This window comes from Synchiropus splendidus, chromosome 5 (genome assembly GCF_027744825.2).
Source record: "Synchiropus splendidus isolate RoL2022-P1 chromosome 5, RoL_Sspl_1.0, whole genome shotgun sequence".
NCBI lineage: Eukaryota > Metazoa > Chordata > Actinopteri > Syngnathiformes > Callionymidae > Synchiropus > Synchiropus splendidus.
Genome location: NC_071338.1, coordinates 7,075,914 through 7,136,499, shown reverse-complemented (window position 1 = coordinate 7,136,499; position 60,586 = coordinate 7,075,914). Strand labels below are relative to the sequence as shown.

Here is a 60,586-nt window from a genome sequence, read left to right as displayed (position 1 = left end):
CTCTCTCTTCACCACGACGGTCCGATACAGCGACCGCATCACTGCTGCCGCTGCACCAACCCGTCTATCAATCTCACGCTCCCTTTTTCCCTCACTCGAGAACTAGACCCCGAGATACTTAAACTCCGCCACTTGAGGCAAGAACTCTCCACCAACCTGGAGAGAGCAAACCACCGTGTTCCGGTCGAGAACCATGGCCTCAGACTTGGAGGTGCTGATTCCCATCCCGGCCGCTTCACACTCAGCTGCAAACCGACCCAGCGCATGCTGAAGGTCCCGGTCCGATGAGGCCAGCAGGACAACATCGTCCGCAAATAGCAGAGATGAAATTCTGTGGTCCCCGAACCGGATCCCCTCCGACCCCTGGCTACGCCTAGAAATTCTGTCCATAAAAGTGATGAACAGAACCGGTGACAAAGGGCAGCCCTGGCGGAGACCAACATGCACCGGGAACAGGTCTGATTTACTGCCGGCAATGCGAACCATGCTCCTGCTCCGGTCATACAAGGAGCGGACAGCCCCTAGCAGAGGGTCCCGCACCCCATATTCCCGGAGCACCCCCCACAGGACATCGCGAGGGACACGGTCGAACGCCTTCTCCAAATCCACAAAGCACATGTGGACTGGTTCGGCGAACTCCCATGAACCCTCGAGCACCCGGTGGAGGGTATAGAGCTGGTCCAGTGTTCCACGACCAGGACGAAAACCACACTGTTCCTCCTGGATCTGAGGTTCGACTATTGGCCGAAGTCTCCTCTCTAGTACCCTGGAATAGACCTTTCCAGGGAGGCTGAGGAGTGTGATCCCCCTATAGTTGGAACACACCCTCCGGTCCCCCTTCTTAAACAGGGGGACCACCACCCCGGTCTGCCAATCCAGAGGCACTGTCCTCGACTGCCACGCGATGTTGCAGAGACGTGTCAGCCACGACAGCCCTACAACATCCAGGGACTTCAGATACTCCGGACGGATCTCATCCACTCCCGGTGCCCTACCACCGAGGAGCTTACGAACAACCTCGGTGAGAGAGCCATCCGAGTCCTCAGTCCCCGCTTCCTGAGTGGAAGACGTGACGACGGGATTGAGGAGACCCTCGAAGTATTCTTTCCACCGCCCGACAACATCACCAGTCGAGGTCAGCAGTCTCCCACCCTCGCTGTAAACAGCACTGGTGAGGCACTGCTTCCCCCTTCTGAGGCGACGGACGGTTTGCCAGAATTTCTTCGAGGCCGACCAATAGTCCTCCTCCATGGCCTCTCCGAACTCCTCCCAGACCCGAGTTTTTGCCTCCAGGACTGCACGGGAAGCGGCACGCCTGACCTGCCGGTACACGTCAGCTGCCTCAGGAGTCCCACAGGCCATCAAGACCCGATAGGACTTCTTCTTCAGCCTGACGGCATCCCTTACTTTCGGTGTCCACCACCGGGTTCGGGGATAGCCGCCGCGACAGGCACCGGAGACCTTGCGACCACAACTACGTGCAGCCGCACTGACAATGGAGGAGGAGAACATGGACCACACAGACTCCATGTCACCTACCTCCCTCGGGATCTGGGAGAAACTCTCCCGAAGGTGGGAGTTAAAGACCCCACTGACAGTGGGTTCCGCCACACTGTCATACTTTCTGCAATGTTTTTTTTTTTTTTTTTTAATATTGGGAAAAAAAAAAAATATATATATATATATTTTTATAAAATATATATATATATATATATATATATATATATATATATAATAAACACTCTTCAAACAAATTTTTACAAGAACAAATTTCAGTTGAATGACCTTAAATGGTTTTATAGATTCTTTATATGAACTCATTCACTCTCCCTGAAAAAATGACAGCAATAAACTGACCGGACAGGGATGTTTATAATCAGGAATCGAAAAATACAGTTTTTTGAGTCCTCCTTACAAATGTTTTGACATATAAGCCTGTATAATTAAAGAGACAGACAAACATCGTCATTCATATACCCAGATAAAACCTATTTGAAATCACTGGTTTCATGAAGGACCAACCTTGACAGACAAAACCTGTGTCTGAGAACAGTTTTACTATGTTAAAATTGACCATGTAGGGTCTCACATCCAAGGCCTGTAGTATTCATTTCTAATGGCTGTTTTATCTTTCTTTATTATTATTTTGCGTATGAAACAAAAGAGACAGAGCAGGATAAGCGCAATGCATCTTCTCCTCATCTAGAAGCACCGCTGACAAGTTAGTTGGATAATGTCTATTTGATAAGCATTCGGTCCACTATTTCAAGTGTTTGACATATTTCGCTATAGTCACTCACTTAATGCATTGCATTTCTTACGGCCATGTTTTTCAACTTCACCTTATTGGTCCAGAGATAGAGGTGGACCATATGATGACATGAAATTATGAACAATTAGAATGTGTTGATGACCTACCAACGTGAGGCGATTACATATATTCGATCACATTCTTCTGGACACTAGTTATGCTGACGCGATTCGTCCACTCACAGTGCTGCACGCAACGCTCCTCTTCCCACACACTCACAGCAAAGAAGCCAGTCAAGTGAGCAACATCTAGTTGTCTTTAAACCTGATGTGGCTCTAACTTGACCACACACCTTCCTGACAGAACGATGGAGTGCACCATGTCCGACCCGTGATGCCAAAGACTGCTGGCAAAGCAGACCTAACAGAGCTAACGGCTAATGTGATGTATCACTTCAAAACTTTATTGAAACTTGTACATCATCAAAGTTTGCTTTGTTGTTTAAAAGTTGGCTAAAACACAAATGCAGAGCCAAATAAATGAGTTCCACAAGGTGAAGAGATAAAGAATCGTTGTCATTAAAGCAAGTTATAGAATGTTAAAGATTTGTCTGAAAATTACCCAAACTAGCATAAAATCATACAAAAGAGATTGTGATAAAATTAAAACACTTAAAAATAACTAAATATAATGATACATTTTTGCCATATAGCCCACTCCTTTCTGCGTTTTGTTTCTGCTAATATGCCAAAGTAGCCAAGTGTCAGTAGCTACTATTTTTTACCAATTGAAAAGGATTTTCTACAAGCATTATTGCACGTTGGCTGAGGTTCCTTGGCTAGTGTACCTTAGGATCAAGGAACCAAGTGTGCCTTGGTTTAAAAAAGGTTGAAAACCACTGCTCTACAGCAACATTTGTTGTCATCATAATGCAATTGCCACACAAACACCTCATAAAAAGTTGTAATCGAGTTGATAGACATCCTATCACAGGGATGTCCATAGTAAGATGTTCCAGCGGTCAAGGCTCTGCGACGTCATGTTTACCATTAAATCCTTTAGCTCTGTGGTGCAGGTCAAACAAGATGCACTCATTCTGCCATGCAGTTGAAGCTGTGGGGTTGAGTTAGAGGAGCATCAGCTTTAAAAACAGTGTTAAAAAAAAAAGTGTAGCCGATGACCACCCCATCCTTACTGCCACGGTGAAGTATGCTGATGTTGGGAAGTGGACATCTGCGTCCTATACTGACTCCAAAGGCAGCCTTCCGTGTTGCATGTTGACGAATAGACATTTCAATGGAGTAAAAGCATTGTCCTTGACTGAAACACACCATGCATGGCTTGCCTAGCCCCACACTCCATCTTTCTATTACGTGATGCACTGTCCATGGTATTAGGATATGCCGTGGATGGCTTCAATTGAAAGCTTTATTCATCAACACGCAATGCTACCGGCTGCCATCGGCATCAGCATACGACGCACAAGTCTGCTTCCTCAACGTCAATATTACGTCATGAGACTCTTTGAATAAGTGTGTATGTGTAGGAGGAATCAAAGCCTCACCAGCAGCCTGTGCCACCTTCTCTATCGTGATTGGCTCGTAGACTATGAAAATCATTTACGCATTTTACTAGCAGCTGTTTGCTTTCCTATGTTAATGTGAGCTTCAACGGATAAAGACAAAACAAGCTTCCATTCCCTACTGTATGAAACCCAAAATTAAAATATGGATGATCTGATTTGAAAATTGAAACACAAAAAATGACTTAATAGAGTAAACCTGACACAGTTGAGGACAGATGGAATTGTTTCTGTTTCTTGCCTGGTGTTCCACGTGGAAACGGATGAGTTAACTGCAGACTATATTGTCATTTCAAAGAGCCAGATGAGAAAAAAGAAGAGCTCATTCCCATAATAGGGGCGGAGTATATTGAAAACAGTTTTACTATCCACACAATCAGAGAAGCAGATGGTATCACAGCGTATTAAAATGGGATGCGTAAGGAGCATTTGTGGGCAACACAAACACGGAGCATGAAACTAGCTGTCTATGCACTGTGAGGAAAGACAAGTGAAGGTTCTAGTAATGTCTCAAAATGTAGGGTTACTGTCATGTTATGGACATTTGATGATGTTCCAAAATTTGTAGTTCTAGCAGACAAAAAACAAATCTTGGTTGCTGGTCCTTCTCGTGATTCTCCAGGTTCATTTGAAGTCAGGCAGGTGACTTGGTCACAAACCGAGACTGGAATTGGGTGTCTTAGTGCGTTTGAAGGTCTTTCAACGGACAGTGCCTTGGGATAAGCCCAGGATCCCGCTGGTCCTCACCTGTTGAAGATAAGAATCATAGTTACCAACACCTCAAAAGCACAGACCCGACTTGGATGCTCCATTTTCTGAAGAATGATATTCAACGATGTCCATACCATTACTGTTTTCTGCCACTCTCACCTTATCCAACCCATGCTCACTCCCATGGCATCATACAGTGTATTGACTTTGGGGAAGAGGACATTTGTGTCCGTTGCTGACGCCAAAGGCAGCCTTCAGCGTTGTATGTCGATGCATTACATTTTCAATTGAAGCGTATGTTCTGCTTTCCGCGGCATATCCTAAAGCTGTAGGCAGTACGTCATGTAAAAGACGAAGGTTGAGTTCTACGCGTTCTACACGTGACAACGTGTCAAAATTGCCTGACTGCGACCGTCAGTGAGGAGCACAGCCACATATGAAGTTATAAATAATAACTGACATCCAGCAGGACTTACTGAAGAAAGCTGCCACACCCTGCACACTCGTGCTGCTCCTCCCGCCTGGAGATCACTCCATTTGTACTCCATTGAAACACCCATGAGTCAACATGCAACACTGAAGGCTACCTTTGGCACCAGTATGGGATGCCCAACATTCCCATTGTCAGTAGACTGCCACAGCAAAAGAGTCCCTGCCGACTCCAGTGCAAACAGGCGCTACATGATAATTCACCTTGGAGGCCTCTTGCAAAGAAAAGGCATGAAAGCTGCTTTTCCCTGTTGTTGATGCATCCTAAGTGTGAGTTGGCACCAAACACTGATTTGCACATTGTCTTTGAGTTCTCGTCCTCTCGGAGGACAACACCATCATCCAATATCAGATCAAAGCCACCCACTCTCTTCTCTTTGCCACTCAATCGTCCTTCCATGTCAATGACATTTAAAGTGTCTTCCAGCAGCCCAAACTTCAAGTGGTAATCCTGTGGGCTGCTTGGTATCATTGAGGGTGATGCATTCACCTCCAATAACCATGGTTTCAGACTGTCATCCAGCAGAATATCATATCCATAAAGCTCGAAGCAGTGTGTGTCTTTTATCATCACATCTCGCACACTATTCAAGCTACCGATGATGATGTTATCAATTGAATTGAATAACGTCTCCACAACCACCCGGCCGTGCTTTGCGGTCAGGTAACTTCGGAGCTGCTGCATTTGCCACTTGCAAGGTTTGTGACGGTCGTAGTCACGTGCTTGTTTTTGAATCGCTATATTTGTGAGGTGCATATATTTGTCGTGAATACTTCCGAGGAAGAAGCGAGTCGACGATAAGCGGGCAAAGCCGTCGCGATAGAGCCATGCTTTCATTGGTACAAATGAAGTAACCAACACATAAATTCTGAGGTCAAATTTCCGTCCATTGATAAGGTATGGGTTCTCAATGTAGCGCTGGACGACATAGCTTGGTGCTTTAGCCTCCTCTTTATCCTCCTCCAGTGTCCGCCATGACACCTTCCAATCCACAATGTCTTTAAGTTCTCGGAATAGAAAGATGCCTTTTCCCTGAGAGCTTGCTGCGGGTTTCATGATCCAAATATTACCAGGGCATCTTTTAAACCTCTCCACAAAAAGAGTGTAATCATTAGGCAGAGCATATGTTTCTGGAAAAAAGTCATACATTCCCATAGAATTAGGATCTCGTTCCGATTTCCTTTGGCATTTTCTGAGGTTCTTTGCCATGAGGTTTTTTCCAGTCAGCTCATAATGATTGAAAAAGTGATTGATCTTGACATGCTTCTTCAGCTGTGAATATTCCACTTCCTTTCTGAGCCATACCACGTCACACCAGTTAAAGTCACACTCAGAATCTTCCTTGACTTCAATCCAGCCTGGTCTTTTGCTCATGACTTCCTTGATTATGCTGCATCTGCCACACTTGTAATAAACACAGACCTCCTCCTCTTTGCCTCTTCCATTGTCACCAGTTGCTCTGAGAGATGGTTTGGTCTTTGACATGGATGATGCCAGCAAACCGCACTGTCCAAATCCACGACAAAATATCCGCTCAATTCATGTTCTCATGTTCTGGCCGTACAGATTTGGAGTCCACTTCCTTCAACTAATCTAATACCTCAAGAGGACTGAAAAAAGCCAAAATACGACTTATTTTATATTTGACAAATATAAAACATTTTGTGATGTAATCATTGAGAACATCAATGTACCAAAGTGAAAGACAACAAAGCCCCATTTCTTACATCATCAAAAGTTTTGGACGTGCACATTGACTTACCCTCTGCATACCCACAATTGTGGATCCAACCATTGTTTGTAGTGATGTGGTGTAGATGATGATGAAACAGCCTCCATTATTTCCGAGCCCACTAGATGGCGCTCCCTCAAGTCTTTGGATTTGATTTACCATTTCAATGAAACCACATATCATTTTTAAACTGAAAATAATGACACTGTTTCATGAAGCCTCGTCAGTCCATCACCACCGATGAGACTTCTTGAGCCAGTGTCCTGTTGCCTACTAGACGTCACTATGCACTCGAAAATCTTTGTATTTGAAGATCAATTTCATTTTTAATACAAGCATCTCTGAAACTATGGTCACTGTTTCATGAAACCTCATCAGGCCAGCACTGCATATGAAAAACCGTTTCAGCGAAACGTCACGTCATTGTAAAATCAATAGCACCACTAACTGAGCTCTAAAGATTTTCGTGACTTATGCTGTGCACCAAATGTAACAACTTTTTCCAAGTCCTATCATTCATTTCCATCATGGAGCAATTCTTTATTTTCACCACATGATGGTGGTGAAGAATTAACATTTCAATCCAATTCAATTTCAAACATGGGTTTGCAGCTGGATATTAATAAACATCCATTTAACTGACAAGCTGTCTTTTTGAAAGTAGTACTTTAAAATCAGTCAATAAACAGTCACTGAGCAACTTTGACCTTTAGATGTAGATATTATACTGGATACAATTTACTGCCCAAATAAAGACACGATTGGTCACAAGGGTTCACAAGGGATCATTGAGATCAATGAGATGCAACCATTCAGACACACAGCCAAAGAGGACTTCTGATGCCTTCATTAAAATAGAGTCTAGTCGTAGAGTTTACAATCCTGGTTAGGTTTAGCCATTTATTTTGTTTTGTTCGGTCTAGAGTCCTTATATAGCTACACTTGTGGGGACAAATACTTGGAAAAACACCTACTTGTGGGTCCCTTTTGCTGGTCCCTACGAGGTTTAGTCTCATATTTGAGGACTAAATTCATTTGAAGTTGGTCCAAGTTAAGGTTAGCCATTTGTTTTAGGTTAGGTTTAGGGTGAGAGGCTGGGGTAAGCGTGAAATTGAAATGTCCCCACAAATATAGCTGTACGAGTGTGTCTGTGTGTGATTATTGTTTCATTTCAACATGTTCCTTGGTGCTGCATACATCTCAGTCCGAAACAAAACCAAGCTCTGCCGTTAAAATGCGATTGAGAGTTGCTCAAGTTGCTTCCCAGCACCCGGTGCACAGTCCCTGGGGTCGCTGGCACAGGCGGTACACCACTATATTTCCTTTTAAACCAGATGGCATCTGGTCCAGCCACAGTCAGACCCATAAGTAGCACTTGCTTTCTAAGTGACCCACTGGACAAATAGACCTGAACATAGAGACTTTCAAAATGATCCAAAAAACTGGGGGACTAAGTGAACGAGAGACTGATACAGACCTGGTTTTAGAGCTGGAAGAAGGAAACAAATGTAAACATTATGTCAAGAACCCAGAAGGACGAAGAAAAAAAAACAAAACACAAGAAGACACCTTGTATCATTGAATGGTATGTATACCTGATCTTTTCGCATGCACACATTTTAGTTACAATTAACGCAACACGAGAGCTGGAGAGGGATCCGATGCATCCCTCTGCGTGGCAGCCCCAGGATCATATCAGTCAACTCATAGTCCAGTCCAACATTCAACACATGATCCACCCAATGCATTTACCCAGTGATTGTGTTCGAGTGTTTTTCAAAGTTCACATGGAATTAAATAATCAACACCTTAACCCATCTGGAAAAAGGAAATACTGTACATTAAAAAAAGGGGCAGAAGTTATAAGGACTGTTCTGTCTGAATCTGTCTCGCTGCACCTTTTCAATCGCTCAGATCAAGTTGATGATCAAATAACTGTTGTATCCATGTTTGATGTGGTATTGAAATAGGTATTCATTCAATAAAAAAGGTCAAAATTGCCCATTTGAACTCAAATACAGAGTTGTTACTAGATGCAATTTGCAGACTAGACAGAAACCATTTTTAAATGCTCAAAATAAATCTAAAAAGATTTGTTACAATAGGGAACCAATAGTTTTACTATATGACAAGTATAATTCTATGTATCTTTTTGATGGAGCAAAGCAATCTTTTTGCACTAAAGTACTGATGTCCCTTTCGCCTTTCACCTATTTTCTTTGCTGACACCATCAATGGGTTTAAATAAAATCATAGGAATCCAGTTTCACAGCTGTTCACATTTGACTTCTGAGACATTTGGAAACGGTGAGTTGGAATGAAAAATTTTTGCAAATTTGACAAAAACAAAACAGCTTATGAATGGCGGGTTTGCTTGCTTTACTATTGTGAAATGCCATGCCATGGACTTACTGACCAGCAGGACCATCAAAACAAGAGTTTGCGATATCAATGGATGGCAAGGTGAAACAAATAAAGGGCATAAAGAACTCTGATGCAGTTTTGCTATCTTAGTATCTTAGGATTCCAAAAAGAACATGTGCATAAAAACAAAGAGTAAAGCATGGCTTAGGTTTGAGTGCTCTCAGAATTTGGAAACTTGTGATGTCATACTGTTGAAAAAAGCTTTGTATTTTAATACGGAGTCGGGACTTCTCTCAGTTGTGATCACAGACCCGAGTGATAGAAAGCCTTCTTCCATCACTCTTTTTCAAAGTAAAATAACTACAATTATAGCAGGCACCATTTTTAGCAGCATGAACGCTACAGAATTACAACAAAAATATTTTCTTTCTCTTTTAAAGGTTGGACGGACGCACTGGTGAAAAAAATGGAAAGTTTGTTCTTTGCTGAGGATGCAGTGCATGGTGAGAAACCTGATGGTTGGACTTATAAACTGTGACTTTTCAGAGTGCTGATATAAAAAAAGGTTAGTCATCAGCTGTGATGTGATACATCTAAAGGGTGTACTGATAAATAAGACCTGACAATTATTAATCCATTGGCCTGTAATCCAGAGCCTGTCACCAGGGTTTGGAAGAGATACATCCAGACTGCAAGGAAGCCAGTGAAACTGACCCAATCTTGAAAGATACTGTCCTTCAAGCGCCCTGTGGCCTTCTGCGTTGCATTCTGACACATAGGTGTTTCAGTGGAGCAAAAACATTTTCCTTCCTTTGTAGCATACCAGAGGGTCGGATGTCAAATTCTGTAGCTCTCTTCGCAGAATTACATTGGATGTGAGTTGCTATATACTGTACAACTCCTCATATCGCTCCTACTCCTTGCTGGAAGGCCGACTGAAATGCATGTCTGCTAAAGGGGATTTAAATAGAAACTGACACATTAGTACATGTAGATTGAAAATAGTGCCACTCCATGGCTTACTTAATACCAACCTCTCAAAAACCTGCCTTTTTCTTTCTACAGTTCCCTTTTTATGTTAACATGCTTTATTCAACCCATCCTCACCCCCATGGCGTCATATATTGATGTCCGGAAAGTTGCCTTTGGGTCCTATACTGACAAAAACGGCAGCCTTCAGTGACGCATGTTAATGCATTGCCAATGCGACGCGTGAAAAAAGTGGCGTTCAGTATGATGTTAGTAAACTAGTCCTACGAGTACCTTCAGTTTTCTTGGTTGACGTGGCTCTCTCAGTTGATCACACTCCATAACCATGCTGCGGATGCCACGGTTCAGCAAATACATGTGTTGCGGTTTCGAAATGCAGCTCAAAGTGGAAGTAGGAGTGAGGAAGATAAATGTTGTCTGGGTTGTGTGATCGTAAATCACCTGATTCTATCAGATGTTTATGCTAAGCCGTTCACAACCATCTCGATACTTTAACAACACAAGGTCCCCATGGTTCATCATACAACAGGGTCACGTTTCTCAGCGCGGGACATTTATATCAAGAAAATGGATGACAAAATTATTCAACTGATGAAAAATGTCTCTGACTTGAAGTTTTTCAAACTCCACCAGGTCTCTACTACCCTCTGCTTCCCATCAGCCACATGGAAAGAGTTGGAGGTGAAATCAAACGACAAATATTTGCTATGCCTATGAAGACCAGTATAAATTAAGCTCTTCGTTTTTCAGTGACATTTCCTGGGCCGGTGAATTTCCCCGGAGACTTGTTCAATGGGAGTCAAAGCGTGGCTTTTCCTGAGCAATATCTGGCTTTAAATGATCCAATGGCCATGCATCCAGGGTTGGCAGTGACAAATGAAGCCTCCTTCATGAATCGCTGTGGGCAATTTGGTGTCCACAATGGTCCAATGATGGCACCTGGGGATCCAGTGCTTCAGGGCCATCTGCAGTCAGCTAGACCCTTTTGCAGACCAGGGTGTGCCCTGTCTGGACCAGCTCTGCCCAGTGCTGTGATGGCTCCATCACGGTCAATGATAAGTGTGCTGGGGCCAGTGACGCCTCATCTCATCTGGCCAAACAATGCACCTATGCTATCTGGACCATTGTGTACTCCACATGCAGCGATGACACGTCACCCACCGACAGAACATACAGTGACATATCCAGTGTTTCAAATGGCAGCCACTTCTGGGATGACGGCTTCCTCTGGACCGGTCCAGTCCACTCCCAGAGAAGTCCTTATTCACTGTCAACCTCTCCAGGGGTTGATGGATCCCTTGCCTCTCCTTAAGAAGGTAAGTGTATATTGGAGGAGGTTAGATAATATCTTCCACATACTTTTGGCATAGTAAAAATGTAAAAACACCTTCCAATAATTTTAATTGACAGCGGTATGTCTAACAAAATATCCACTCCCTTCCTCGCTGCGTTCTGTCTCTCTCTCTCAGTGGAATCAGCTGTTCTTACTGTCTGGGCAGCTCTCTGTCGCTCAGAAGAAAAGGGCTTGGACTTTTCAAATTCATACATGTAGTTTTCCCAAGAGGTTTTCCAAGATCACTGTCTATACTTTAACCTTTAACTCTTATACAATTAATACAATGTTCCAAGAATGGACACAAATTGGAGGCAATTAAATATAGAGAATTTATTCTCAATTTGACGGCTTCCAAATTACAGAGGATGAAATGTGTGCAGCAACTGCACTATTGACATTTCCCTGGTGTGTTTTCTCAACCTTCCCTCTCATTTGCTCTTTCAGATCAAGAGTGATTAGTGTAGAAGCAACTTAATGCTGTCACTATCAGGGGAATCGAGGGAAGGGAATTATAATGGGCAAAAGTTTACACCATCTAGGAAACACTGTCAGGAATGAATGGTTAGTTGAGGATCGGATAGAACATGTTAGGTTTTAGTCTTTTGTAAATAATTTAAAGCCCTAGACAAAAGAGATATTTCCCAGCTAATATGTCTGTATCGCACTGGAAAGTAGATATAACTGACTTCTTTTTCTATTTGTCGTCAGAGGGTTGGTAACCAGATAAATACATCTCCTGGCGGTTCTGCGCATCTGTCAGTCACCTATACTTCTGCAGACTATTCTTACAAAGTTCTCTGTGCGCAGAGGAAACATTTCTTTTCTGTCAATGACAAAACTGTGCAATATACTCCTGGATGTAGTCCTGAGCTCCTGAATGTGTTTATGCAAATGGTTTCAATAATGGCAGAACTGTGTCACTACTTTCACACCAAATAAAACTTAACAGGCTACTCCTAGCTGAGTAGTTGGTGGTTTCTGCCAACAAAGCGACTTGCCCCAAGACAGTATGTTAATTTCCCGGCGGCCTGTCTAAAAAAAGAAAAAATGAATACATTTACAAAAATAATAAAACACAAACAAACAAAAACGGCAACCTCTAGTTCTTAGCTCTGTCATGTAGGTGTGTAGTGAAATTTTTAAGGTTATAAACAGCTGAAAGTTTGACCAGTTTCTTCGCTGTGAGTGAGTGGGAAGAGGAACACCGCGGCCCCCGCCAGCACTGCTTTGACTGACAGACAAATTAGCGCATCAATATAGATCTATAGATCTATAGTGAATAGAAAGAATGTGACTGAATCCACGTAATTGTTGACATAGACAAGCAGCGGTAGATTGTCACCACGTTCTAATTGTTCCGGTGTTTGTCTCCGGACCAACTGGATCATTTTTCCACAGCACACCTGACAGTCTCTCACAGCACAGTAGTGTGCCCCGGCACACCGGTTGAAAAAAACACTGCACTAAGTATAGTAAACTCGCCATTTCTGATATTTTGCATTTGTTTGTAGTTACTCTGTTTATATTGTTGTGGCTTTCGTTTTCCATTTTTAGGCCCAAATACAGACGGCGAGCCAGGGAGCAGGAGCAAGACAACCAAGGAAGCCCAAACAAACCTGTATGTATCAAGTGTCCACTTGATATACCCAGTTCACTGAGCACAACCCAGTGATGTGTAATATCACATATCTCATATGCTCTGTGTGTTCAGGCTAAAAGGAGAAGTGAATTTGGTAAGATCAAAGGTCTTTTTAAAACCATAATCATGTGTTTGTTTTCAATGATCATACTCTGAAGTTTGACATCAGCCCTGGAGACTCTACATACTATTTACTGATGTAAACTGTAATTACTAAAAGTAACTGCAATGTAACATTATGATTAACAATCAAATTTCATGTGGAAGCTGACCACAACAACAGCAGCTATTTTCACATCTGCTGAAACCAAGAGGAGCAACAGATGTTCAGGCCTGCGCAATCTTAACAGATGTTTGTCCATTTTCTAACAGAGCCACCTCAAAACCCAGACACCATGACCCTCGTCCTGAACTTAAACAATACTCTTGAAAGCGGACCTTTTCCTCAGCAGACTCAAGACAGTGTTCATGTGGTCTCTGTGTCCGTCAATATTGACACCACTCCACCCAACATCCCTTCTCCTCAGTGAAAGAAAGGTACTGTTCTTTGTGCGTGAGGTAGCAAAGTTTCGCATTGGAATTTTCATTACATCTTTGTTCTCCTGCTGAGATTTACTGGGTGTAGAGTTATGTCAGGCCAGTAAAGGTAGGTAAGCTCAGTGAGATTTTTGATGATTCATTTTTTAAACCAGCAATCACTGGCACCACTATATGACATTTAATTAAATTTCAGTTACAATGCAGCATTGATGGCACTGACTATTAGAACTGCTTCATTGGAGAACCATGTAGTACCACAGATGTTCATTATGGAAATAACACACTTGGCTTCCAATAGCCAGTGTTGCATGCGCCCACTGGCCCTCTGTGTTCGCAGAGTAGGAGAGACTAGAGAGTTAGGTATGGTGTGTGGTTAGGTGCTGGAATCTGTCTGGAATTATTGAAATCCAACTTCTTGTCTGTTTTAAACCAACAGCATCACCTGCGGAGCTCTGAAAATGAAGACATGTACTCATGATGATGTATTATACCATCAGTGGTCTAAAACCTGTGAAGTGTATGATTGTTGCATTTAAGCTATTCGAACATACGTAACTGTATATATTATGGTAAAACACCCCACAAAACAAGCAAACTTGCGGTTGAGGCGAGGTAGAACCTTGAGCAAACCAGTCTGCACTGGTAGTCACTGTGATGCATTAAGCCAAACCTAAGACATGTGGCTAAATTGGGAGTTGTGTGTGTGTTTTGAAGCATATCTATCCTAAGTGAGGATCAGTTTTGGGGAAAACACCTGCTGGTGGCGCCCTTTTTCCAGACCCTACAAGGTTAAGCCTCAATTTCAGGATGAAAACATAAGGTCATTATAACTAGGTTTAGGCTTGGTTCAGTGTACTGGTTAAGTTTAATCACTTGTTTTGGATGGTTGGATTTAGAATGAGTCTCCCACGCATCTCATTTGCAGGAGTCCTTACAACAGGAAGCCCGGGAAGTCACAAGACTCAGCAATCTCAGCCAAGAAGCCGAAGCCCAAGTCTATTTGCAGGACCTGGATTGCCCTGGTGTGAAACCGCCAGCACCATCATGCTCCTGAAAACCCAGCTGGCCACACCAAGCACACCGACGGATCACAGTGAGGTGGAGACAAGACAGGGAGCAGAGTGTGTGTCAGTGTGGGCAACACGTTCTGTTCAGTTCTGTAATGCATCCGACTCCTCACGCTCTCTATTGAACCATGATGCTACTCCATACCATAGGCAGCACATCAAGTAAAAAAGAGCACATACTCACTCCCAAGGTGTCCAGTAGTGGCTATCTTCAAGTGACTTGAAGAATTGTCTTCCCGTGGTATATCCTGATGCTGTGGGTAGCACAACACATAACACATTTCAGTCAAGGTGTCTTGTCTGGCAACGTCAGGAAGGATTGCCACATAAGCTGCATTTTACTCCAATGAAAACACCAACGCTTCAACATGCAAATAGTGACAGGCTGATAAGGCACTGTGAAACAGTGTCCCCACTTTAAGAGACCACCAGATGGTGCTCTTGGTTTAAAAAATAATGTGATGATACATTGAAAAAAATGTTCCAATCCAAATGTTTTAGAGCTGACAGAGCCAGCCATTGGGTTCTGAAAATAAAGGCATTGTTTCTTGAAGCCTCATCGGCCCATCACTAGATAATAGACATTAGCTGTAAATAAAAATGAGCACATACCCATTGGTCGATATCTCCACCCAAATTGGGGCTTTTGAGGGCCTCCTCCTCTGCGCTGATGTTGAATTTTGACCAACCACTTTTACACCAGGAAGGCTCAACACATCTGCTCACTGACTTTTGATTCATGCAGTATTAGCTATGACAGTCGTGCATTTTATATCCTGATCATTTATCTTTATGTCAGGCTTTGAAAAATCACTGTTTTGCTCAGTTTTACGACACCAAAGTCCACATCTTCAAGTTGATCTTTATTGTGTCATAACTCAATTAGGTTTTCAATTCATTTCCATTAGTACATTCTGTCCTACTTTCCAATTGAGCATCAAAGAGACCGGCGTTTGCAAGTCAAAGGTGATGACAATGAAAGGTAAACGTGATGAAAAAAAGTGGGGGCAGCATCGAGCACTAATTAATAACTCCCCACATTCCATTAACATAATTAGTATTCACGTCATCCAACAGAAAAGTTCTGTTCAATAGAATCTCTTCTTAAAAGCCAGCTGAAATTCAAACACACCACTGAACCTTACTGGATGGAGCAGGTAAGAATTTGAGCAGAAAAACAAGTTTTGTTAGCTCTGTGGAACAGCGTCATGAGACTAGTTTCAAGGTTTCAACTAGGGGACCTGAAATGATATAATCTCTCAGAAAATGATAATAGGATAACTTGTGCTTTTGGACAGGGACTTGGGTTGGTTGGGAGTTTAAAAATAAACTTCCAATGTTTTACATGAATAGAGGTATGCAACTCAAACCTCAGGCTCACATGGAAGAATTTTTAAATGCCTCTGAATTAATGGCAGACAATGCTCTGCCTGCAACGCACTGCAGGGAAGATCAAGAATGTTTCCACTTGGCCCTTATTCTGAAAGTAAAACAAAAAAGAATTAGAATTTTCTATTTCCTTTTCAATTTACTTACTAAAAAATCCCACTATATGAGCTTCAAACAACGTATAGTCCTCATAGTCATTGCACATATGATAAGATAGCTAAGCGTCAAAATTACACATTTTATTTTTCATCAACCTCCATTCCAGCCAACAATTGGTTGAGAAACATCTGCATTTGCATTGTAACTGATTAATTACCACTTTTCTCCCATAGATATCAAAGCGAGAGAACGTTGAGATGTTCTCCACAATCCAACTAAGCGATCTTGAAAATAATTCCATTTTGGCAGCACCTTCAACTTCCACTACTTTGCACAGTAAGCCGCCTAGGCCAGGATCCCCAATAAACACCTCACATGCCAAACAACACAGCCAAGATGGCTGTCCGAGTGAAGCCACCTCAGCGGATGCCAGTGCATGGAGTCCTTCTGAAGGTCAAAAAGTGCCCCGACAAGAAGAGGGTGGAACAGAAGGGCCAGGAAACTCATTTGGAAGTCCAGCAAATCCCCCAGATGGTCTTAGCAGAATGCCCTTTGGAACCTTAGTTGCATCCCCAGGAGCAATGAACATACACACAGGGCATATGGTATATGACAGTCCAACATTCAACCCTTATGGCCAAATTCAGGCTCATCCTGGAACAATGATGGCCTCTGGTGGTCAAATCATGCCTCATAAAGGTCAAATAATGGCTCTAAACCGTCCACTGATTGCTCCTCTTGGAACAATGAGGGACCATACGGGACAAATAATGACGCCCGATGGTCAAATTATTGTTAATCCGGGACAAATAAGGGCTCACTCTGGGCCAACGATAGCCCACCCTAATACCATAGTGGGTCCTGCCGGCTCATATTTAGCCACTTCCGGGGCCATAATGGCTCATCATGGGCAAATAGTGGATCCTCTTGGACTAGTGCAGACGTACAGTGGACCAATACTGGCGTCATCTGCGCCCATGATGATCCACCCAGGACAGGTGATGCCTCATCTTGGTCAAGTCAGGGCCCCTCCTGGATCAATCATAACCAACACTGGTTTACTCATGGGTCCTGATGGCCAAATACTGAGTACAACGGGACAAATATTAAATCAAGGTCCAATAATGATTCCGCCGGGAAGAATCCAAGCCAAATCTGGATTCTACTTCATCCAAACACAGCCTCAGCAGAACTGCATGAATCCCCCAAATGTGGTACTCGATCAGGTAGGTGTTGTACATGTTTTGTTTAAATAAACACGACGTGCAGCGGCATCTTAAAATCTCTGCTGAAAACTCACTTCTATTGGCTTGCCTTCACGGAACATCCTCCAAAGAGAGTGTTTCCACCATCGTGGTCGTGCAAGTGCAAGCATTCCTCACTGTTCCGCCTGTAAAGCAGTGCTCTAACCAGTGCTATATCAATAAAAATGTATCATTGTTATTACATAAAGAATGATTGTATTGGGAAACAGTCGGGATACTGAACAGATGACGGGATGACAAAGCTGGACAAAGCAGTTTTCTCATTTTTCTAAGTGAATAAAACACCGCTGCAGTTCCTTCTTGGCGGTTTAATCTAACAACAAAGTCTTACATATTGGCAAACAAGTTGATCGTGATTCAGACATTACATAATGTCCTTGATGACCTCAAGCTACATTTAAGTAGAACTAGAAATGCTCCTGTTTTGCAGGGCGACGGGGCCCAGATGATGCCTCTGGAGAATGTGGTCATGAAGCCTGCACACGCACCGTGAGTGGAATCTTCTGTTTTGTCTGTGACAGTCATTTATTTCCCATCTTATTATGTCTGTTTATAAAGTGGTCAGACTGTGTGTAACGTCTCAGGAGTTCCTGACAGCAATGGTTCTACTTCACACATCGCATCTGTTCAGTAAGTCAGTTCTGATAAAATTAGAAACGGTTGTGAAGGTTTTTCTAAGTCTATCACTCTCATTTATCCTTCACAAACACAAGAAGATGACAATGACGTGAGGGAAATAGAGGGAAATTATAATACTGAGGGTCCTATTGTCTGTATGTTATTTTTTTCTTTTCTTTTTTCAATCTACATTCCTTAGAAAGAAAAGGAAAGAGCGAGAAAATGAACTAGACACAGAGAAGCCAAACATCCTCCACAACAAAAATAAGGAAGTGAGTGTTTACTTGCTATTCACGTCAGGAGAAATCCAACAGAATGTTTGTCTAACCTTGTGTGTGTGTGTGTGCGTGTAGGGTAATAAGAAGATGTACCGCATGAATGATTCAGGTAAGATGCGTACGCTATGCTGTTCCAATTATCAAGGTGGCAAATAGATAAATTGTGTCCACTGTGTGATGATTGCTCATTCACAGTATAGTGTCTTCACTGCTGCTGAATTGTCGACAAACAGTCTTGCTGACCTGAGACAGAAGCTGATTGTATTTGAGTGACTAGATGGCGTGCGCATATGACTGATTGTTAATAGAAGGAATAGGAATGCGATTGGCAAAAAGAAGGCACAAGCTATGGGCTCATGAGGCTTCACGAAACAATGTTGTCATTTTCAGTGCCCACTAGATGGCACTCTTGGTTTAAAAAAAATGATTTGAGGTTTCAATTAAATGGCAAATCCAACGTTTTAAGATCACAGTGTGCCATCTAGTGGACACACACACAAGACACTGTTTCATGAAGCGTCATCAGCCTATCAATATGGAACAGTGTTGTCATTTCCAGAAACCATTTGACGCCCCCCTATCAGTACTTCTGATGTGTATGTTCCAATTCTATATTCCATCTTGTTCTACATGACGTGCTTCTGCCACATCATGAGCCTGCTCCATCTGACGGTTATTACCATTTTAATTTTGACCTGAATTCTTGTTAAAGGTCGGGTGAAAAAATGCATTGTAGTCAGCGGGCAGCTCTACTTGCAATCAGTAATATGTGGAGAAGTGCAACTATTCACCTCTGTAAAGGTGACACAACCCACAAGCTCAACTTTGTTAATAACTTCTAATAACTCGAAGTCAGGGCGACCTTGGTTACGCATTGCACTTCGCGGTGTGCCTTTAACAGGTGTAACTGTGTCCATGAATGGTGATCATCTTCCTCACCTTCCTCCAATCCTCCAGACAGCAGTAAACCACAGTCAACTCAGTCAAGCCCGGCAGTTAGTGATGAAGAGAATGAAGATGACCTGGACCAGATGGCGGAGGTGCTGGAGTTCCTGCTGGATAACATGTAGTCATTTGATCTGAACAACCATTAATGTCTCACCAGGGGTATGAATCAGGTCTTGAAGTCAACAAAAGGGTTAACAAAATAAAAATGGAACTGAACTGTGACTCATGTCTCAGGACAGTCTGGATTCTTCTCCAGGAAAAGACTAACTCACTATATATATATATATATATATATATATATATATATATATGTTGTCACATTTGGCCAGTGCAGATATCGTGTAAACAAACACTGAGATCAAGACTGACAACTGACGGTGGTGGATTCTACTATCATTCCGTCTCTGTATGCTGGTGTAAATTATTTTCTCGGACACTGAACTTTTCTCAATCAGGTCTTAAAGTCACATTAAAGTCCGAGCGAATACATTGGCTATGTTCTTAGTGAAGTGTTTTGAAAGTGTGTGATGAACCGTAAATAACGTCTTCGCCTGCACTTTAATGTGAATATGCGTTGCTCTTTGTGCGTTCAATATAAAGCTTGCTATTAATAGTTTTGCAAAATATAATCGGCGCTGAACAGTGACGTCACTGGGAGAGCAATGCGCTGTGACTTCTGAATGTATTTTTATATTGTTATGTCTGTATTTTAGCCCAGACATCAATGGTGAGCTTGTTTCCTGCCAGTAAATTTAAAAGGTAAACACATCTGTTGTCATCGGAAAATGGCCCTGCCTCAAGAAAATTTCAACAGTTTCAAACAGATTCTGCTTTAGTGGGGTTCAGTGTGCTCTTCTTTTGTGTTGCTGTTTAATGTTTTGCTGTTAGGAATATGCATGGAGAAAGCATTAGCAGATAGGGAAGCATTACTAAAGTCAGAGGGCTGCATGTGGCTCCCAGGACTTTGCCCAGGTCTGATCGATATGTTGCATCCGACAAAGATGATCTTCAAATCATATCGTCCTTATTTCAAATAATTTTGTGCAGCTGACAGTTTCTACCAGACTACACTACTCATTTACGAGTAGTTTGATTTTAGTGATGTTGCATTGCATGCAAGCTCATGACTTTGGTCTGACACAATCCTCCCAAAAGTCAACCACAGCACGAAAATGAAAGAGGAACAATAAATAAATAAAAAAAAAGAACAAAAAGAAAATTATATGGTGTCAATTGTTGCCATGCCTTCATTTCATTTCTGCTCAATATATTCCTTCAAAAAGAGAATGTTTACATCAGGTGTACAAAGCAAATGTGGCCATTTAGTTGTGTGCACGGTGGAAGTGTAATTGTATGGTTCATGGATGTTGGTGTTGAGGTAACTGACAAGATAATGGTTATGCCGATATAACCGATTTTTACCGCCTCACTGGAACTTCCAAATTGGCAGACAGCGCAACAGCGTGGTACTGACCATTGAGTCGAAGCCTTTGTGGCCCTGTCATGACTCAACTTAAAATCTGATCAGAGTTTGACTGATGAATGTAGTACATCCTTTGCTGTCTTTGTTGTCATGCGGGTACATGCGGTTCTAGTTAGTACTTTTGCTGCATTAAATATAGAACATGTTTGGGGGGCAGAAATGTACCAAGCTGATGCAGGTAGGAATCTTGACTTACAGTAGCGGCTGGGTTGTATAGGTTGATGTATAGATTCATGATCATTAAGGCTCATTGAGCAAGGAGGAGGTATCAAATGGAGAGATTTAGCATCTAGATATGGACAACCAGGGCTATCTGAAGTGCCCAGGCGCCGGGGATCTCTTAATTCATGTTTCATCGGAGGCTAAAGATGTTTGTCATAAGTGAAAATTGGTATTCAGTGTCTAGCTGCAGCCTAAATTAAAGGAGAGTGTATTACATTGCATATTCCACTTGGCTGCCCAGGCTAAGCAAAGCTCATCAATAAACAGGGAAAGCTGGATGCGAAGGAAGGCCTTTACAGATGTGTGTTGAATGTGGATCATTTGATTCATGCGGCGACCAGCCCTGAAGGCAGGAGAGAGTCTTCTCATGTTGAAGAAGGCACCATGACTCATTGATTAACTCTAACCTGAACTCCGCTGGAATGTAAAAACACTTTTAAATACAATTGTAGCATACTCCAACCCAGTGCGTTACATGACCCCCACCATGAAGAAAACATCACCCCCACAGACAACCCAATATTCTGGCGGAGTTACGAAGCTGGTGTTGTCAGTCAGCCACTTCCAGTTCATCAGTCAAGGTTATATGAGCACGCAATGTCACTATTGGACGGGCAGCACCACCTGACTGTAGAGCACATTCAGGTTGGTCGCAGTCGGTGAAATGTTGCTTGAGTGCTTGAAACAAAGGGCAGTGATCATCACAGACACTGGAGTGGAGCCCCACGAGTGAGGGACTGCACTGTTGACCAGGACCTATGGAGGTGACTCCACTCACACCAAGATCAAGTGACACACAGAGTATTGCTGGAGACGACAAGGGGCAGAGGTCAAGATGGTCTCCAGTATTCACTGTTAGTGGTGGAGGTGCAACCCTCTGAGTCGGCAACACCAGTCAGTGCAGAACAGATTTGGCTGCAGGTGGCTCAGTCACTGCAGGTTCTTACCTTGGATACATTATAGAAGCCATCTTCATCCCCCAATTCTGCAGCATACACCCAACCTCCTGTTCATGGATGATGATGCTCCACCACATCGTGGTAAAATTGTCACAGCATGACAAAGTCTGACCTGAATCCCATCGAGACCAGCTGAAGCCGTGATTGAATGCTTGTACTGCCCCTCCACATGACCTGGCAGGACCTGTGTAGCACCACTGGAGGGGTGGAACACATTGCCTCAGAACAATGTCTAGTGTCTAAATTGTTGTGGAAATGAATACTGATATTCATTAGAGTTTAGAATAAACTGGAAAATAAGTCATAATATATGACCATGGCGATCATGATCTTCCACTTTTTTTTTTTTTTTTTTTTTTTTCAGCGTTCCAACCATTCCACGAGCCATGTATGATATTCTTATCTCACAAAATCCCCAACCCACAAATGACTGGCAAGTCATAGTGAAGAACCCAGCAACAGATGTTTGGCCTTGGCTGTGGGGTCTGTGTGATTTGCCATCCTGTCACGATGTGTCTCTCCTCTGTCCAATTGCTCGGTGAAAAATGAGTCAATTACAGCATTTCTTTGAGAGGATTCCCAGTTTAGGTGAGTGGATGGCCATTCATCATCAAGGGGTTTGGCAGTACACATTGCTGACCCTGCAAGAAAACCGAAACATAACCCGTTTAAAGTTTTGGCCTCTACCTTTAAAGTCTTGCTGGGTATTTGAGGTTTGAAGCTGGAGGTAACAGAGTCCAAAGACAGTTACCCATGAACTGAAAAACTCCAAACAGTCTGTAATAATAAGTGAAGTATGTTTGCACTTTAGACGACTAGGGAGTCTAGTGAGAGCGAGGACTAAGCAAACGCTAGGATGATATCACATAAATGCAGGCCTTTAAAAGTGAATGTAAGAGAGAGGTTCAGCCTGGCATCTAGTTGGAAATGCCAAAACACAAATGTTTTCTCATTTCATTCAACACAATGTGTTGAAGTTGCACTTGACAGCCACCCAGCCACCAAGTATCGGATCTGGTCACCATGTGAGAGATAAAATAAAACAACACTGTTTGGATCCCTTTTCGTAAATTACACTTAGAATACTTCCTTTCTTTCTTTCCAAAATCCAAGGTTAGTCCACTTCTCAGTAAAATGAAAAACAAAAATCATCTTCAAGCAATAGAAAGTAACAAATCACCCTATAGCATCGCTGGACTTAAACATATAGGATTTTGGGATTACAGTGATGCCATTGTCAGGTGATAGGTGATATCAACTGTGTATTTATAAATCAATATTGGACTGATACAAATTCCAACCTATTAAGCCTTCTTATCATTGAGAAATACTCTGAAGTAGAATTAAATGTACGTATCTCAATGAAGTACACGATCCATGGAACGCCTCTTTTTACTGGTTGGTTTTGGACCCCACTAGAGCTACTATGAATCACCTTCCAGCCCTTTTATTGTAAGACATCACTCTCAAATCAGCTACACCAGCTTCTAACTTTGACACGTGACTTCTGACTTCTTTTTGGGCAGTTGCAGCTTGTGTGAGACCCACCGGGAGTTTCGTTGTACTTACATTGCTTATTCCCTCTTGGAGTCTAATTGCCCACAAAGAGTAACTTTTTAAAGAGTTTGGCATGAAATCAATGCCTTCCCAGTTTGTGTAGGAAAAAGCATTGATCTCTGGAGCCTGTGTGCTCGACTGCCTTGGTCGTTGTTAAGCAACCATGCTCAGATGAACACGCATCTTTCCTGACAGTCCAGATGTTGTAGCCAGACTTAGCAGCCCAATACAGACTTTCACCAAAGATTGACGCGATTGCTACCAAGGGAGGACTGGTCGAAGTGAGCGCAATGAATTATTGAACAGGCAGACGGAGTAGTAGGGAGAGTGGGAGAACGTGATGAATTAGTGGGTCTTATTTTCTTTCCACAGATGGATTTTGGTTCATTATGCATCCAATCTATTTTTTTTTCATGCTCACTGAAGGGTCCCTGTAGTTTGAATCTGGAGATCCCTGAAGAACACTGTATTTAATAAATGGAAAGGGCACTGATCCGGTTCTAATCAGGGAGATGAAGCATTTTCAAATGCACACTGAGGATGACTACTCAATAAAAATGCATTATTAATGACCTTTCCTGATCTTTCCTGGTAAAATTCAGATCGAGGGCGAGCGCTGACGCTCAGAACCACTTAGCAACAGTAGCAGACACAGCCATCCCGAGCCAGGGTGTTACCTTTTATTGTATGTGCGTGAGGTAGTGGTTTACTCAACGACAAAAATACATGCTGTACATACTGTAAAATGTTACAGCAATTACTATCATGCTCCGAAAGCCTAGGGAGGGTGAATTCCATACCTTTGATACAGTACTTCCATGTCAAAAACACAATATATGATTTAGTGAGAAACAAATAAACTAGTGAAACAATAAGTTCAGGCCAGATCTGATACAGTTATTATAGTCGAAATGCTCAATAACTGTGACGGCCAAAATGGTTACTTGTTAACATGTTCATGCTTACTAGTGAACTTCTAACAGGACAACACTGACTAGTTGACTGGTAAACCTATTTGCAGTACTGGTGAGCAAGTGGAACACTCATGAAAGAGGAGCAATAGTGTTATTTGTTTAATTATATTGGGCACCTGAGCGGCATCAAACTGGAAGCTGTTATAGATTCTTAGTATTTAAGGAAATTACAGCTGTTTTATTGAAATTAAAGTGCTAAATGTGCTGTTTTCACCCATGTGTGTCCTCATCATTTCTCCGCTGCTCCCGGGGCTCTGTACTGCCACTGAGCGTACAGAAGGGTTCAGGACCATTTCAAGTCATCATGACTGAGATTATTGCTGAGAATGATGGCACCTCACATTCTAGATTACGAATGACATTAAATATGGTAAATTACTGGTTTTGCTGGTTTTTTTTAACTGTTGTACTATTAAAATGTTTTATTTCTTTAATTTAATGGAGAAACACTGTTTTTAGTGTCTTAAACAAGCAAAATCTATTTAAATGAGGGAGAGAAAAGGCATTTCACAGTCTGTTAGCGTGATAAATGCATGTTTCTAGAATTAAATGAAAAGACTTGAAGTCCCTGTCCGGCAAAAAAAAGGTTACTGCTTATTTACAATGGTAAAGGTTTGGACATCCAGCTGCCAGTTTTTTTTTAGAGCAAAAAATGTTTTTCATTTTTTATTTTTATTTATTTTTTACAGTGAAGATAACCAGATGAAGTGATAAGTGAATGAAACACAAGCTTCAACATATGCTATTTTACAGTACATACAGTATATGTTTCAACTACAGAATAGGACTGAAACAAACTCATTTGTGGATGAGCATGCAAAACCGATCCACAGGTGCTGTGTGAACATCTAAATTCCCATTCATAACGTTTCTCATGGCAGCTGTCGGAAAATGCAAGCTGTCAAATGAACAAAAAACAGCAGAGCACTTCCTTACTCTGAGAGCCGGTGCTTTAATTCACTTGTATCAAAAGGATTTAGGCTATTTTACGGAATGGTGTGGGGAGAGAAAGAAAATCTCCCAGCAATTTTCCAGATGGACAATAAATTACCCACCGCGGCCGAGAACAACATCACGGCTGGTAAAGTGTGTACAGTCTCCCGCTGCTCCCCAGGGACGCTAATTATAAAGGAGTTAAGATACACAGAGACGCTGCAGGGGAAATAGCACCGTGCTCATGTTATTTACAGCCTCTGTACTGTGTTTAATTACAAGTCACTGCTGTAGCCAAATCTAACATCCATCATTAAAAGCAAGACGGTTGAATTAAAACCATGTTTTGGGTTGCAGGTGACACTAACTGCTATTGTGCTCTAGCGCATACATATGTAAGCAGCTTACTGAATTCATCCGTCAGGTATTTGGAATGAAAACAAATGTTGAGAGAAAACAGTGGATCATTTCTTTTATGGACTGCTGAGGTTTCCTATTAAAAACTTGCATGATTTATGTCACCATTTTTAAACAGAGAATAGACAAACCAATTATGATTTTTCTTAGATTTGTGTCAGCATTTTGCACACCACAAATCATCAGAGTTCAATACATAAAAAAAAAAATCCAGATGCATTTCACACCAAAGTTTGACGTTTGGGATTTCAGAAATTCTCTGAGCAGACTCTGTGAGGGCCTGATGCAGACTGTTCTCATTCTTCATGTATGTTTGCAACTTTCCCCTGTAATAAAATTTGCATGTATCTTATTGAAAAATAAATATTCTACAAGGTTATTTTATCAATATGAATAAATGTGGGTGTCAACACATGTTTTAAATTCTACAAAAGAGAGAGTGATCTATATGCTTTAAAAACCCAGGAGGAAGCATTGTTTGCAAATAGGAGTCCCCACATTCAGTGGCTCATTTGTGACAGTGAAATTCAAGTGGGGACATTTTAGAATGTGTATAAAATGTGCAAAAGAACGACAAAGTAAAAAAAAAAGTATGAAAAACCAAACATCTTGAATCATTGGCGTAATGATGTGAAGGAAGTAATGCATACCTGGAGGAGGACTCCGCAATGTGTCAGTGGATTTGTAGAACCATTGCTTTTACAGAGATTTAACCGAGAGATTGTGATCATCGCTGCACATTTGGGGGAGGAAGAATACAAGTAGAGTCAGTAGTAGCAAATGAAGCAAGCAATCTGGCACACGTTGCTGGAGTCCAGGTGTTTTTAAGCTTGGGAGATTAGAGGTTGCATGGCTCCAGCCGTGTGCCACAGAAACAGGAAGACAGGAGGGAGAAAGCAAAACAGGACTCAAGTGACAAAAATAAAAGTGGACTCATGACATTTTCCTCCCCATCGACCCTTTTCATACACTCAGATGAATCAAGCAGCAGATCCTCTCCTCTCAACAATGTTCCCTCTGCCATCTTTTCATGCTTTAACAGTGATCTTGATTTGGACATCATTTGTCTTCTCTACTCAATCTCTTCATCCCGCTGAGGTCCCCGGACCTGTCTCTTAAAATCCACTCTCAGCCCGCATGCATCTGTCTTTCCCCTCCCTCCCGTCGCAGCCATGTCTGCTGTGTGCAGTGTAAAATGATCCTCCCACGGGATCCTTGTAATTAGGCCATAAAAGCCACAGAGAGGCGAATGAAAGAGAACAACCTGATCATGTCATCCAGTTTTACCACCTTTTGAGGCAGTGTCTGATGGATTACAGCAAATGAAGGAGATAAAAATGTGAACGCGTCATTATCTTTTGAAAAATGCACAATATGGGGAAGAAAGACAAACAAATCCATTCAACGTCCTCATTATCCATGAGATTTAAGTATGATTTCTTCTTATTTAATGGAAGGTAAGTGACCCACTTATTCCGCATTTGGACTGAATACGATTTATATCCGGTTCTTCTGCTGCAAGAGAACGAGTTTCTGTCTCGGGTGACCACGTTTTTTTTTACAGCTGCCTTGATGCTGCTTGTGGACTCATAACCTGAGAGACAGGAAGCTCATATGTACCAGGCGTGGAAGTGGAGCTGTCAAAGTTATTGTGATCATTTTTATGATCAATAGATTATTACATTTGAAGTACAACTTACGTATAACTGTGAGGACACACCAAGCATGTGCACACACACTGAATAAATACATGTGAAATTTTAATGAACCGCTTAATTTGCACACGACTAAATGAGATTTAAGTCATTGAACCTGAGGTGCGTAGCTGAGTCCTGCATGTCGGACTGAGATAAGAATTCACGTGTCTCAGACATTGCTTTCATCCACCAAAGCTTTACATTGAAGACCCTAAACACTGTAGACAGGCATCAGGCCCACTCAACCTCAAACCAATTTAAACTGTACTGGATGCCACCTGTGGATAGCCGACCCATCCTCACTCCCATGGTGTGCTATAGTGACACACACCCACACTTGGGTTTAGTATTAATGTGCCTTGCATTTCCCCTCCTAAACACTTGAAGCACTCCTCCTAACACTCCTAAACACTTAAGCTTCAAGTAAAAGTTTTAAATTGAATTGATGGCCGTCAGCCTCACTCACACACACTATACCTCCTGCTGAGAAACAAGAGAAACAACATCACAATGCAGCACTGGACAGATGATGAAATGATGTTACTGTAAAATGTGCATTCTGCCACGGTGTGAGATCACTAATGGACACATACATCATGAACTTAGTTACAAGATGATACATTGTAAAGATTGTAAAGATCTGAGTGTCTCAACTGCTTTTGTAAAGAGAGAAAAATAATGATGGCCATAATGATGTTGGCCTTTCACGAAAAAAAAAAAGCAATGCCAGATGATATCCAGGTAAAGCTGTGCTGTGAGCACAGTTCAGAATGATGCCGGTTTGGCCCAAAATAAATGTGTTTCCTAGCCGGGTTTGACTCTTTCCCTGTACCAGCCTGAGCTGTCCTAATTACTGTGATAAAATATTAATCAGATAATCTGAGCTGAGGCCAGCAGCTTTCTCGAGCTGTGATAAATCACTATGAGCGCATTCCTGCTCCATGATCATAAATCATTATCAGCGAGTATCAACAAGGAGATTGTTTGACTTAAACTGTCAGCACCATTTATAATTTGGGTAATTATTCCATGGAGACGTCTCGAGAGTCAACAGCCAAGGTCTGCTGCTTCGGGTCTGTTTCGCCCCTCTTGTTTTAGCGTTTGCACACAACACTGCTCTCAACTGCTCCCACCGCTGGGCTGCGGGTCAGCCTTGTGCAGAGTGCCCATGGGCAATGGCTGGTAAGGCCACGGCATCTGAGACCTGCGATTGAAAAATCAGGCTCTTTGTAGTCAGGAGGGGAGATGACTCTGGGTTGGGGACCCTTTGAAAGAGGTCTCGACACTTGATATTCACCTGCAGAAAGCTTCAAATCCCTTGGCTGGAGTACCTCTGTACCCTGCTGAAGGTCAACTACAAGATCTAGTTTGGAAAAGAAAAATGCCTCCTCCTGAACCCTGCATTATGACTCATAGGTGGAGGAGCATAATAGGACTCTTCCTGACACCTTTTGCAGTAAAACAAACATGGAATGTCCGTCGGTGTGTGTGTGTGTGTGTGTGAGAAATGTATGGCTGGAAGTAACTGAGTGGTAGTGACACAGAAGGGCTCAGTTGCACTTTTCAATGTAACGCCTTATGAATTAAAATGTATTGACATGCCTTATGCAAAGTGTATAAACACGCAGCAGATATTCTACAGATGCAATCTGTCAACATAACTGATCAAAATAATGCTTTTTGTCTGGCTTCTAACAGCAATAACTAACCCCTCCCCATAGTCAGGTCAGGCAACCAAATCATTTCATGTTTAGAGTCGACTCTTACTGTATAAGGAGACACATTGTTTTGCTGTGTCAGATACGAAGACTGTGCCAAGCATGGATAACTGGGAGACTAAAAGCACAGGTGAGCTTTTAGGTTCAGTGATCATTAAAAATCAGCAGGATGCAACTGCTGCACCATCCAAATATGCCACATTAGGAAATATTTCAAGATGGCCTTCAACTGTCAGAAGAACGACCCTATCAGCATGTGGTACGACAGTTATTGTTGCCTATGGAAGGACACCAACTCTACTCCTGTTCATACATCTGCATAACCAAATGTTTTTTTTGTTTGTTTTTTTTAATCCTTTAATACATTTCTGTACCTATATGTACAGCAGTCATACCTTAGTCAGTGAAATCCAGACCCCTCGTTTCTTCACTGTCCAAGCCAGGCCATTCAGGTGGTAGATGAGGGCAACAGGATGTGATAGCTGACAGAAAAGAAGAAGCTCCTTGAAACAGTGACCTCATTTTTCAGAGCCCATTAAATGGTGCTATCTGCTCTCTGATCTTTGTCGCCGTTGTATCTATTTTAATGAAACTCCACATCATCTGTAAACTGAGAGCCCCACCAAGTGAGCCCTGAAAATGAGGACTCTGCTTCCTGAAGCTTCATTGGGCCAACTGGAGGACAAGAGGGCCAACAGTACCTGCTACTTTGAAACAATGATCCTGCAGAAATGTAACACAATTTCGCAGAGTTTGTCCTCTTCAGTGTTTCCAGACACAATTGTGACGCACCACGTTAATGCTAGATCGTGGCTGGGGTTAGGGTTATTCCATGGGATGGTAGTCTTTTTAATCTCAACTTTCTATTTCACGAAACTTCTATAGCACGTCAAATGAGCATGCGCTTCCCTCATGATCCGTATTGGTTGACACCACAAGTGAAGCGTTTAGCCACGTCAGGGGATACATTCCAAGTGATTTCAAACTTGAGGCAAAGATGAGAGTTGTCACCTTCACACATGTCCTACCCCGAATAAACCTCTAGCCGCATGAGACGGTGACGGTGTTACAATCATGATATACATATGTGTTTTGGTTTGCAACCTGCCTTTTTCCATCTTGCAGCTTGATGAAACCCACACATCAATGCATCATTCAATGTTTGTTCGAAGATATTATGAGTGATGAAAAAGCGTCCTTATTTTTAGAGCCCACAAGATGACCCTCTGCTCTAAAATCTTTGATTTGAACCACCATGTCACCAGGACCTTACATCATTTTTAAACCCGCAGTGCCATCTAGTGTGCTCAGAAGGGGAGAACACTGCTTCATGAAGCCTTCTAAGCCCATTTACTCACTCACCAGCTCACTAACTCACTGGGTCTTGATGTCTGCGGGTGTTATTTCCAGTTGCCTAGTCCTGACTTTACAGATTCACCCTTGACACGTGCTTGTGAGTGCTTGTTCATTTCCAAACCTCCTCGTGCCATGTCCTTGTGGAGGAGTTTTATAGGTTAGTCTTTAGACAAGTACAAGAGGCTTGATGGTAAATCACACCTCAAGTTAAATAATCGACCTGATGGCTGTGGACTTATGACGCTTCGGTAATTGTCTGTGCGCCTTCATTCACAGTCACATTCACAGACACAGATTGTAACTGAAATTAATGAAGCAAGGATGAAGGGCATCTAAATGTTCCATGTGGAGAAAGCTTGACAGCCTTTCCTAATTTGTGTCAGTTTGCACTCACTAGTCAATATTTATCCCCTCTTTTCTGACGAAAATCCCACTTACACAGAGAAAAAACAAAACACTTAATTTTAAAGTTTTTGATTCCGTCTTGGAGTACTGCATGAGGCAGATTGGATTAACACTGAGTCAGGTTTCAGACTGCAGTAACTGCCAGACTGAAACTAAAATTGCCCAAAAACACATGCTTTCATATGATGGCATAAGATGTCACTGCATACCGAACAGTGTCAAGCTCCAAAGATACGCATTCGTGTCTATTCTCATTGAAGTTTATTCCAGATTCCCACGTTCAATAAACAGATCTTACAGTTTGCGTGTGACAGTCAAGGCCCTTCCAAAAGCTGCCAGAAATTGTCTGGCAGAAAAAAACAAAAACAAAAAAAACCTCAAATTTCTTTTATACACCGGTCATTACAGGAATTTTTCACATTCGTTTGAACCTTTTAGGTCCCCCGTCCATATGCGCAGATCGCATTATTGTCTTTCCTTGCCATGGTACTTTGTGTTTTAGAATGTCGATCATCTTGCCACATATACAGAGACTGCCCGTACCATCTTGCAGTGATACAAGAATATCAGAGCCTTTTCAGTGGGAAAAAAGAATGATGGAACCCAGCACATGCAAAGACACACAACAAACGTTCTGTTCAAGTGTACATACAATATGACCCATAAAGTCTCCAGCTTCATATGCCAAGGAAATCAGACATACATGAGTTATAATACCATTATGATCGATGACAACATTGAAATAATTGTCTACAAGCAAAGTCTTTGCAAAGGCAACTTTCCGTGCAAGAAAGTTCTGTCAATACTCCTTCTAAATAATTCCTATCTCAAAATGTAAAAAGCAAAATTCAAGAAACGTTTGGGTCTTAAGAGGTTAATGAGGTATTTTCGCTTAATTCTCTTTACTTCCTGCCCTATATGCACTGGATCGTTACGGCAGTCGCCTTGACCAAAACTGCTCCCTGCATTAACTCCATTCTCACTTCATAACAACGGTTGATCTTGAGACTATTAACGCTACATTCCTCTGCTGTTAGCTGACGTGAAACCGCAATCATCTGGGAGCACACAGGCACATTCTCTCTTACTGTGTCAAGCATCCACAGTAAGGTTCAGGAAGGCTGGTTGCTGGAATGCTCAATGCCTCTACAAAAGTGACCCTGCCCTTTGACCTGCATACAAACAGGAAAACAAGAGCAGAAGAGAATCACACTCTTTGAACGAGGCATGCTGTATTACCCCCGGTTGGTAAAAGCAAATGAATAATTGAGGGCATGGGTTACCTGAGACATAGAAAATGATGTATGGAATACTTGGACACACTTGATGGAGAGTTCAGACGTGGGGCAATGTCGTCGAAAAGATGAACGAGAGGGGAGATGTCCAATAGGATGTTTGCAATTGAAAAGATGTCAACGCATGAAATGACAACTAACACAAATTATTTAGTAGAAATTCGTTCTGTCAACCTTTTAACTTCACCAACATCTCAAACTAGAATCCACCGTCTCTGAACAGGTCAGCACCACCGCTTCTTCTCCACTCTCAATACATAGTGGTTGACCCGGAATCACCCACCATCTGTTTTTAGCTCTTCTTCAGGGTCTTGCAGGGTTTTCTTTTTCTATTATACATGTACAGGGACTCCAGCACCAACCTTGAGCTGAATGGACGACAGACGTCCGGTAAAAAAACCCCACAAAAAACAAGAAAATGAGCAAATGTCCAGATCAGAATGCTAGAGACATGAAAGGAAATCTTTCTCTCAAGCACTGGAGCATGTGTTATCTTTTAATGGAGCATGTGCCTTCGAGTGTTTGAAATTCAACTGTAAGAATACAAAATATAGGAAAAAGTTATGATGCAACAAACGTTTTTGTGAGGACATATTCGGACACAGTAATTCTGCTGAATGACTGGAGGGGTACAAACCAACGAGATCAGTTTGAACTATCTCCTTAGCTGCTGGGCACCAAAACTCTTTGTTATTTATGGCATATTACTTCTTTTAGAATCAGAGTTTTATGAAAAGTACAACTGCGAATCAACATTCTTCCTCCTATTTGCAGTATGTTAAATAAGTAATAGGGAACAGAGAATGCGAAGGTAAGGGAAGCTGCAATTGCTAGAATCTTCACTGACAAGTTAGTCGCCTCAGAGATTGTAAGATTTGTGATGAACTGCACCGTGAAAGCAAAAGGACCCACAAGTGCTCTGTAACTCTGACTCATCAGAGCAGAACACAGGTTTCCACTGGTCACTGTTCATTCCTAGCATGTCTTAGCCCAAACAAACCTCTTCTGGGTGTTGGGTTTTCTCAGTAGTTAGTGGCAGCTATTTGACCTAAATCCGTGATTCACTACTACAACTCATAACTGGAAAGATTCCAGGGGCCTGGGGGCCTGTTAACTTCAAATTTCTTCCTTTCCCTCATTCCTTTCTACATTTTAGGACATCCTCAGTGTCTGTGAACGGCGTCAGGTTATTTTATTTTTATGGCAAAACAATCTTTTTTTCGACTGCAAAACTTCTGCAACGCGCACAGAGCCCCTGCTATGGACACAACGTTAAGTTCAAACCTCCTTTTTTATTTTCACTTCATTCCTTCCTCCGTGATACTTTACGTGATTCTCAAACACGGAGAGGATTGATTTTAAATGATGACAATCTTGATGCATTAATAAAGTGCAATGTTGTACAGTGTTGCAGTCTAATATTGATGATGTCAGACATAGTTCCCCTTCTGTAGAATGTCACAGCCTAACACCATTTTGTGACAACTTTATTTTGAACCCTGAGGCAGTTTGGTCTGACAAATGACTTGATGAGAAATGAGAAGTCTTTTCTGAAATCTGAGGATGTCCGAAAATGTTCACCTTATCTGGGATTATCCTGTCAACAAAGCAAGGATGGCTTCTATGATGAACCTAAAATCTAACGTTATAAAACAATATTGTCTGAGGTTCTCTCTGGGAGTGAGCAGGATGGATAAGATCAGGAAGCAATATATCAGGGGGGACAGCACATGTCAGGTGTTTAGGAGACAAAGTCAGAGAGGCTAGATGGAGATGGTTTGGACATGTACAGAGGAGAGAGAGACAGTACATTGGTAGGAAGATGTTGAGGTTGGACCTGCCAGGCAGGAGGTGGAGAGGAAGGCCAAAGAGGAGATTGATGGAGGTGGTGAAGGAGGACATGAGGTTTGTAGGTTTGAGAGAAGAGGAAGCAGAGGACAGGGTGAGATGGAGGAAGATGATCCGCTGTGGCCACCCCTGAAGGGAGAAGCTGAAAGAATTCCCATAGATTTCTTCTACATTACTTGGAAGCCAAAACCTGGTATCTATGTGTTCAATTAAATATTCTACCCAGCACATCCTGAAGCTTCACATCAAAAATAATAACCATAATTTTCTTCTCACCTGGCTGATTTGTATACAGTATTTCTGTAGGTATCCTGTTATGCAACCACCCTTTACAATCGGTCTTATGTACTTATGTTCTCTCCCAACTCTGGTCATCTGTGGCTTAACAAACTTTGGTAGGTCACACCACAGGCAGAAATGTGATATGCAGAGTTACATATTCCATTGAAAACAAGATTTAACGTCTGTGACCTCAGGACAAAGATTAAGTTGAGCGTAAGCTGAATAAATCAGAACTCGGGGCAGCCTGTGTAGGATCAGTAAACTCCTGCAATTAGTGGGAGACCAAAGAGCAGTCAAAGACCTTGTAAGGAGATTAGAAGCCCACACTTTCCACCACTTCTTACTGCACCAAAGCTTGCATATCCTCTTGTCCATGCTCAAACACACAACGTTGCTGGGAGCTTTCACCAAATTTGGCCTCAGTTCTTGGGTTTTCCAGACAAAAGACAAAAGATTGTCAAGCATTTTACAATATCACACTGTGGCATCAACAGGTTTAAACAGCTATATGTTTTGCTTGAACTATGTCACACCTTAAGGCATTCTTTTTAAGGAATAACCCCGCATTACCTACAAACAGGTTAACTGAGTTGAAGTCATTTTAAAAACACATGGATTTTTTTTCAATCAAACAAGAGTGATACATGCTTCTGTCTGAAGTGCATATAGAGATCCATGACAGAGGTCGACGCTGCGGTGTGTGATCCGAGAGACGGGATATTTTTATCACCATAGTCTATCAAAAGTGACAGCGCAAGGTGAAACTGGGATGAAGGTACATTGTTTGCACAGAAGGACACCTGATGAGTAATAATCTCTTTTGTCTATTTTTTTCATTTCACCATGCTCTTCCTTTTGATAAAACTATGACTTTAGACAAGAGCTCAGTGACCATCAAGCCCCTGTCCCCTCCATTTCTGACTCAATTGGAAATTCTGTGCAGAAATATCTATATCTGTATCTAGTACTATATCTAACATGATTAAGAAAAATACCCCAAATATAAACTATACATAAATACATAAAATACACAAATAAATATAATTTAATATATAAATATAATTTGATAAAATAAAATAAAATAAAAAACGTGGAGTACTGATCAGTTTGCTTGTATACCATATGCAGCTATCTCATATATGAATACAAATATGTCTTGGACAATGTCACAACCACCGCCGCCAGTCTTTCATTTTGTGCAGTCTTTCCCAGTTTGTTTCTCTCTCTCTCTTGACAGTGTCAGACGCGATTGGCAGCTGCAGCTTGCCTTAGATTGGACCTCCAAAAACCCAGATCATGTTCAAGATAAATGTTTGTTGAGCGTTCCCTGGCAACTTTATTATTATGGACTATTTCGTTCAGGAGTATTTGGGTTTGTTCATTTTCTCATTTTAGTTCTCTTGTTCTCACTTCCTCTTTCTTGTGCCTGGAGTGATTTTCTGTTTGGACCTCTTGGACATTAATCACCATTTTCTCCACTGGAGACTTCTCTTTTTTGGACATTGTGTAGCTGGCTTTTACCTTGTTTAATTAAATTCTGTATATTTGGACTTCTGCCAGTAGCTACTTCCTGCTCCTGGCTCTACACCCCCTTATGTGCCCTCACAGACACTATATGCAGTACTGTCATTCACAGTTTTATTCATCCAAGAAAAGTTTTTGTATTTTAGTACTGTGCGTCTGCATGGGGATTGTCTGTGGGTGATTCTAACATCCAAGTGTGGAGTATTTGCTTCAGTAACCGCAGTTCCAGTAAAGGGACTCACAGGTTCTCAACAAAACCTGACATGCAGTTCCTCATGTCTGTCAAACGGTCCTCAGTGTTTGCTGTCATCCAGACAGCAGATGCTGAGTGAGAGACGTTCTTGTCACGGGTCACGGACGTGGAGCGGGACCCAAGTGCAAGTGATGAAAGTCACAGGGAGGCAGGAGCGAATTAGAAATAATATTTTAATAATTAAACAACAGAATCACAACAGAAAACGTCACCGAACCGGGAGAAAAAAAGCAAACTTAAATCACAAGGAACAAAGAGACAAAAGCACACTGAACAGAGATAGTCACAAAAGAAACCAGGAAACACGCGGAAACAGGAAGAAACCAAAACACTAACTCAGGCACCAGGGTCTAAGACAAAGTAATCAAAAACAAGCTAGCTCACAGCACGAGAGACCAAAACAAGGAGAGCCAAGAGGACGAGGAGTTACCACAAGAGCGTCACAGAAACTAGAGAAGTCCATCTGGGGGAACGATAGGAGTCGAACTCAGTCCAAGAAACTAGAAGACACAATCTGCCACCTGTTGCTGGAGTCCAGGTGTTTTAGTAATAAGGGTGATCAGAGGTAGATTGGCTCCAGCCGTGTGCCAAAGAAACAGGAAGAACAGAGGGAGAAAACAAAAACAGGACTCAAGTGAGAAAATAAAAGCGGAGCCATGACAGTTCTACAGCAACACAGATAAAAACATACAGTGGTACCTTGGTTTTCGAACGTCCCGGAATTCGAACAAATCTGAGTTTGACCAAAAATTTCGAGATTTTTTGCTTCGGATTTCGAACGCAAATCCAGAACCCGAACGCCCCCGAAAAAAGCCGTGCTTGAAAACGTGCGCAGGCCAATCAGCTGTCCCACAACGCGCTTTGTTATTGTGTATAACGCAGCCTCTGTATGCAGATGTGTCCCGTGAGCTACATTTACTGACTGTTTTTTCTACATATTGAGGTGTAAAACCTTTCCTGTCCCTGTCTGTCACTGGACCGTGGTAGAGTGTCACAGGGGAGGTGCTCGCTCTCCACACCTCTGAGGCTGGAGCGTTCACTCCAGGGTTTGATGTCCTGTTGTCGGCTGGAGCTGGGACAGGGATGAGGCGAGTCTGGGACAGAGCGTTACTTGGTTTATGACTTTGTCACAGCCAAACTGCACAGAAGCGCACATTCAGAGCTGGACACGCACCCGGCACCTCTTCACTTCTGGAGAGACGTCACTCACTCAGCAACCCCTCCTACATGCAACTCCTACAAAAGCTTATTTTAAGGCTTGGAACGCACTATTTCTTTTCCCATTGATTGTAATGGGAAAAATCGATTTAGATTTCGAACAAATCACTTCTCGAACGGCCTTCTGGAACGGCCTTCTGGAACGGATTGTGGTCGAGAACCGAGGAACCACTGTTGTAGTTAGCAGTGGTTAAAAAGTGAAATCTATAAATGGCTCTGTTTCCACTGTGCTATGATTCTTTCACATGAACGCTGCCAAGCAGTTTGACGTCGCTGACTGAGGACAGAGAGCACTAGGTGGCACTCTCTGCTCTGGAATTTTTACATTTCATCACAATTTCAATGAAACCTCACATTATATTTAAACTCAGAGCGCCATCTATTGAGACCTCTAAATGGGGACATTGTTTCATGAAGCTCATCAGCGCACCATTACTTGAAAACACTCTGATTGAAATAAGGCTGGTGACCTCTGACCTCGACCGTCAGGTAAATAGATCGTGTTTCTTTCCGACTAGAAATATGCAAGGACCGCGCAGTCATGAAGTTCCAGGGGTCTGAAGAATATAGGGAATCTAATTATGAGGAAGTTTAAAATCAAAGTTTCACTGAGTTCAAAAGAACCAAGTTAGTCCTTGACACTCAAGTGCAGAGCGAATCCTCCAGTGGGCTTGAATAGCTTGGACTGTGCAAAACTTTAACAAGCTGACCTCCTTGAGTTGGGTGAGCAACCTGACTGAACGTGAATGAATGGTTAACACGGCTGACCTCAGAGATATGTGGAATCTTCTGACTCTGAAATCTCATTCAAAATAACACCACAGATCATTTCATAAATATTGATTACAAATACAACCAGCAATGATGACTCAGTACCTGCAAAATGAATGTTTAAATAACTCTTTCCACATGGAAATGTGATTTTGTACGTGTAATGGAATGTTTTAACACCAAATATTGAATCGGCTTCATTAGCAGGCTCACTACACTCTATTGATCTATGGATTAGAGGCTTCAGGCAGGACAGGCGAGTGATGGTGATGCAAGAAGTGGAAACACAACGTTGGTCCTTCTCTGTGACTGGTAGATGCCAAGGCCTCCAGGCAAAACATCTCACTAAACCGTGTATTTCGGAAGCAGCTCTTCTTTATATTGATCATAAGACTGAATGTCATACCCTTCTCAGCACAAACTTTGGTGCAGATCACCCCGAACTGCAAGAATAAAAATACATTTAATCTACCCTCAATAAAGGTGAACGTGGTTTCTGAATACACGGCAGCCACATCAGCATAGATGAACTCCTGTTTAGAAGCAGTGTATGAATTGAGCTGGATAGATAGATAGAGGTTCGTATGACATTTTCACATCAAAATTTAATTCAGTTCAATGGATGATCTCTTTGAAAACACATCATCTTTTCACTGCTTGATTTCAACATTGGCTTTCACTGTTCACAATAGCAAGGCTACTCTTTTGCTGTTTTACACCAAACACTGAACTTACTTGCAAAACAACTGAAAGAAAACATGATTTCCTGAAGAATAAAAAGTAGTCAAAACTTGTGTATGTGGCAGGGCAACTTTTGGTCCTCCCAACCCAATTTCCCAGGGAAAAGTGCTCCATATAACAAATGACAACAAGGCCATAATAGTCCATATCTGTGTCATCGCTGAGTTCATCTTGAGCCGAAATGAGGCCAGCTTCACTTTTAATAACAGAGTCTGCGCTTATCCACTGTGTCCCAGTGGACGGAGAGGTAAATTGGATTTTGCTCTTGTTTTCTTTTAGGAGGCAGATATTATCTCTTTTGGGGCAGAAATAATGTTTCAATAATTAAAACGCTCTGTAAAATGACCAATTATGCTTCTGTCCAGCCATAATTGAAGGCGTCTTGCCTGACTGTTGGTGCTGATACAGGCCAAGCAACTCCCCCTGGTGCTTTCTTCCGTTTTCATCACTTGAGCCAGTCATCAACATCAACTTCCCTCCAACCCGCCCCCCACCTCACACACCACCTCTTGGCCACATAAAAATTATATAGATGAAGCGATTTGTGTTGCCATTTCCTGGTTGAAGCAGATAAAGTAAAATAGGGCAGAGGTTGCTGTGTTCACTGAGTTGACAAATGACTCGCTCCTATTTCCTTTTCAGTAAATGTCTGTTGAGCTCAGTGTAGACTGTCCTGCTCGATGAATGGGCCTTATTTTGTACGCCCTCGCTTATTATCGATTACATGCATTATGGGTGTGCATTGCATACACTCATGCGCCCATTTGTATTTGCACTGGAATGGACCAAGAACCATTTGAAATTTAAAGCAATAATTGTTCGTTGGAAGTTGGGATAAGTGATCCAGTGAAATGGAGATCGATCAAGAGAGGAGAGAGCAGGCAGAAAAATACAGCAGGTGTGCTTTGTGACAGAAGAGTGGCAGCTAGAGTGAAAGGGGACCAGTACAGAACAGTAGTGAGACGTGCCTTGAGGTTTGGTTTAGACACGGCAGCTGCAGCACTAAGACAAGAAGGAGAGTTAGAAGTGACAGAGTTGAAGATGCTTGTGTTTGTGCGGGGAGCAACTAGGAAGGACAAGATAAGAAATTGAAATATCACAGAGACAGCTCATGAGAGAGGGAGACCAGAGACAGGTGGTTTGGACACATGGAGAGGAGTGACAAGGAACATGTGGGACAAACAATGTCAGAAATGGAGGTACCTTGTCAGTGGCGATGGGCTGATGAGACTTCATGAAACACTGTGCTCATCTCCAGACCTCAGTAGGGGGCGCTCTCTGTTTGAAATTGATATGCGGTTTCATGGAAATGCTTGTTTATCCTTTACAGCATCTCTTGGACTCTGAAAATGTGTTGCTCAAAACAGGCTTTTTAACATCAAAAGAGCAACAGAGCATTTACAGCTGCATCAATACATTTGATGCGAAAACCGAAACTCATAAGTCTCATTAAGAAGTTTGTTGCTGCATATCAAAATACTGTATAAACTCAATCCCAAGTGACATCAGACTCAGGCAAGGTGGAGATGCTGATTTGAGGGGTGCAATGTTCAGATGCAGTCTTCCCTTATACGTCAATTTGTTTATCCACATGCTTGTAGTGAACTGCTTTATGCTCTATTACCTCAGAATTCAGGGTAGGGATGTTCCGAACGCTCCCTTGTGCTCCCCTGCGCACACCTACGTGTCAGCATGCAATGCTGGTGATGGGTGGCTGTGGTGGCGTGACACAGTATTGAAAGGTTGATGAGGTTTCATGAAGCAGCGTCCTCATTTTCACCATCCACCAGGCTGTAAAATGTTTGGACTCGAACAACTAGATCAATGAAAACACATCCATTTTAAACCAGGACCGCCACCTAGTGGCCTCTGAAAATTAGGAAAACTTGGATGTTATTATTATATTTATTTATTATCAAGCCTTCAATACTGTTTCATGACACCTACCAAGTGATGTGTTGATGAGACTTCTGAAGGGATTGACGTCCCGAAGAATTAGGCCACCAATTCATGACGTTACGCTTTTGGCGTAAAGACAACGTGTCATTGACTGCCGTGCTGTGTTTTGTTTCCTGCATATTGAGTGTTGGAGACGTTTTGGGAAAAGCCAGCTCCAGCATTTTTGCAACTTCTTGCATCAGCGCTGATAACTTCACTTGGTTTGGTGAACCAACAGAGAAGAAATGGGCAGCCGGAGCTGGCTTTGTTGCTATATTGCGGTGATAGATCTTTTAGAAAAGCTAGTGTGCTGTGAGAGACTGCAAAGTCTGTGGTAGTGATGTCATGTTTGTGCAGGGTAACAAGTGTAAATAAAATAAAATAAAAATTTTATCTCTGCCAGATTCCAGGCTTGGTCATGGTCCTCCTATAATTAATTCAGTTTTTTTTTAACAAGCATACCAAAAAGCTGCAGGGATACTTGGGTACTGACTTTTTTAAAGAATAAATATTTTGGGCCATGTATGTGTGTGTGTAATTTACATTATGCAAGAAAATTACGTCCAACACTATTTAAAATCATTTTTGAGAGCAAATACTTTCCATCTGTTATATGGTGAATGCATTTTTTTTTTTGCAGTTCTCTCTTGCTGCCCTTGTAGATCTTGAGACAAAGATGGCTGCAATTCATTTCTCTTTCCTTGAAGCGGCAAGCTCATAAAAGTTGTCGAAGCTGTGAAACACATGCTTTGTAAAGCTTGTCTCGCTAAACCTAGACTGAGTGCTTTCTGCCCTCACAGTTACACTTATCCACACACTTATTCACATCTAGGCTGGTTTGAGACTATTTCCTCTCCGTATATATATATATATATATATATATATATATATATATATATATATATATATATATATATATATATACATATATATATATATATAATTGAAGTAGAATTGATTTATTACCAAAGAATTAACCAATGAAAACAAAATCTCTCTCTCTCTGGGCACTCCACATTCCTCCCACAGTCCAAAAACATCAGTCAGCTGACAGCGCTATTGTTATTAATTTAAGTAAGTCTGTCTGTCTGTCAATAAAATCAAATGTTTATCAGTCTAATAAAGTCGAAAACATGTGAGTTATCAAGCACCCGCACACATAGAGAGAGCGCTCGCTGTGTACCAGTTGCCCAGCACCAGTCTGTCGGGTCTAAGGGCGCACACCTCAGTGTTGTTGGATTTTGCAAAGTTGTTTTTGAACGATGTTGTCCACCCAGACAGCGATCAGACCCTCTATTGCTGCGCATTTCTAATGTTTGTGAGGAGTCATGCTGTACTCATAGTTTCCGGCATCTAGAGTCGAGAAGCTCATCCCCCGCAGAGAGATTGGGAAGCAAAACCATTTTTAGTTTACACATACACACACACTATTCATCAAGTGTGAAATTTGGTGGAGGAGGAATTATCATCAAAGTGAACCCCATGGTTTAGGAATTGGATGTTCATATGTGAGTCCAGGAAGGTGAACAAATACATTTGGTAATATAGTGTCATTGAAATAGACCCTGAGATGCATCACAAACCTGCATCCGTGACTTATTGTTTACTGTAACTTTGTTTGAAAAAATAAACTGATTCTGCCCACAGGACAAGGTTGACATGGAAAAGCTTTGACTTCTCTGCACTCTGGTTATAAACAGTTCATTCACGGACCATTCAGTAAATTGTGAGCAAATAAGAGGGGAAACATAACAAATCAAATTAATTGAAATCATTTGCAGCTGAAGTGTAAACTCTCAGACTAACTTTTTAGAACACACATATTTATACCTGTTCACCTTGTTGGGTATTGTGCAACTTGTGTTTCCGTTTATTTCACCTCCTTCAAAAAGGATTTTCATATTAAATTTCCCATTTAGCTGAAAAGACTGAGACCTTGTCTCAGTTGTCTCTAAAGTACAGCGGTCTGTCAAGCCCGAGGCACAAAATCGATACCCCGTATTCAATTTGTGCTTCTCAAAACCGCCCGTGTTCTAATCAATACACCTGCGATCTGGATGACAAAATTGTCCAGTCAATGACAAAAGTTTTCAGGATCGCATCCTTTCTTCTCAGAAGCACAAGAGGAAGATATGCTAAATAAGATAACAGTGGTGTTTGGCCTCACCCAAACTACAGGTTTGAATCCGAGTGGAGAAAAGTCAAGTTAGTCGAGACGCTTTTATAAATCCAGCCCCATTTGAAATTCACTAGAAAGTGAATTTAGGTGTGAAATGCACGGCCCGCCACTGCATTATACAGGGCTTGAAAAGAAGCAGAGTCAAGAACAATTCTCATCATATACTCCCCTTATTTCCACTTTCCCTATTTCCTGAACACTGGTTGTGTGTGGCTGTGTGTAAAGTCGAGTCATTTTTGTTGTGTTGTGTGTTTTTGTTACTGTGAGTCTTTTCATTTCATTTCTACGATGGTCTTTCGTGAGAGACACAATCCTCAGAATCAGAATTAGAAAACGCTTTATTGCCAATGTCAGTGAGTAGCCCACCGACTAGGAAAGTGCACTGTACAATAATGAACAAAGTTAAAATAAAACATAATAAATAAAAATTAACAAAATAAACAATACATGAATAAAAATAAACTATAATTACAGAAGTAATTAATAAATAAATAACCAACAAACAACAAGGTCTATTCACGAATTGATCAGTCTGACCGCCTAGGGGGAAGAAGCTGTTCCTGTGACGGGAGGTTCTGGTCTGGATTGACTGCAGACTCCTGCTAGAGGGCAGAGAGACAAGTGGTCCATGACCAGGGTGTGAAGGGTCGGCTCTGATCTGACCTACACGCCTCTATGTCCTGGAGACATACAGGTCATGAAGAGGTGGCAGTCTGCAACCGATCACCTTCTCAGCAGAACGCATGATGCACTGCAGTCTGCTCTTGTCCACGGAGGTGGCGCTGCTGCACCAGGCAGTGATGGAGGAGGTGAGGATGGACTTGATGATGGCCGTGTAGAACTCCACCAGCATCTTAGTCGGTCGTTGTAGTTTCCTCAGGTGGCAAAAGAAGAACATTTTCTGCTGGGCCTTCCTGAAAAGGGACCTGATGGTCATCTCCCTTTTGAGGTACTTGATGATGGTGGTTCCTAGGAAGCAGAAGGAGTCCACAATGTAAATGGGCGACTCAGCCATCATGAGGGGGGATGGAGGAACTGTGACTCCGACAAAGTCCACGATCATCTTCACTGTTTTGTTCTTGTGGCTACACCAGAACACCAGCTAGTCCACCTCCCTACTGGAAGGGGACTCATCTCCATCTGAGATGGTATAATCTGTAAACTTGAGACCTGCATCTGGTTTGCAAATCTTGAAAAAGTTGGTGGGGGTGGTGTGGAAGGAAGGCGAATATCTCCAAAACAGAATACAATGGTTTTAAACACAGCTAAATAATCATAACCGTTGCTAACCTCGCCATTGTTCAGTCCAGTGTTTGCCCCTGGCTAAAGAAGCAAAAGCAAGGGAACAAAAATGAAAAGATCTGCCCATATGACATGAAACAAAAAATGAGGAGCAGGTGCAGGACGAGAGACAGCAAGAAGTGAAGTGGATGAGGAAACAGTTGGATAAATTCAGCCAGACAGTGTGGGGAATGATAACTTTATTGATTCTGCCTGGATGTGAGTTCAATTTAGCTTTCTAATTGAAATTCTTTTAACTGCAATGGAAAGGAAGAATTATTCACCAGTGCCATCATAAAAAAAAAACAGTTTCGGCACAGAATCACACTTTAGTGGAAGAAGTATGCAAACAAGAGGAAGTTGAACACAGTGATGAAACACAAAAGGATCTCTCCCCACTGGAAATCCAAATTCAAAAACTCAAACCAGAGCATCCCAAAACAAAGTTCCCAAATCACACCTGGAACTGATCATTTAAATGTGACATCTAACAAGGGAATGGATCAGCCAACTTCACTGGACAATTCACTGGAGACTGAGGAGAGACAAGTGGGACTGGAGGTCGCGGCAACAGCACTTATGCTCACTTTTGAGATCATTTGTTGAAATTCAGTGTGCTGAATAGTGGGCGTAGAACATCAGGTTGAATGAACACACCAATATATCATTGGATCATAACCACAATAATAACCACGTAATTTTTATTATTGTTCTTGGTGTTATCTATTATTTAAGTAACTAAAACTCAGGTGGAACTGGTGAAAGCTTCTTTATCAATTTCTGGTGGCATTCTGTGTCAATGACTGAATGAATGAATTTACTTTATGTTGGACTCGTGGCTTTCTGTAAAAAAAAAAAACAAAAACATGTCATATCAAGTTGTGCATGCATCACTCTTAAAATCAACACATCATTCCAAAACCCTGTTTGGGGTGTATCCATAGTAAAATAGTATAAAACCGTAAATGAAAGGAAATGCATCTCTATAAAATCTGTGTTCTATAAAACATGACTCATTTCTTTCAGTATAGTTATTGATTAGAGTAAGATATACTCAAAATCCAACTCCATGACCTCATGATATTCACAGCAACACAAAAAAGCTTTATATTCCTCTTTGATCTGCACCTGCATCAAACCTGACTCATCCACTCCACAGCAGGAAATCTTTTATCCTAATTTCTCTGTTCCTGTCTTATCCCTAGTGAGAGCCTATTCTTTATTTATAGCCAGCATTGCACATTCTGCAGTCCTGCCCGACTGTCTGTGCAAACTCCAAAAATGACTTATTTATTTTTTTGACGTTGAATATTCTCAGGCTACGAGCTGGTAAAAACCCACCTGGTACACAAAGGATCAGTGTCAAAGTCTTTCTACAGTCCACCATTGATAATGTGGAGATTAGTCCAACCTTGCAGCAGGCAGACAAGGTACACATAGAACAGACGGAGCCCAGATTTACAATCTTGTGCGCCAATACCAGACGACCTGTCCAAACCAAAAGGTAGTATCCGTAGAATGCCAAGGCGAAGGATGGGATCAGAGGTCATGGTCATAATTAGCGATTTGGGGCGGCAGATAAAGTAAAGCTGGAAGACAGGTTTATCGAGTGAAACAATCGGTTTTGTGTTTTGTTTTTTTTTGTCATCCTTTGTTGCTAACCTTCACACAGTTTCACAGTGTCAAATACATTTTCCCAAAGAACCTCATGTTGTTAATGCTGTTCATTTTCTTTGTCAGTGAGTTCCATATTTTTACACATGTTACATTAAATCATTTAACCTAGTGAGGGAGAGAGTTCACTCATGCAGGTCAACACAGGACAAAAGGTTTCAATATGGCAAGAGAACCACGTTTGTCAAAGAAGAGGTCTTTTGTTTTTCGAGTGGACAAGCTTCTGTCTTGTACGTTCTGAAGTGAACACCAGTGTCATGTTGTTGTGTTGATGCCCAAATATTTAAAAGGCAGAATCAGCTTTGATGTGTTCTGCTTTCTTTTCTTTTCCCGTGGTCTTATTCGAAATCGATGGACCAGATGTTGCAGGGTTTTCATAACTTGAAGTTTCTTTTCCAAAGAGTGGAGCAAATGAAACTGGAGGTATTGCGGGTGAGTGGGCTTCCTTTATACCTCCATGTTGAGAGTCCTGGTCTTATCTGGTTCAGTCTTCACTGTGTGGTCCAAAGAACCTAGTTGGTTACCTTCCGCATTTCCTTATTTGGACTTGATGTTTCTGTCCACAGAGTTAATGTAGACCCAGGTGTCATCCACCTGCTTGATCTACTGGCTGAGTAGAAGATGCCAAAGCAGTGTTCTCAACGGTTGCACAACTATGTTTTTTGTGTCTTAGTATTCACTGTATTGAAAGTAGATGGCAGTGAGGCAAATATCCAGCAATCCACATATACCACGCTGAAACACTCTGGTTCTGTCCAAAAGACGGGGTGGGGTCGTGGTGCAGCTCATGGAAAAGGAGATCATGGTTTCATCAAGTTCAGTTTCCTCCTTCTTCATGGCAAAATCCTGAGAGTTTGTGATGTGATGCTTGTTGTGTCCTACAAAAGCAGTCAGGACCATTGCCGAGGACTTTCAATGTATGGACTTTGGTCCATCCATGTGTGGGATGTCCTCCCCTGGATATAGTTGGAGTTACATGAAGTAATAAGGCAGGATCTGGACTCTCCATTTCGGCAGTCAAGCACCAAGTGGCAGGACTGTCACCTTGCAGTCTATTTGCAGTCTCTTCTTCCTCAGTGTCTGTGATTCATTAGTTTCAAATTGCAGATTTTCACAGTGATGCCACTGTCAGCACGTTCACTTCAGCCTTAGACATTCTATTGGACATGTTTCTATTCCACCATGCCAGTGCGATTTAGAATCAAGACGGGTGCCTATTTCATGCAAATACATCTTGTTACTCTGGATGTAATTCTGCACTTTTCCCAAATACCTCTGAAAAATAAGTCAAGCATTAAGTTTGTCGATTTGTTTGTTTTGGTATTTGTATGAGGGTTAGAACAGTCCAGCTGTGGCCATGGGCCTATGTCAGTATCTGTTCAGCCCTGAGGTGTGGAAGTTCTTCTACTTTACTCAGGTAATGATGATAAAAGATGTCAGCATTGTGCATGCCTGTTGTGTTTTGTCACTTATAATACATAACTTCTACTGAACTAAATGAAAGCCCGCATTGTATTGTCGACTTCAGCAAGTGGTAGTTTTAGAGGAGCATTACTCAATAATTATAAGGGCAGTGGAAATAAATAACTAAATCAGAACAAAATATGAAAAAGAAATAATTTTTTTTTTAAATTGTATAATTTTCCTACGTTTTCCTGGGATCTTTTCACTGAAAAACACAATGAATTAGCATTGCAAACGCAGACATTGAACTCACAATATCGCTTTATTATTTTCCTTTTTTATTTTGAGGATGGGCAACATCTATGTTGCAAAAACGTCTCCAGTGATTTCTGACACAGCTGAGAGGTCCAACTATTGACTGCAAGTGGCCGTACGTGTCATAATTGCCCAAGGATTGACCCAGGTGCAGAAGATTGCAGGCTGACAGAAGGCACGGACAACTGTATTAAATCAATAAATTTAATACAAAAATCACAAGTACAAACGACGAAGACGGGAACTGGAGGCGCCGGAGCCAAAACATGAACCGGGATATATACAGAGGGACTGGGAAAAATCTGTAACAAAGGAAAGGTGAATGAATTTCAACCTTGAAAAAACCGGGAGAACACAAACACGCTCGGATACAAACTCACGAGGTCCAGATCAACTAAAAGCGCTACATGGAGGAGAAACACTCAGACTGACACGAAGGAAAAAAGATTAAATCAAACGCCAAATGAGAAGTGAGCTTAAAACACTCACACGCGGTCAAACTTACAAATGTAGGGAGACGGGAACAGAAGCGGAGCGAAGAGGAGAAGACAGAACTAAGAAGGCGGCTGAAGAAGAATTCAAGCACGCTCTGGAATCTGGAAAATCCAAAGGTTCAACAAGGAAGGTTAGTCTTGGGAGATTTACCAAGTGACACGAAGTGACCATCTAGCAGTCTGGAGCTCGCCAGGTGATATCCACAGCAGAGTTGATGACGGGATGAGCTCCAGCTGCGCTGCCATTAATCTGGATGGAACAAAGGAAAAGGAAACTACTGGGGGTTAACAAAATAAAAGCACAGCAAAAAACACGGAACAGACAAAACACATAGTGAGAACATGACAGTACGCTTGTGATGTGGCATTTAATGATGCAAAGTCATTGCATTGTATGGCTGCTGTTCACAATTATCCAAATGTTTCTCTTTCTTTGAAATGCAAGGGAAAAGCCAGATAGCACCAGGAGCAACTCAATGTTGTCCTCTGCACTCAAATCAAATCAAATCTATTTCATTGTTTCTGAGTGGCCCTGGCAAGGAAAGGGAACACTGCCACCCCTTTTGTCCAACAACAGTTGATGTCTTGGGTTTCTCTTGGATTGGAACTTGAGTGAGGGCGCCTTATTTAGTTCTTGTCTATTTTGTTTCAAAATATTCCTTTTCAGTTGCATCACCTCAATGAAAAAACAGTACAACAGCAAGCCCCTTCATTGATGCCTGTATGCAGTATTGCATGCTGCTGGTGTGAAAAGGTTATTATCTGGGAACCAAATCTTTCAGGAATCATTTGATATTATAGAATTGAGCAGTTGTAAAAAAAAAAAAAAAACGTAAATAAAAAATACAATAACATAATGTTGCGTTGTTTGTTTTGTTTCATCACAAACAGCCTCATTATGAATGAATGTTTATTTCAATTCTCTGACATTGCATTTGCAATTGTCATAAGTTATATGACATATGTGTATTACACTTAGCTTCTTAGTCAGTGACGCAGATGCAGAAAATAAAAAAAGGGCAGTGACGAATGGTTCTTATAATGTCTGCTCCATAATCTCTTTTTGAAGAGTCTCTGATCCCAAATAGTGGCATGTGACGGGCTCAAATACTGTGTAGTGCAGCTTGCACGATGATTTCCGCTTTTAATCCACAGCACGATGTAAGATATTGTGTTTTTTAAATACAATAAATAAATACACCACAGGGGTGAGTTCGAAATGAGTCTGAATGATTTAGACTTTTGGACCTATGTATCATGCATTTCCTCTGACCATAAAGTCAGCATACAAGTTTTCAGGTTCATTTAAATTGTCAGAATAGAATTGTAGTTTGCAACCAAGTGTCTCAACGATCTAGAGCCTTCTGCTGTCATTCTGTTATATAATAGAATATTATTTTTTCCTCTTATATTTTTTTATTTGAAAAGTAAAAACAGAAATATTAAAAAAGAATGTCATCAAACAATAACCTTTGACAAACATGTATGTAAATGTGCTCTCCATTGTTTATATAGTCAATAAAATAGCAAAAAACGTAACAACATTGGATATTCAGTATCCAGTATTATTCAGCTTCGGCCAAGCATATTATGTATATTGTTTTCGAATGTGGCTTTGGCCTTAAATTGTAAGGTAGCATACTGATGTCTGTTCACCTAATGTAGGAATTGAGAGGGAGGGATGATGGGTTGTAGTCATTTTCAATCCAGTATAAAGGTAATAATCCCCATTCCACACACCTGATTATGATTCACGTGGCGTTCCAATAGTAAGAAGCTGCTTTGTTGTAATCTTTGGGGGAAAATTGATCATGGAGTTAGAGGCTTCTCTCGAGCATTCCTGGCTGATTTAATCTTCTCAACATCCCCATCAATTCTAAATCATTCAACGTCCTCCGCTGAAGCTTCTCTCTCCCTGTCTGAGAGAATGCTCATGTTTTGATCAACTTCATAACAGATGCTGTGTAAGAAAGTTTAGTTCAAGTTTGTAGACTGTTGTCGTGTTTGATCGACTGACGGCTGTTGTTGTGACCGCTCCAGTGTGAAGTCTGAGCCATTTGCATGAAACCTGCCGATTGGTGTCACTATTATTTACAGTCAGTTTAGAGTCATATAAAGTCTCATTTGATATCTTCCAAATACTTCATGTGCTGTCCCATTTCCACAACCATATAAGATATTTTCCTCTTTTGTTCTGGGTCAAGTTTCTCAAGTCACTCCAGAGGTGCAGACACAATAGATTTGTCATTAATATGACATAGAATGGCACACACATGGAACGTGACTGCGATCAGAGATCCACCTGCAGTGCTAAAGCTTCCTGGTCCCCGTGCTATGCGCCAGAACCTTTGCACTTCCATTCTCTTAACTTAACTCTCACGTCACCAAATGTATTAAAACAAAGCAGAAACATCTGAACTGAAGGCCATTGCTCGCGGAACATGAGTATCATCCAGCAGCATTCAGCCCGACACATGAAGAGACAGACCGCGTCAGGACGGCAGCAGATTTATTTGTCATGTTTAAAAACCAGTGTTTTTATCGTCACCAATTCAGTAAATGTCTACATGAGCGATTGGCAAAGTGAAACGGTCAAACACGGTGTGATAGTATTTTATAATAGACATGGTATTACTGCCACAAATTTAACATAGCGGCGGCTTTTGTACAAATGTTAGCAACAGTGCACAGGGAATGGCAGTAACTAGTGTGAGGAATATCAAGATCAATATCAAGTCACATTGGAATTCATTTCTGGTCAATTCCATGAGCTTCGAACACCTATTCCTCTGAACAATGAAGGTGCATTTGGGACTTTGGGAGACAGCAACTGACAACTATGGCTTGGAGGACTACACGGTACCAAGAGGGAACTATAACTGTCAGCAGAAATCCTGCCCAATTTTTCTGTTTTCATAAATCGTCTGAGGAATATGGCTGGCTTCTTTTGAGATATATCAATGCGAGATTTCAGATTATGTGTGTCTCCCCATATGTGTGGGTGATAGCGTGATATTTATCTCTCATGAATTTGTAATTTCGCACCTGAAGCACCACATGTATTAAGTACATGCGAGCCGACACATTTGGAAAGGCTCTTACCAGAATGTCGTTGGTTATCCCAGGTGCAAGACAGCCACATCCATTACAGGCATTTACTAGCTTGTTCCCATTCTCTACTGTTCATTATTGAAAAGAGTAGCCCTCGGGGTTGGAGCCAGTTCCGGGCATCATTATAAATGAAGCATCTTTTATCCTGAACAAGCTGCCAGTCAATCAAGCATGAATCATTCTGTTCTGAATTATTGACAATTATTGCTGAAGCACAGCATTGTGAGTGACTAGGGAATCAAAGCTTCACCCCGTAGGTTGCTGGCCGGGGGAAGTAAAGATGTCACTTGTGGCTTCTTTTTCTCATAAATACTCCGGTCAGATTAGCTTGAGCCACCGCAGAGTCACAGCCGCTTTGTTAACATGCTCTTTTCAAGCTGAGCAAAGAGCTAAACAATATTATATTTACCAAAAAAAAAAAAAAATCTGCAAACTGTCATTTCTTTCACCACCAATTGGACTTGTGCCTGAATAAAACATCTGACCACACTCAAGGTCCCCACATTCTTTTGTACCCAAAGCGCTTTTTTCCCTTTACGCTTCAATTTTGCAGTCAGTGGAGTGTGACAGAAGCATGGGCTGACATAAACACAAGATTGTAGAATGTGTAACAGGCTTTGTTCCGGTTCAGGGCTCTTTACGCCAATCGCTGTCTCATTGAAAACAGAGAGGAAGGGCCTTGGGCTGCCAGGGAATGGGTGATCCTCTTTAATCATCTTTAACCTGTTATTTGAGATGAAACAAACAGACGGAAGAAAAAAAAATAAAAACACTGAAAGCCTCACTGACCAAAGGGACATCTCTGAAGGACAGTTTTTCTTTCAGTCCGTACTCCTGCTTCGATTTAATGTTGTGTTTGACTTTCAATGATCAAGAGAGCGCGCCTGGGAAATGAATCAGAAGAAGGTCATTTACTTTTTAGAAACTGCGAGATAACCTGAGGCATTCAGGCTAAGACAGTTGGAAATGAGGGAAAAGGGAAAGATTTAAAGACCATGCATCCATCCTCATCTACTTATCTGTTGCCGGGTCACAGGGGTAGCAGCTTCAGAAGGTCGCGCCAAATGCCCTTCTCCTGGGCAACATCCTTCAGCTCCGTCTGAGCTTCACCTTTTGGCTCAGCTCTCTCTTACACACAACAGTGCGATGGAGTGCCCGCAATACCCCGCCAGTGCTGCGCGGCTTCGCCAACCAATCTCCGACTCACTTACCCTCCCACTCCAGAACAGGACCCCAAGACCCCCAACTTCTTCACTTGAGGCAGGACCTCATTCCTCAGCCGTTAAATAGTATTTCAGTCAAAAGAGGATGAATACTATTTAAACAAATTACGACTTGCGAACCATTTTTCAATGGACCTGTTTTGGTGCAGTGTTTCCAGATACTGTAATAGCACTGACCATTGAGTTTAGATATTTCAGCATCCATGGCTTTCATCTGTGCAGCTTGAACATGAGAAGGCAAAAATCTTCAGGCGTTTTTTTTTCAGTCCATGCACTTTTACTTTGAGGCAACATTGTGTTGCATCTCAGGCTGCAAACGAGGCAACACTGCTTCCTAATTAGAAGCTTATGTGAGCAGACCTCTGCGGTTCCTCGCAACACTTTACATTCTGCTGAGTGTGAACCTCTGAAGTGCTCTGTGACATGACCAATTTGCAAAGGCAGTAGACCAAGGAATTATTCCGGCCTTAATCTTTCAAAAGGCCGGCCCTGGCTTGTTTGTGCGCTGCAGATGAAAAGCAAACATTAGAATGAAAGAGATACGTGGAGGAAAACGGGGCCTGTTTGACAGCGAGTAATTATTAAGGCATAAATGACACCAGTAATCACGTTGTTAACACAGGCAGATTTAAACAGCCCACATTGAAATTCACTGCTGTTCCTTTGACATTTAAAAAGCCTAATTTGCTGTTGGGACACATGGAGAAAAGCCGCATCAGCGATTTGCGTGCAAAGGCCCTGACACAACACTCCGACGCGAAATGATGTGTACTTTCGCAGTAGCAACAGCAGAGCTCCGACAGTCAAACAACAAATAAATCATTCAGACGGACCAGAGAGTCTGTTGCTGTGCGCTCGCACGATCCTGGTGCCAGCCGTCTTAAATAATGTATTTTTAAAATTTCCAGTATTGCCTGACCACCGGACAAGCAGCGCTAACTCCACTTTTGTGTATTACTAGTTCAGCGCAGAAGATTAATGGCGAACCCAGCCTGAGATGATTCAGCCGCATGAAGTTGTGAGAGAAGATTCTTAAATATGAGAACAAACCAGAGTTAAGGGCAGTTTTTATTTCACACTCATGATGACTCAGTGCTGCAGAGCTGGAACCGAAGGGACTGAAATTGCTTTTGTATTTTCCATTTCTGCAGAGCTATTAAATGACTGTCACTATCACGCATTGTTTGATGTATTGCTAAATTCTGCCACAAATATACTTCTGTGTCTTAGAATAGTAGCACCAGGGAGTTTGTTTCAACGCTGACAGACCTTCATCATGCCACATCAGCAGCCCATGCAGGTAAAGGTGCCGCGCGAAGCAATCCTGTCACTGCACAAGGTTTTGATTCTTACCACATGCACATAAATATATTATCAACATGGAATTCGGTTTGTGTTGTGTACGCCCTGTGGTGAAGACGTGCTGAGTGCAGCTCTGCTTTAATGTGCTGCATGTTGGGGCTTCACTCATGCTTACACTTTGATTTAAAAACACACATGCACATGCACGTGATGTTTTTATGTTTTGTGGGGACATTTCATTGGCTTTCATGCTTTCCCCTGCCTCTCACCCTGAACCATCCAAAACAACGGCTAACTTTAACCTGGACCTACTCCAAACTTAAATTTAATTATAATGTTGCAGTTATGTTGTTTGTTGCAGTTTTAGTCCTAAAATTGAGGCTTAACCCCGAGGGAACTGACATAAGGTCCACACAAATAGCCCTCAATAACAAAAGATGCCCACAAGGAGGTGTGTTTCCAAGAATTGGTTCCCTGTATAGACTAGTGTCGCCTGAGATGAAATCTCATTCTCCCCAACCACGGCCGCTCTGTTGTGACTGGTGTGGAGCAAACCTTCAGCCAGTCTCTGCTGACTGCAGCTGACTGCCTCCCGCATGAAAACTCTCCAGGACAAACAACATGATCTGATCTGCAGCAAATGTGGAATCTACAGAGACTGGTGAATGCATAAATGATATTCAAAGGCGCAAAACATAACACAACACAGTTTCAGTGAAAATATTTTCTAAATATTTCACTGATGTCCTGAACATTCGTTCATAAGGCCACAACTTCTTCTTTTCCTTTCGGTTTCTCTCTTCAGGGGTCACCACAGTGGATCATCTTCCTCCATCTCGCCCTGTCCTCTGCTTCCTCTTCTCTCAAACCTACAAACCTCATGTCCTCCTTCACCACCTCAATAAATCTCCTATTTGGTCTTCCTCTCCACCTTCTGCCTGGCAGGTCCAACCTCAACATCTTCCTACCAATGTACTGTCTCTCTCTCCTCTGTACATGTCCAAACCATCTCCATCTAGCCTCTCTGACTTTGTCTCCTAAACACCTGACATGTGCTGTCCCTCTGATCTACTGCTTCCTGATCCTATCCATCCTGCTCACTCCCAGAGAGAACCTCAGCATCTTCATCTCTGCTACCTCCAGCTCTGCCTCCTGTCTTTTCCTCAGTGCCACTATTTCCAAACCATACAACATTGCTGGCCTGACCACAATGGATCATGGAATTGATGACAGCACTGTATAAACCATGGTACTGACAGACTTATTGCAATGATTTTTTTTTTAATAAAAAATAATTGCAATAAGTTATTATTGCAATGATGTTGACTTAAATGACGTAGACATGTTACTGGCTCTGAGGTGAGGTGAGGAACGAGGAACATCCGCCTTTCGGTTAAAACTCCAGGATTATATATATTAGTAGTCGTAGTACTGCAGCAGTAGTTGTGTAATACATGCTGAAAATTGTGTGCACATCCAGTAGGAGACAATCTCCAAGTGGTAATAAGACTGTAATTGTATATTCAAAATGTAATGAACAAAAATGATGCATGGATGAGGCTTCATGAAACAACGGCCTCATTGTCAGAACCCACTAGATGGCAATCCCTGCTCTAAAATGTTTGTTATTGTTATTGTTTTTGTTAACATTAAGTGCCCAAAGTACAGAACATCTGAGCAGTGTACTAAAAGTAAATAAATAAATAAAAAAAAGCTTCATAATTTTAACGGTTTCTTTCCCTATTTTAGGAGGAACTAAAGACGAAGAGAAAAGAAGTTTTTGGCTTTTCCAACCCTTTCTTAGTCCCATAGTGTCATGTATTTAAGTTTACAAGTGGATGCTTGAACCCCATGCTGACGGCGAAGTCTGCTTTTCACATTGCATGTACATATATATTTACGCATGTATGTATGAAGAAAAAAAAGTCTTTCTGCGTGTAACATTCTTGGAGGAAGAGAGACGATTAAAATGCGGAAGCTCTCTTCACTAATTTACACTGCATTTCACTTAGTATATATAGCCGCTTATTTGGCAAGAATGAAATGCACGGTTGTTTGAGGGCCTTTTTTCAACAGTGTAATAAATAATGAGCTTGGTCATTAATAAAGATTTTTGAATTAATCCGTTCAGAGGGTGATATGTGCAAAAGAAACAACAGCTTCTCATTGTGAACCACCAGACGTCCGCCCAGACTAAACTTTTTCAGAAGACAAGCAACCCACAACAGCCTCTGGGGTATGAAATGCAGTCATTGTCAAATAGCTGGATGCCAAAAAAGATGATCTGCTGACTCAGCACAGCTTGGCGCGTATTCACCTGCATGCCCGGGGCCTGAATATGACTGAGCACCTTTAATGTTTGCATTCTTGGCCTGGTAGAGTGGCAAATCAGGGTAGGGAATTCCAAGAGCAGGCACAGAGCAACTTCACAGGGAAGGAAAAAAAGAACTTTGGAGAAAGGGAAAGGCCAAGGAGCAGGGTCTAGTACTCATAGTCATCCCTTTGAAAGTAAGTTAATGTAGTAACTACACATCTGGTGTTGCGCAGTCAAGCCAAACAGAGCATTTGGGAATCACTACCTTTAGAACATGGACAGTCTGTAAAATTAAAAGCCATTAAAGAAGACCTGTTCTACTGACTTAAGTGTCTTTTAAAACAAAACCCTCTAGGATTAAAAATATTTAGAATAGAAAATGTGCATATGTCGTGCCCATTTTGAAGCAGAGCGCGTTGCACAGGAAGACAGTCGGAAGTGCTTGTCACTGAATTACTTAGGATGCCGTTTGCTATTTACTGTTTAATCTCTTATGTCCCTCTCCTCCTTAGTGCTGGTGTGGTTGGAATGGGATCCTGCTAATGCAAGACAATGGCAGACCACAGTGTGGTTGAAGTGTCTCAGCAGTTCCTTCACAGCGAAGGCATTGATGCTATAGAGTGGCCTGCCGGTTCCTCAGACTTGACTCCTATTGAGCACATCTGGGACATCATGTCTCAGGTCTGGGATGAGATCCCTCAGGAGACCATCCAGTCATCAGGAGCATGCCCGGGTTTTTTTTTGCGAGGTCCTGCGAGCATGTGGAGGTCACACACTCCACTGAGCCTCATTTTGACCTGTTTTAAGGACGTCACATCAAATCTGAATCAGCCATTTGTGGGTTTTTCCCTTTAAAATTTGAGTGTGACTCCAAATCCAGACATCCATGGATTAAAACGTTCGATTTACATTGGTTATTTTATTTTATTTTTTTTTGTCAGTACATTGAACTATGCAAAGAACAAAGTATTTATTTCATTCATTCACATGTAGGATGTATAACTATTTAATTTAATTTCTATTTTTATTTGTTTTGGAGATGTGTTTAAGTTCTTACAAGAGGATGCGTTTTAGTCACAGTGTTTGCTTAACTCAAGCCCAAAGCCTCTCCATCAAATTATTTTTTTTCGTGAATTTTCAGTTTCTCTTTGAGAAAGAATGTACATATGATATGCATGTTTACATGGCTGCATGGGTTATCTCAGGTTGATTTGCAATGTATCTGACTGATGTGGCATCCATGCGTGCACACTGTATATTGGCAGGTATCTTGAGTTATGATGCGTATCCCGAGTGCTGATACAATACATTGCCATATATCGCGATATATTCTTAACTATCACAGATTTATTAATAAGAGATCATTCATTCATGCTGAATCATGCCCATCAGGCAAGTTTCATGAATTATTCAAATATCTTTTAGACATGAGGAGATGGTGATTGGGTATCAAGTGGGCCATCATTAAAACATACAAGTCCACGAAAATGAAGAAAACTGCTTCATGAATATTTCCTTTCCAATGTCTGAATGTGAACATGTCGACAGCAACTGATGTTCTCATACAGTTTTTCATTAGATGACTGTATATGGAAGCCTAAGCTTTTCATTTTGGAAAGTGATCAAGGAAAAAAAAAATGGTTATGAGAGTATGTTTGTCTGTATATATGTGTTAACTCGACAAGAATGAAAGACTCAGGTGGAAGTTGAATTTGGTAGAAAGAAACAGCAATGAATTCGCTGGCTTTAGTCAAAACTGGTTCGATTTGACAATTGGAGTTATTCCGACGGAGGGAGGACTGAAATGCTCAGCCAAAACAGTTAAGTAGGGGAAGCAGAAACCATCAATTCTACTCAAGATTTTCCAAAGCATTTGCTGGAAAATCAAAGTGGACTGAAAACTGCGTCTGAGTCACAACTTACAACTTGTCAGATGTTAACACAAACCTGGCCTTTTCATTCAGTATAGGCCACATCACATTTGTTTAGTGCTCCCAGCACACAGTTCATTTAATGAGTATTTTGATTATGTGAATTAGATTATCAAATACATAAAAGTACGAGTTGTCGCATAAATGTTCTCTTGAATCTGTTCTGGTGGCGTGGCTTTTGAACAACACATCACGTTCCAGAATGTCAGGGTCTCTCTGACTGTTGTGAGATACAACACAGTTATACTCTTCACTAACTTCAACGTACCAGAAAGATTTAAATCACACGATCATTTTCACATGAATGGTAAAAATACAACTTTTCCTTGTGTTGCATTTAAAGTACAGTGCCAGACATAGAATGCAAAACAACAGTACGAGAAAGATCATTTATCCTCGCAGGATGTTGAACAAGAACACTCATAACAAAGTTATTAATGATTATAATTATATAATTATTCCGAGCCTGATTTAAGGTAATACATCTTTGTTAGTGTAGAGTCACCTGAGTTTGTCCATGTCTTTTTGTGGATGTGTTATTACGCTGTGCCAACTTGCATTTTAGTTCATTATTTTGGATTATCAACTACAACATGTGGAATCATGGACAGACAGAATGGCAAATCACTTCTTATTGCCGACCTAAAACTCATTTCCAATCTCCAGCATCTGTGCAAAGCCTGTAAAGCTCTTTGTGTCAGCCTCCTCACCTCTGCTTCATTACAATTCCACACCTGCTTCCGTAGTGTTCCCTGCAATTTTCACCTAAACTACCAGGGATGAGCATCCTCTCTCCAAGTCTAGTTTTTCTTTTTTTTGTAGCACATGTTGCACAATTTCTGTTGTTGTCTTTTTGTAACATTTTCTTCCCTCAAAAATCAAAATTTAAATCGGTCATGCAGGCAGGTTGGGCCTGACTGTGGGGTCTGTTGTAGACATGTATCGCTGCATAGTCAACACTGGTTAGATAACTTAAAAACATGTACTGTAAATTAATCGACTAAGGCATTTTTTTGTGTCATAACCCCAAGTCAGCAGATTTGTCCTGACAAGTGTTTCAAATATTGACACATGTGGGTAAGTCAGACATGCGAGCTGTCTTCCTACCGACTCAAAATCTCAAACTTCACACTACGGAGCATGACGCAAAAATAGAGCCTGGATCAAAGATCTTGTCCAGCTCAGCGTGGGCTGAAAAAAACAGAAATACCATTTAATCTCTAGTTTTTTCACCTGAGACAATTAATGTCACTTGTGCAGTTCCTTCAGCTGCTCACTGTCCCAATGTGTGAGGCCTTGTGGTTTATGTTCCCAGTCACATCACCAGTGGTGTCCCACTGCACCCCTCATCTTTCTTTCTTTTTCATTTCATTGTTATCCTCTTTAAAAATACATATCCAGGCATCTCCTCATGCCAGCAAGTGAAAACAGCTACAACAACCTGAGGCTGGCTCTTCTGTTTCTCATTTTAAAGTCACTGTGTGCTCTCTTCTCACTGTGGAAAATCCCACGCCACAGTTATGATGCATATATTTTCTCTTCGTGTCACACTTGCATGAGGACATGGAAACCCAGGAAACTGATAATTACACCTTTATTGCATTTTGAAACTGTAATTTTAAATATCTAGAACATCAGACAGACGGTAAGTAGACATCCTGTAGCAAAGTGCCCTAATCTCTGTGAGACAAAAGTGCTTATTTTCTTTCTGAAACATGATTTGCTAATGCTGTATAATAACTCAAGATCAAGGTTAAAAAACTGACTTTATTTTGTACAATACCATGAACATTTTTGTTTTCCAATTCATACCCATGATGATAGATGAGCAAAAGCGGCTGTGGGTGGTAAAAAAAAAGAGGACACATTTTCCAAATTGATAAAAACTAAAAGTGAGCAGTTTCCATTATAAAAGCAGTGATGTTTTGCAAAATATATGTCTAGTGCTACTACTGGAGCTGGATTGCCCAGAATGTCTTGCTTCAAAGCCAGATGGTTCAAGCATGCACTGGTGCACAAGGATGTGGTCAGGCTCTGCTTTGTCCCCAATATTAAAAAAAATAAAATAAAATGCTGGTCAGCTCCATGGTGGGTGGAATTCAAATGTGGAAACCAAGTGGATACACTTTAGTATAGTTAAAGCAGTCATTGATCCATCTATCACCATAACCATGAATTGCTTAACTGCTGTCTGAGATATAGCTCATTCTCCATGAGCCCTGAAGCATTGCCATCACCCAAGAGAATACGCTTTATGATTCATTTGCTTTTACTGTCTTCGTTCTGAAGTTGATTTTCATTGCCTTATTGAAAAGAAACAGAGCTCCAAATGGCAGATTTTCATTATCATCGACATATTAATTCATTTTAATGCTTAAATATAGGTTATACATAGTATGAACAGGGCTTCCTCTTACTTGGCATTCTATTCCTCCCATTGCTCTCAAAGGTCACATACACTAAGGACA

General features: G+C 41.6%; 3 protein-coding genes across 6 annotated transcripts; 2 read left to right on the top strand and 1 right to left on the bottom strand.

The window, feature by feature from the left end:
• Positions 1 to 1,983: 1,983 nt before the first annotated feature.
• LOC128759578 (probable tubulin polyglutamylase TTLL9) lies at positions 1,984 to 15,443 on the bottom strand. 2 transcript variants are annotated; one of them, XR_008414594.1, is made up of 3 exons: positions 15,315 to 15,443; positions 14,887 to 14,956; positions 1,984 to 4,580 (listed from the first exon to the last, which is right to left on the bottom strand). XR_008414594.1 is itself a non-coding variant. In XM_053866640.1 (2 exons), the coding sequence occupies exons 1-2, from the start codon at positions 6,517 to 6,519 to the stop codon at positions 4,513 to 4,515; spliced, it is 1,350 nt and encodes a 449-aa protein (XP_053722615.1). In that variant the 5' UTR covers positions 6,520 to 6,660; the 3' UTR covers positions 1,984 to 4,512. The 2 variants fall into 2 exon arrangements, 1 of the variants encoding a protein (XP_053722615.1); XM_053866640.1 differs by lacking the exons at positions 14,887 to 14,956; positions 15,315 to 15,443 and adding an exon at positions 5,238 to 6,660.
• On the top strand, positions 8,983 to 15,608 carry LOC128759579 (uncharacterized). Its single transcript, XM_053866641.1, has 9 exons — positions 8,983 to 9,073; positions 9,571 to 9,633; positions 10,754 to 10,801; positions 10,871 to 11,436; positions 12,165 to 12,211; positions 13,011 to 13,074; positions 13,168 to 13,189; positions 13,468 to 13,632; positions 14,561 to 15,608. Exons 1-8 carry the CDS (start codon positions 9,001 to 9,003, stop codon positions 13,623 to 13,625), a joined length of 1,041 nt encoding a protein of 346 aa, XP_053722616.1. The 5' UTR covers positions 8,983 to 9,000; the 3' UTR covers positions 13,626 to 13,632; positions 14,561 to 15,608.
• A 163-nt stretch (positions 15,609 to 15,771) lies between these two features.
• Positions 15,772 to 20,459, top strand: LOC128759282 (uncharacterized). Of its 3 annotated transcripts, none has more exons than XM_053866146.1 (8): positions 15,772 to 15,859; positions 16,424 to 17,416; positions 17,886 to 17,944; positions 18,014 to 18,085; positions 18,273 to 18,345; positions 18,427 to 18,460; positions 19,309 to 19,391; positions 19,457 to 20,459. In XM_053866146.1, the coding sequence occupies exons 1-8, from the start codon at positions 15,851 to 15,853 to the stop codon at positions 19,802 to 19,804; spliced, it is 1,671 nt and encodes a 556-aa protein (XP_053722121.1). In that variant the 5' UTR covers positions 15,772 to 15,850; the 3' UTR covers positions 19,805 to 20,459. The 3 variants fall into 3 exon arrangements, with proteins under 3 accessions (XP_053722121.1, XP_053722122.1, XP_053722123.1); XM_053866147.1 differs by having other exon boundaries at positions 19,313 to 19,391; positions 19,457 to 19,624; XM_053866148.1 differs by having other exon boundaries at positions 19,309 to 19,573.
• Positions 20,460 to 60,586: the final 40,127 nt, after the last annotated feature.

Coding starts and splice junctions, on each gene's coding strand:
- LOC128759282 (XM_053866146.1), top strand. Junction 17,417..17,885: donor CAAATGTGGTACTCGATCAG/GTAGGTGTTGTA, acceptor CCTGTTTTGCAG/GGCGACGGGGCCCAGATGAT. Junction 19,392..19,456: donor ACCTGGACCAGATGGCGGAG/GTGCTGGAGTTC, acceptor ATGTCTCACCAG/GGGTATGAATCAGGTCTTGA.
- LOC128759579 (XM_053866641.1), top strand. CDS start 9,001: ATGGGTTTAAATAAAATCATAGGAATCCAGTTTCACAGCTGTTCACAT. Junction 9,074..9,570: donor TTCTGAGACATTTGGAAACG/GTGAGTTGGAAT, acceptor TCTCTTTTAAAG/GTTGGACGGACGCACTGGTG. Junction 9,634..10,753: donor TGCTGAGGATGCAGTGCATG/GTGAGAAACCTG, acceptor AAACTCCACCAG/GTCTCTACTACCCTCTGCTT.
- LOC128759578 (XM_053866640.1), bottom strand. CDS start 6,519: ATGTCAAAGACCAAACCATCTCTCAGAGCAACTGGTGACAATGGAAGA. Junction 4,581..5,237: donor CTTTGCAAGAGGCCTCCAAG/GTGAATTATCAT, acceptor TATCTTCAACAG/GTGAGGACCAGCGGGATCCT.